Consider the following 72,089-nt stretch of genomic DNA (forward strand, 5'->3'; position numbering starts at 1 on the left):
CCGTGTGTGTGCGAGGACGGTACACGAGGCCAGGGAGAGGACCACCAAAGGAGAAGAGGGGGCAGCCCTCAGAGCGCACACAGCTCGAGGAATGGTGCTTGCCTCCTCCAGTCAGAGTGGAAAACCTCATAATTCATGGGGCACTGAGCAGAGTTCATGGGGCATCCAGAGGGTTTTGCCTCCGTAAAGGAGAAAAACAACCCTTAGGCTAAAGGCTGCTCTGATCTTGCATTAAAAGTTGAAAGCAAGTCTTGAGAGAAACTTAAGTCACTTAATTGCATTCCAGGACAAGCTGAAGCATACTAAATAGGAACACAAAAGCATCTGATGCAGGGAAAACAAGATGCCTGGCATCCAACAGAAGATTACTGGGCACGCAAAAGGGCAGGAAAATACCACTGAAAACGAGGATAAAAATCAGTCAATAGAAACATCCAGAAATGACAAAGAAGATAGATTTAGTAGAGAAGGGCGTTAAAACTATTATTATAACTATATTCAAGAAGGCAGAATGAAAGAGGAAGCATGATAAAGAGAGACACGGAAGATATAAAAGACCCAAGTCAAACTTCGAGAGATGAAAACTAAAATGTCTCAGGTGAAAAATACACTGAAGGGGAAGAGCAGCAGGTTAGACACTGCAGAAGAAAAGATTAGTGAACTGGAAGATACGGTGCTAGAAACTATACAAAATGAAACACAGAAAAATATTCTAAAAAATGAATAGAAAACAGTGAGCTATGTGACAAGTTAAAGTCCTCTAATATTGTCCCCAAAGTCTCCAAAGGTACAAGGACAAATATCTGAACAACATGAATGCACAGAACCAAGAATCTCAATAAACCTCAAGCACAAGAAATAGTGAGAAAATAACACCAAGGCACATCATGATCAAAGTGCTCAAAACTAGTGACAAAGAGAAAAATCTTAAAACCAGCCAGAGGGAGGAAAAGCACTTTCCCACAGATGAACAAAGAAAAGAATGACAGCAGGCTTCTCATAGAAACAGTGCAAATAAGAACACAGTGGAGCAACACTTTAAAGTGCCAAAAGATAACTGAGCCAAGAATTCTACACCCAAGAAAAGTGTCTTCCAAAAATGGAGGTGAAATAGACTTTTTCAGACATGCAAAGACTGAAAGACTTCACAACAGTGGACATACATCATAAGAAATACGAAAGGAAGTCCTCTGAGGAGAAGGAAAATCTGAATCAGTACAAAGGAATGAAAAGCATCAGAAATGGAAAATATATGGATAAATAGAAAAGATGTATTTTTAAAATCTCTAAAAATATAACTGACTTCTTAAAGGAAAAAAAGGGTGTATTATGGGGTTTATCACAAGCATAGAAGCAAAATGCATAACAACCATGGCACAAAGGCTGGGAGGGGGAAATGGAAATGTACTCTTGTAACATAATATTACTGTGTTAAATTAAGGATGTGTTCTATGAACCCTAGAGCCACAGATAAAAGAAAAAAATCCCAAGAATTATGGCTAATAAGCCAACATAAAAGATACATGAAATTTAAAAACTCTATTAATCTCAAAGAAAGCAAAAAAGGAAAAAATAACAGATGAGACAAATTTAAGATAAATAGTAAGATGATAGATTTAAACTTAACCATATTAATAATCACATTGATGCTCTAATGACCAAAACATTCCAATTGGAACAGAAATTGTAAGACTGGATAAAAAAGCAAGACCAGACAATATACTGATAACAGGAAAAACGCTTTAAATGTAAAGATACAAATAGGTTAGAAATAAAAGGATGGAAGAATACATACCATGATAATACTATTTAAAAGATAGTTGGAGTGACTCATAACATCAGACAAAGTAGATATCAGAGCAAGGAACATTGAAAGAAATAAAAAGGGTTATTCTGTAATAAGAAAGGGATCAATTCATTAAGAAGACTTAATACCCTAAGCATTTATGTACCTAATAACAAAGTGTCAAAACACAGGAAGAAAGAACTGATAGAACCAGAAGGAAAAGTGGACAAATCAACCATTATGGTTGGAGATTTCAACACCCTGTCTCAAAAACTGAGAGAACAAACGGACAGAGAGCGTATAAATGCATAGAAGACTTGAATGATACTGTCGACCAAATTAATAACTATAGAATATGTCACCCAACACCAGCAGAATACGCAATCTTTTTGCTGCACATAGATAATTTATAAAAATAGGCCATATTCTGGGCCATAAAACAATTCTCAATAAATTTAAAGGATCCAAGTCATTCAAAGTATGTTCTCCAACCACAGTGGAAATCAATCAATAACAAAACTTGACAATCTCCAAATATCCAGAAACTAAAAACAGATATCTAAATACCCACAAGTAAGAAAAAAATGTACAGGGAAATTAGCGAGTATTTTAACCAGAATGAAGGTGATATCTAAATACCCACAAGTCAGAAAAAAATGTATAGGGAAATTAGCGAGTATTTTAACCAGGATGAAGGTGAATACACAGCTTGTCAAAATGTGAGGGTTTTTTTCTCTACTTTTTCTGCTTTAATTGAACATCTGACATAATTCCATTTATGTCCTCTCTTAGCATATCAATTTTTCTGATTTAAAAAAATTTTAAGTGTTAGCCCTAGAGTTTGCAGTGTACATTAAAACATGACCTAGTGAGGTCTATCTAAGGTTAACCTAAGCCCACTTTTAGTTAACACTGTACTGCTTCACGTACAGTGGCGGTGCCTTATAGCAGGGTGTTCCCAAATTTCACTCCCATCCGTTATACCACTGCTGTCGTCTGTTTTACTTATCCATATATTGAGTCACCTAAAACATTGTTATTATTACTACTTTAAACAGTTATATTTTAGATCAGTTAAGAATAAGTGTGAAAAGGATTTAATTTACCTTTATTCCTTCTTAAACACTCATTCCTTTATGTAGGTCCAAGTTTCTGACCTATATCATTCCCTTCTCCCTGAAGAAGTTTAAAAACAAAAAATTTTCTTGTAGAGCATGTCTGCTGACAATGAAATCCCTTAATTTTTGTTTGTCTGAGAAAGTGTTTATGTCTCCCTCACTCTTAAAGGATAGTTTCACCAGACCTAGAATTCTAGGTTGGTGGAGGTTTTTTTTCAATACTTTAAATATTCACTTCACTCTCTCCTTGACTGAATGTAGATGCACAAATCCTCAGCTGAATGTTAGAAAATCAAGCCCCACAGGATGTAAAAAGGAAAACACATCATGATGTAGTGAGGTTTATCCCAGGAATGCAAGCTTGGTTTAACATTTGAAAATCACTCGATGTAATTCAACACAATAACAGACAGAAATTAAGAAAAACCATATGGTCATCTCAATAGACACAGAGAAGCATTCCAGATGAATCTTAAATGCATACTGCTCAGTGAAAGAAGTTAGTCTGAAAAAGCTACACACTATGTAATTATGATTGTATGACGTTCTGGGAAAGGTGAAAATTTTGTGATGGTAAAAAGATCTGTGATTGCCAGGAATTTGTGAGGAGGGATTAGGGATTGGGTAGGTGAAGCAAAGGGGATTTTTTTCTAGCATGGTTACATTATTCTGTATGAAACAGTAATGGTGGATATACGACATTTTGCATTTGTCAAATCCCATAGAACTTTACAGCACAAAGAGTACACCTTATTGTGTGCAAGTTAAAAGATCATTTAGGAGGTTGGGGGATCTCAGGATGGAATCCAGAATGTGATGAAACAATCTAACTGTATCACAAATAAATAAAGCATCCTCACTGAGGAGGGTGGGACACTGACCTCCTTAGGAAAGACCAGTGTTGTAGACAAGTGGAATCTGTAAGTCCAAAGGCCAAAGAAACTATGCATAGGTTGATAAAGTTGTTTCCTGCAGGCATGGGTTAATAATTCTGGTACTGCTATCCGTGTATACTGTTACTGAATCCAGCTTGGGTCCACTCACCTGATGCACAACAAAGCCAATCTACTGACACCAGGTTGTGGTGAAGAAAAGTACAGCATTTATTTTCAGGACACCAAGCAAGAAGAATGGGCAGCTCTTGCTCAAAAGACCCGAATTCCCCAATGGCTCTTAGAGAAGGGTTTTTAAAGGCAACATTAGGGGTGAGGGGCACAGGGAGCATGCTCAGCTCAGGGACATTCTTCTGACTGGTTGGTGGTGAGGTAACAGGGTGATATTTCAGGAACCTCAAATACTTTGTTTTATGGCTAAAGTGTTATTATTTTGTTTTGCTTGACCGCTTTCCTTTGTTTCTGCATTTTCTCACTTTTCTTTTCCTTCTTTTTTTTTTTTTTTTTGGCCATGCCACACAGCATGTGGGATCTTAGTTCCCTGACCAGGGATCAAACCCGTGCCCCCCGCAGTGGAAACAGAGTCGTAACCACTGGACTGCCAGTGAAGTCCCTCTCACTTTTCTGATTAAATTTGGTCTTTGGAAGTCAGGAAAGGCTTAGGTGACTAAGGCTTTTCTACAAACAAGAAACAGGGAACACAGGGGTCTGTTCCTGGGAATGCCCTGCAGGGTCCTGCTTGGTTACAATACTGGAATTAAACAATTAAGTGGCTGAGATTGTGGGAGCCAGGTGTCTCATTGTTTGTGGGGGAGGTTACACCTGAGGAAGGGGGGAAGGCTAAAATGATCCGTGTGGTGGTGGACTAGAGCTAGAGGCCTCAGTATGATCTCCTGTTTAGCTGAACGAGGATACAGATGGCTACATGTGGAAAAATGTTAGGTACGTGTACAGGCATACCTCGAAAATACTGCAGGTTCGGTTCCAGGCACCCACAATAAAGCCAACATCGAAATAAAGTGACTGACAAATGTTTTGGTTTCCCCGTGCATATAAAAGTTATGTTTACACTATACTGTAGTCTATTAAGTGTGCAATAGCTTTATGTATATAAAAACCAATGTACATAACTTAAAATGCTTTATCGATAAAAATTGCTAATCATCATCTGAGTCTTCAGAAAGCTGTAGTAGTAACGTCCAAGATCACTGATCACAGATCACCATAACAAATACAATAATGATGAAAAGTTTTGAAAAATGTAACACAGAGACACAAAGTGAGCAAATGTTGTTGGAAAAATTGTGGCAAGAGAATGCTTGACACAGGGCTGCCATAAACTTTCAATTTGTAAAAAACACAATGTCTGGGGCCTCCCTGGTGGTGCAGTGGTTAAGAATCCACCTGCCAGTGCAGGGATCACAGGTTTGATCACTGGTCCGGGAAGATCCCACCTGCCGCAGAGCAACTAAGCCCGTGCGCCACAACTACCGAGCCTGTGCTCTAGAGCCCACAAGCCACAACTGCTGAGCCTGTGCGCCGCAACTCCTGAAGCCTGCATGCCTAGAGCCCGTGCTCCGCAACAAGAGAAGCTACCACAATGAGAAGCCTGCGCACCGCAACGAAGAGTAGCCCCCGCTCGCCGCAACTAGAGAAAGCCCGAGCGCAGCAACGAAGACCCAACGCAGCCAAAAATAAATAAATAAAATATTAAAAAAACCCAAAAAACACAATGCCTGCAAAGCACAATAAAACGAGGTGTGCTTGTGTACACCTGGGTCAGGACACACACGCATGTCCCTGCTGTCAGCTGAGAGGGCCTAGAAGAAGCACACCGCAGCCGCGGTCGGCACACCAGCGCCCAGATCTTGGTTTCTCACACCACTTCCAACGGAAGGGAGCCGGGCTCCCTGGAGAAACGCTGACTCTCGGACAGGAGCAGGAAATGCCCGGGATGAGCCTGGAGCACCTCGTGCCAGAGAGGGAGGAAAGTGCTCGGAAACAAAACACAACAGCCTCCGCGGATGGGTGTGTCGCGGGGACAGCGGAGCCAACCGACGGAGCTGCCAGGGACCAGAGCTGGAGCCGGTTCAGCAACAGAACGAAGTCGTATTGGATCATGGCCCGAAGTATAAAATAAATACCCACGGGTGCAAACGGACGTAAATGAGTGATTGATAAGGAAACGGGGGAAGAGGGAATCTGCTCTGCGGGAGAATCCACGTGGTTCTGCAGACACTCCGTCCTCGGGGAGGGGAGGGGAGCGTCCCGCCTCCTTGGGTGCGGGGTGTGCACGGTGACCTCCTTCCAGAGGACAGTGGGGAAGGGGGGAGCAGCTGCACAGCGGAGAGACCTGACAGACACACCTGCGCCAGGTGACCAAGGTCAGCGTCCACGGTGCGGGTTACGTGACAGCGCGCACCCCGGAGGGGACGTGATGAGACGGGCCCTTCCCCTCTGTGGTCTTCACTGAGGGACGTCCTGAAAAATGCCTGACTGGTCCTCAAAACTGTCAAGGTCATTAAAGGCAAGAGGTCTGAGAGACTGTCACAGCCCAGAGGAGCTCTGAGGGGACGTGATGACTACACGTCACGTGGGGACCTGGATGGGGTCCTGGGACAGCAGAAGGACACCAAGGAAAACTGAGGAAGTCTGAATAAACTACGACTTATTAGTTTCATCAATAATAGTTTATTAATATTGGTTCATTAAATGTAACAAATACAGCATACTAATGTAAGATGTTAATAATAGGGGAAATGCGGGGGGTATGTGGGAAATTGCTGTATTCTTTACAGTTTATAAATCTTAAACTGTTACCAAAAAAATTTCTTTTTTTTAACAAAAAACAAAGTATACTAGGGGAAAGAGCAAGCATTGTACCTATAGCAAATAAACGCATGGAAAGGTGTTATCATTCATTTGGGAAAAGCAAATTAAAAGCTCAGTGAGAGAACTCTACACGCCACTAGGAGGCTAAAGTCAAAACAGCCGCTGTGCCCACTGCTGGCGGGGGGGCGGGAGCACAGCGAGCACAGCTGCTCTGGGAAGCGCCCGGCTCTTCCTTCAAACTAACTTTCAAGGTGCACCTTCCGTGGGACCCGGGCGTCCAAACAAAAGCCTGCGTGCAGCTTTGTAATGCCCCAAACCCGACCTCGGCCTGGTGTCCATCACTAGGTGACCCTGAACATGGGGCAGCCGCAGGTGGGGAGGCCAAGCAGCCGTAATGGAGGAGACGGCTGACCCTCAGCGGGGCCTTGCAGTGCCCGTGCTGAGTCATGTGACGACGCCAGACCCAAAGGTGAACGTGCTGATGACTCCATTTATGTGAAATTCTAGGAAATACAGCGTAACTGTGGTGACAGGAAGTGGGTAGGTGTTGCCTGGGGACGGGAGGTTTCAGGGGCGGGGAGAAGCTCCGGGGTGACTGCGTCCATGATCCTGGCTCCAGTGCTTGACTCACAAGCCTGGACATGTCACATCCCACGCTTTAAAAGGGGGCGGTTTAGGTTCCCTGGTGGCGCAGTGGTTGAGAGTCCGCCTGCCGATGCAGGGGACACGGGTTCGCGCCCCGGTCCGGGAAGATCCCACATGCCGCAGAGCGGCTGGGCCCGTGAGCCATGGCCGCTGAGCCTGCGCGTCCGAAGCCTGTGCTCCGCAACGGGAGAGGCCACAGCAGGGAGAGGCCCGCGTACCGCAAAAAAAAAAAAAAAAAGTGGGCGGTTTATTTGTGTTCTCGGTAAAGCCGCGGGCAGAAGCACAAACGATCCGAGAAGTTGGAACTTCGGCTTTTTGGTAAAAATCTGTGACTTGTCAGTGTTACAGGCATGGGAACAGGGCTGGAGGAGCCTTAGGCCACTGTGCTGCCTCTTGCTTTTACCCCCAAAGTGCGTAAAAGTTCTCTCTGGGCTTTAAAGTGATAAATGGACTTCGAAAATGCCCAAATCTGCAAACATAAATAATAACTTAAGGTGGCACACGCTGAGGGAAACTGTGTCATTGATTCAATTCCATCCGACCTCTTTGCACAGCAAAGAGCTCAGAGACAGTGAGTCATAATTTTTAAGACAAACATGTCTTCTGAGTCCTGTCTTTGAACGTGTCTCGTGTTTAAAAACTGAGCCGGCTCAGCACTGGCTCCCCTCCGAGTGGACACGCGCCCCGCTGAGCTTCTTGGCAACATGTGGCCACCTGCTTGCCGCCCTGATGGGGCCGACCAGATTTGGTCCCCTGCGCCTGGGTGGAAATTTCCAGAGATGTCTTTCCTTCGTCACGTCTTTAATTTGTCAAATGGGCCCCTCTCGCTCCGGTTGCCAGGTTCATACAGCCGCCAAGGCAAGAGTTGGCCAGCGTATACCAGGGAGGAGTTCCAATCTCGGAGTCAGACCAGACCCTCTTCCACCCACGTGGCCCTGCCAGCCCGTCCGGGACCAGGACCCAGACCCGCGGGAGTCTGATGGGGTCCCCGTGGCGTGCTCATCGGAGCAAGGTGCCTGCCCTGTTCCTGCAGGGACGAGCATGCAGCACCCGCAGGGTGCCCTCGTAAAGCCCGGGCTTTCTTCCTCCTTTCAGTGTGAGAAGCAGGGAAGGTGCAGGTGCCTCTGACTCATGAAATGGCTTGTGCCCACAGGTCCCTGTGAATGAGCGCGTTTGGGGCAAGATCCTCTTCTATTCCCCCGCCCTGACCTTGAGGACACAGTTTATTCTCTGGGCCCAGCCTTCTCTTCTTTGCACTGAGGATTCCCCTCCAGGTGAACATTCTAGGGCTCTTTGGACCCTGATTGCTGTTTTCATAAAGTTTAAAAAAAGAAAGGATGCTTGTTTCCTATGATGTAAAAGTAGTTAAGTGTCGGTGAAGACACCAGCAAGGTTGAAAACCTTACGTGGGTCCCTGCAGCTTTGCTTCCAGGGAGAAGAAGCAAAATCTCTCCTAGTGTGAACTGTGCAGCTGGGTCAAAAGTCAAAGGTCAGGCTTTTGGGAACACGCCAGGACAAACAGCACCAGGGGCTGTTTTCAGCAGAGACAGGAGATTTCGCCTGGACTCAGGGGTAAGGGATGTAGTTTGAGGACAGCCCCTGGTCTCCTGGGTCTGAGGATGAAGAGCGGGAAGAGGTAGACCCCACCCCACCCTCAGGCCCTGGATGTGGGTGTGAAGACTGGAACTAGCAGCTACTTTGACATCATGAGGGCAGCCACCCGGAGGATAAGCCTGACAGGTGGAGGGCTGCATAAACAGATATTTGCAGGGATGGGTCTGGAAACCTAACCACATCACACCTGAAGCCTGATCTACTCTGGAGTTTCCTGCCACAGCAGGCAGGATTTATTAGCAGGTTCATGTTGAGACCAGTTTGAGTTGGGCATCCTGTTTCTTGAAACTTAGAGGGTCACATTGGACACCGGCTGGGAAGTGTGTTTTCTAGAACCAGAGCTGGTTGAACTCTCAGGCCGCTGAAGCGTACCTTGTGCCGGTTCATTCATACAAAGAACAATAACGTAATAACCCAGGACTGGCCCTGCCGGGGAGCATCTACCATGTGAGGGCACCTGCCGAATCCTCATGGGAGGAACTCACTTCGTGGTCCAGCAACGTCACGAGGAGGAGCTGTAACCCCTTCACCTGCAGAGCTCATGGGAGGAACTCACTTCGTGGTCCAGCAACGTCACGAGGAGGAGCTGTAACCCCTTCACCTGCAGAGGGGGAGACAGGCCTGGAGGAGACACTGGGCCACCTGCTGGGTCCCCAGCCTGGAGGGGTGGCCGGGGGGCTACACCCAGCCCCCCCACAAGCCCCTGCACGGCACACACGTGGGGGGAGGGCCGCTGGGCGGACTGCGGCATCTGTTGATGAGCTGTTTCCCTTCTCTGGTCTTTTTCTCCTTCACTGGACCCATGCAGGATGTTTTTGGAGCTCCTGTAATCTGCACATTCCCAGCACAGGTCTGTCTTTCTCTGCTTTGATTCTTTAAAGCAACACAGTTCACATTCCATCTGCATGAACAGGGCCTTTCTCAGCCCAGGGAAAATCTTCCCAGTAGGTCTTTGTTTCTTTTCTCTTCCATCTACATTGTTTCTGTTTATTCTTCACAAGTGTCTACAGGCCTTACTCGTGTGGGATTGTGTCTCTAAGAACTTTCAGGGCGCTTACTTTCCTCTGCGTCTGGGTGGGGGTGGGGTGGGAGCCACCCAACTCGCTGACCTGGTCTCCACCGTGTCTCACCTGCGACCACCCCCTCAGACTCTCACACTTGAACTTCCTGGGACACCCACGTGCACCCTCCCTCTTTACCTCCGTCTCCTGTCTTTCTGGAAGGACAGTCCCCTCCCCCGCGACCAGGACGCCTGACTGTTCCCTCTTCTGCAGCTGAGCACGTCTGGGGTGGGGTCCACCCTGCCTGCAGGGGTGATGGGGCCTCGGGATGGTCCCATCCCCACCGCAGGATGGCTTCTCCCCCACCTCCTGGGTTTGCTCGTCCCCGACGTGGAGCAATCTCCCTGACGCAGCCCTGTGACGGGGGCGGGGGCTCGTGGTGTTCCTCCGGGACAGTGACGTTGTAACCAAGCAACACCCTCTGGGGCCTTCCCGGGACAGACCCCACCCACCATGTCCTCCACCTGCCTCTTGCCTGAAAAGAAAAGCTGTGGTCTCCCAGGCCTCCCCTGAGTCGCAAAATCCTGGCTCAAGAATTAATGCTTGAACGGGTGTGAACATGTAGTAACAGAAAATAGCAGTTGGGTCAGAAGAAGTGGTGACAACTTAAGCAATACACCAGCCATACGGCAGCCACAGAATCCTTAGTTCTTCTCTGAGGTACCTAGATAACAGTGTCTGACGTACGTTCCTGAACAGTTTTGCAGATACTAAAATCCCCACCAGATGGAAGACGTTAACTGCGTGATGGCCACGAGCACACAGCCCCCAGACTGGTCAGAACCAGAAGGCGATGACTGAGCTTCCTGGAAGACCACCCTGTGACCTCACCCCAAATGCTGCCTTTAGAACCCTCTCTGAAAGCCGTCGCTGTTTGGGCCTTTCAAGCACGAGCCACCCATTCTCCTTAGGTTAATCTCCTGTGATTAACCTTTCTCTGATCCAAACTCCTACATTTCGGTTTGTCTGGCCTCACTGTGTGCCCGGCACAGGGACTTGGGTTCAGCAACAAAATAAAGGAGTGAGCTGGGCGTCCCAGGCCACCTGCCTCGGCCGGTCACAGGCCACCACCCCTGCCACAAGCCCGCCTCTGTCCCAGGGGGGTCTTCCAGGCCCTAAGCAGCCTGGACCCCCAGCCCCTCCACCCATGGGGGTCAGATGCCCCAAACCCAGGAGCCGCAGGGCCACACTCCCTCTGGACGCTGCGGGACGATCCTTCCTGCCTCTTCCAGCTCCTGGTGGCTCCGGGCGTCCCCTTCTGCTCCTGGGCTTATAGCAGCATCACTCCAGTTTCTGTCTCCATCTTCTCATGACCTCCTCCCTGCATCTGTGTCTCTCTGTCCAAATGCCCCTCTTCTCATCAGGACACTCAGCTCCAGTATGACTTCATCGTAGCTTGGTCACATCTGCAAAGACCCTGTTTCCAGATAAGGTCACATTCACAGGTTCCGGGTGGGCATGAACTTTGGGGGCCACTATTCAACCTATTAACCACACCCCCCCCACACACACGGATTAACACCTCTGCACACATTCACCATGCATTCCCACACACACAGGCACCCCCCCACCCCCATGTGCCCCTCACCTGCTCCATCTCTGTCCCTCCGCTACCCATGCAGCACTCACTGCAACCCCCAGGTACTACTTCATGACCTCCCCGTCCTGAAACCGGAGCTGAGCAGTTGTGGGGCTCTTGACCTGGCTGCGGGGCTAAGCCCAGGCTCAGGAGTGGTTCACACAGCTTCCGATGGCTGGATCCTGGTGGCCTTGCAGGGAGGCCACCCGGCAGCCGAGGGTCCTTCCCCTTCAGAGGACCCCTGACTGTGCTGGGCCTTCCCCTCCCAGGCTGCCTTTTCCGGGAGTTTTCATCTGTGGTCCCAGGTCCTGGATCCCTTTAGGGGCTCCTTCTGACATTCCCTGGGAGACCTCGGGCCAGGAGTGGGGACACTCAGGGGCCTGCTGTAACCCTCTGACCTCTGACTGGGCTGGAGACCTTCTCTGACATCTATTTTCCTATGGGGGGGGGGGTTCTACCTGAAACAAAGCATTTGTGCAAACAAACAGAGAGAGTATTTATACAGAAGGGGAACTTTAAAAACCCAAGCTCCTGGATGGCGATGGGCCGCTGACCCTCTCGTCCATCTGGGTAGTCAAGACTGTTGATGATGGGGCAGTGATGGCCACAGCACACTGTCACTGGAATGGAGTAAAGAAGCCCGTGACCCAGCCTGAGGGCACACAGATCTTTTAAGGAAATACTTCAAAACATGCAAGGCCACTTTTGAAGACTTTGTAAGTGGCAGAAAAATAGAATATAGTTAAAATACCATAAATCTGAAGAGTTTGACTTTATTGAGGAGTCTCCTAGAAAATATAGCCCCTCATGTCATTTTCCAATTCTGTTTGTTCTAGTAAGGCGTCCTTTCCTCCACCGGGTCAATTTCAGGCTCCCTGAGTTCACTCATGTGTCTTCTCCTATACGTCCGTCTCAGGCAAACCATGAACACCTGTTCTATTGCCTCATCGGACTGTTTATAAGGTGAAGTAGCCCCACGTCTGGACAAGGGTGTGGCAAGTTTCTTCATGTGGCTTTGGACGCTCCTGTGGCCACTTTTGAAAATTAGAATATGTCACATCCACACTCAGACCACAGTGTTCAGGTCCATTCCATGTGTAATATATATGCTTCCCCCCAATCGACCCCCCCTCCCAGTCTCATCCCATTATGGCATCAGCTTAAGTCCAGAGTCTCATCGTATAAAACAAGTGCAGGTCCACAAAGTGCCTTGTGGACACAGCATGTCCCCTGCCATACCAGTAAACAAAGAATGTTGTGGCCGTCAAGCCACTGCAGCCGCCGGCTGTGCACCCTGAGGGGACTCGGGATGGAAAAAAGCAGGATACCGGCCCCAGATAGCTAAGGTGCATATCAAAGGAATGGTTTCATTGAGCCCAGACTCTTGCATCTTCCCATACGTAGTAAAGCACTGAATTCATTAACTTGAGATGTCTGCTTTTCTTTAACAATAATCTTTTGAAGTTCTGACTACCTGTTTGTTTGCTTGTTTTTGACAAAAAGCCCTATACATCCAGGCTCCTCTCTTACCTCTTGGGAGGAGTCCCTCAGGGCTATCTGAGAGGCTGGCTCCTGGGCTTAAGTCCTCAGTATGCCACCAAATAAAACATAATTCTCGGGCTTCCCTGGTGCAGTGGTTGAGACTCTGCCCGCCAATGCAGGGGACACGGGTTTGAGCCCTGGTCTGGGAAGGTCCCACATGCCGCGGAGCAACTGGGCCCGTGAGCCACAACTACTGAGCCTGCGCGTCTGGAGCTTGTGCTCCGCAACAAGAGAGGCCGCGACAGTAAGAGGCCCGCGCACCGCGATGAAGGGCGGCCCCCCGCTCGCCACAACTAGAGAAAGCCCTCGCACAGAAACAAAGACCCAACACAGCCAAAAATAAATAAATAAAATTTTTTTAAAAAGTGTCATACTGTTTAAAAACAAACAAACAAACAAAAAACATAATTCTCAACTTTTAGGCTGTGTTTTTTTTTTTTTCAGTCGACAGCTTCCAGTTTATTTCTGAGATATTTCCTCAGGTGCAGTTTCCCTTGATCTTGATCTGGAGATCTGTGAACTAAAAGGGTCAAATTCTCTGTTCCACACCCAGCTCACCGGGGAGGAAGGGTGATCAGGATAGACACTCCTAATCAAAGCACGGGGAAGTGAGGACACACAGGAGCCAGGATCCACACAGCTGAAATCCAGCTGCCAGGGCACCGGCGCCCCTGCTCAGGACACAGGAGGCACGCCTTGATTAGGGCTGAGCGCTCTCCTTAGAAGGGCTTTCCTCTGTCCTTGCCTCTGCCTCCGTGTTCTTGACTCCCCAGGTCATTCTCCCTTTTCCAGGAGAAATGGCCCACATTTGCCCCTGAGCACCTTTCTTAACCTGCTTCCTGAGCATAGGTGGTTGATGTCCCAGAGACCTCTTTTCATTTTAAACTGTCCCTTTTATTGCAAGTGACAGCGCTTCTGGCACTACAATGCTCTTAAAAGCTTTGTGGATTACCTATGCATCTTGTGGTGGGGGGGCTTGCTCCACTGGACAAAAGGTGTCCTGACACTCCTCTCAGCCTTCAGTCCTTCTGCAGGCTCGGTAAATGGGATGAAAGCCACACTCAATCTGACTGCTGCCCAGGGCCGTGTTTCACTGGCTAGCCTCTGAGTTTGACCTTTGCCGTGGGTCATGCCTCAATCAGCTTCGGCGGCTGTAAGAGAACACCATGGATTAGGTGGCTTATAAACAACAGAAACTTATCTCTCACAGCTTTGGTGGTTGGTAAGTCCAAGGTCAAGGCAGATTCAGCGTCTGGTGAGAACCCGCTTCCTGGATCATAGACGGCAGTCTTCTCGCTGTGTCCTTGGTGGAAGGGGAGAGCTCCGGTCTCTTCAGCCCCTTAGAAGGGCACGAATCCCATTCGCATGGGGGCTCCACCTTCATGCCCTAATCACTTCCCAAGGTCTCCACCATCTTCTACCATCACACTGGGGATTAGGAGTCCAACATGTGAACTTGCAGGGGACACATTCAGTCCGTAACAGGGCATTTTCTTGCTTTGAGCACATTTTGCTGGTTTAAGGACTCACGTAAGAAACAACACTGAACCTAGCCAAATCCTGACTCCTTTATGTTTCCTCCAAATTTTGCTCAAAACCAGAAAATTCCTTCATTATTTCATCCATACTTTATTTTACGAAGCTAGGAGAAACCAGTTAGCCCTCATGACACTCTGCCTGGAAGTCTCTCTCCTCAGACCCACGAGCTCACGCAGTGTATCTCCCCCGGGAGTGGCTTCCTCCTGCGGCTCTGGAACAGAGGCCACCTCCCCGCTCTCCCATGTGCCCCTGCTGCTCTCCCATGTGCCCCTGCTGACTTCCCCCTCGCCGGCAGCTCCCTGATGGGCCAGGGGGGTGGTAGCTCCTCACTTCAAAGGCATTGCCCACTTGCTAATTTGTGTACCTGCGGGACTGGGCCACACAGAGGGTGCCCTTCCTCGTTCACACTGGGGCTGGTGGAGGCCAGGTCTCTCACCTGAAAGCCCCACCTTTCACCGGTCAAGTGGATTGGTGAAGCTCCTGTCTCACCCCACCTTCCCCTCCTCCCGCAGAGCCTTGTGTAGAGGCCCCGCTTCACATAGCCTGGGGTTTACTCAGACCCCTCAGCACCCACTGGAGTGAATAAGTGTCAAGGAGGGAGGTTACTCTCCTTCTTGCTCCTGACCTGACCCTAAAGTGAAGAACAAATAAACAAACAAACAAGCAAAGTGCCTGTTACATCTTTTTTATTTTTTGCGGTACGCGGGCCTCGCACTGCTGTGGCCCCTCCCGTTGCGGAGCACAGGCTCCGGACGCGCAGGCCCAGCGGCCATGGCTCACGGGCCCAGCCGCTCCGCGGCATGTGGGATCTTCCCGGACCGGGGCACGAACCCGCGTCCCCTGCATCGGCAGGCGGTCTCTCAACCTCTGCCACCAGGGAAGCCCGCCAGTTATATCTTAAAGGGGTAAGTAAATGCCACGTAGGTTGTGATAGACTATGGCCATATCTCACCCCGTTTAGGGCAGCACCACTCTTTTATGTACCAGTAATAAGGAAAGGGATGCTGCCAATTATTTCACACTCATTAAAGGACTCAGGACTGTCAGATGGATTTTTATCTTATCTCTATGACATCATGTATTCTTCATTTTTAGAACTTTGGTTTGGTCTTTTTTAAAATCGCCTTTTCATGTTCATACTTCCCTCTACCTTCTTGAACATACAGGATCCAGTTATCAAACCCGTTTTAATGTCCTTAGATACTAATTCTACCATCTATGTCTTTTCTGGGTCTGTTTCTGTCAGTAGACTTTGATCCTAGTTGTGGATCGCAGTTTCCTGCTTCTTTCCATGGGCAGGAATGTTAAACTGAACCCCAGACACTGTAGGGTTGATATTGTTGGGTGCTGAGCTATTGACATTACTTTAACTATTTGGGGGTTTTGCTGGGGTCATTTTGACGCTTGCTTTGAAGCTTCATTAATGTGGGTCCTTTCATCTGGGACTAATTTAGCCCTGTTGCTGAGGGGATACCCTTGTGAAGGCCCCACCCCCCACCGTGGGTTAGGAGGTCTTTGCTGTCTGGCTAGAGGGAACAGGAACTACCCTGGCCCTGTGTGAACTCCTGGGTTTGTTCTGCCTACCCCTTGCAGTGCCCCTTTCCCGGGTACAGGCAGTTTCTCCACATGTGTACACAGATCACCTTAGCCCTGGACGTGGGGGGAGCCCCTGCAGTTACCTCCCCTTCCCCCTCTCTGTAGCCCCCACTCTTCTCTTGTACTCAGCACTGCATATTCTAATTGCCTTGGCCTCCCAACTCCTAACTCACGCTCCAACTTGGCAGGACAGTAAGCCAGGGGGACTTGCAGGGCTCACCTCACTTGTTCCTGGGATCCCAGAGATCACTATCCAATTCTTCCTGGTGTCCAATGTCTAAAAAAGATTTTTTTCCTATTTTGTCTGGCTTTATAGTTATTTTAGGTGGGAGAGTAAACCTGGACCCAGGTATCTCATCGTGGTTAGTTTTTGTTTAACTACAAGTGTTTTTGTTTTGCCCTCATTCTTGAAAGACAGTCTTATGGGAGGAACAATTCTTGGTTTAAAGTTATTTTCTCCCCCGCCTTTAAAAAGATCACTGTCTTATGCTTCCACTGATGCTGTTGAGACATTAGTCTCATTTTTATTTAATTGTGTTTCTCTTTCTTTTCTCTCTGTTGCTTTTATAATCTTCTTTCTGTCTTTGAAAGTTTCCAGTTTCAGCATGGAAACTTTCTCCATGTTTACCCTGCTTACATCCACTAAAACGTTGGAGTCAGACGAAAGACATCCTTTTTGCTCACAATCTCATAACATTCCTTAGCCCCGTTTTACCTGCTTCCTTATTCTGGAGCCCGGATAGGCCACGTGCAGCCCTTTACTCCACATGAAATGCTAACAAACAAGGGACTGTTTCCTCTCTTTTCTTTCTCTGTGCTACATTCTGGGTGATTCTCTGAATACGGCCTCCAGTTCACTAATTTTACACACATCTGCATCTAATTTGCTGCTTAGTCTGTTCACTGTGTTTTCTATTTCATTTATCCTTTTTTATTTCTATAACTTTTTCCATATCTGCTTCCACAATGTTGATATCTCTTGCCCACCTATTTCCAATGCCTTCTTTCATTTCTTTAAGCAAGTGACCCCCAACTTGGGACCACATTGGGCTTTCTTGGTTTGCCTCGAGGTGGCGTGATTGCTGCCCCTGCGGCTGTGTGAGCTGGGCTTCTTGTGAGAGTCCTCAGGGCAGACCTCTGTCTTCTCTCCTTCTTCTGACTGCTTTCTTTTCCAGCTTCACCCAGATCCTTCTGGGGGTAGGGTTTTCCTTTGAGTGTGTGGTCCTTTGGGACACCTGGTATTGTGTGGGGGTCTCTGTCTGGACCCCAATCCTTGCCCAGGCTCCAGGCCTCCCCTTCCCTCACTAGGGCCTTTTGCAACCTGGGCTTCAGGTCACAAGGGCCCTCTGACCCCAGTGCATGCTCACCGAGTTGCTTCTGGGTTCCCACTGCTTCCCTTGTGCATGGCCAGCTTGGCCGTGCTTTAAAAATATCGTGAAGTACATTTCCAATATGTTTGGGTGCTCAGTACGGGAAGGGTGTCTTCAGTGGGAAGAGCAGACACTTGTTTTCCTGGGAAACGTCCTTGCTCCCTTCCCACTTTCTTCCAGTGGAGATGGAGAGAGGAGGGCGTTCACTGCCCTGGAGGAGGAGTAGCTGCTGGGGGGTCTGCGTGGACCATCCTCGGGTGCCCTCCGCCCATTCTATGCATGGGGACAGCAGGGCTCACGAGGCTGGACAGCCCCCTGGTCACCTGGCCAAGAGCAGGACTGAACCAGGCCTTCCTGAAGGTCATGCCTTCGCAGCCCTGCTCTGAGGGGCAGGCCCGGCAGGCCACTGGGGAGAGGAAACCCAGCTACACCTGCTTCAGGGCCTCAGACTCCGTGCATGTTGTTTCAGAGCTGGCAGAGTCCGGCCGCACTGTCGACACCTCCTGCACAGCAGTGACCATAGCCACCTGGGAAGGGTGGGCTGTGCAGAGCACCCCGACTGGGGTGAGGACACTGGCCTCCTAGCTGCCTGCCCCGTTCTCGTGTGGCCCTCCCTGACCTCAAAGGCTGCAGCCCCTTGGGGTATGTCACAGGCTGGGGTCCTGCTCCCACTGTGGCCCCCAGGTGCCCCCACCTGCCCTTGCAGCAGGACCGGAAGTGATTTATGCGGAGACGAGGCATTAGCTCCCTCCTTCTGCCCATCATCCCCCAGCTGCAAATGCAGCCTGGCATGTTTGCACGGCCCGATAAAATATTCATACCCCAGCACTGCCTGGATGGTCTGATGGGGCCACAGAAGGTTCTCTGCTCCGTCAAACTGTGGAACCCACGCTGGCATGCGGGGAGGCCGGGCAGACGCGCCAGGGCCTCTGAGAGGAAGGCTCCGATTGGGGCAGTAGAGGCAGCCCCAGGGAGCCTCAGGCAGAAGAGGACCCACAACGGGGCTCCAGGTATAAGGGGTAGAGTGGAGCTGCCCAGTCCACAGCCGGGGTCTCTCACCCCCGCACCGCTGGGCCACCTGCTGGGGTTGGACAGCCAACCTCTCCGGCCCCAGGTCCTGGCTCGTCCCATAGCTTGAAGCCCGGGGCTCTTCACTGAGGGTTCTGTTGGGAGACCCGGGAGGTCATCCCTGGCACAGGCCCATCTCGCTGACGCTGTCCCTCCCTCTCTGCTGCCCTGGCCGCAGACCCCACCCCCTGCTGGGAGCAGGAAGGCACCCACCCCGCTGCCCACAGCTGTCACTGTGTTGGGACCACACTGCCCACAGAGGCCACCAGAAGGGTGAGTACATCTTGTCCCACCTGGCAACTGAGAACAGGTGGGGGTGGGAATCTGGCCCCTGCACTGCTGCACGGGCAGGGGCAAGGTCATGGTGAGGGTGGGGTGAGGGGCAGGGTGAGGCAGGGGCAGGGAAGGGCGGGGCAGGTCAGGAGGGTCTCCAGCAGGGGGGCTGGGTCCAGTCCTTCCCCACAACCTGCCCGAGCACCTGCTCTCGGCGGGGGGGGGGGGGGGGGAGGGCTCTACGTGCTGGGGTAAAGGTGAAGGAGCCGCCAGGGCTCTGCGCAGGGAGGCTGCGTCCAAGCTAGAGAAGACCGAGGGCTTGCTGGGGACTCTGTGGGGCGGGGGGTCAGCAGGACGGCCAGGCTGGGGCTGGGAAAGGTCTTGCTGGGCAGGACGAGGTGTGAGCGATGGCCACAGGCACAGCGGGGCCAGTGTGGCTGAAGTGGGCGCCTGGGCCTCACGTGGGGCCCGTGGCCGCAGGGAGGACGCAGGTGCTGACTCTGAGCATTGGGAAAACGTAGGGGACGGGGGCAGAGGGGTATCATCTGAGTTAAGTTCTAGGAGGGTCTTTCTGGTCACTGCATTAAGGGCAGACTGTAGGGAGAGGGTGGGGGCCCGGGAGGCTCTGGGAATAATCCAGAAGCCCTGATGGGGGCTTGGCCCAGGGGTGCAGGGAAGACGTCGGGCAGGGTGGGGTATGGGAAAGCTTGGGAGACGGGCAACTGGGCAGGTTGGCGGATTAGGCTCCGGGCGTGGGAGAAAAGGCTCTGCTGGGAGCACGGGCCTTCGCGTACCGCGGGGCCGCAGGCGGAGAGGTGAGGAGGGACCCGAGGCTGAGTCCAGGGCTCACGTGCAGGGCGGGAAGCGTGGGTCCTCAGACGACAATGCGTCCGGGAGAGGGGAGGGTCAGCCACTCTGCTGGGAGGGAGGCCCAGGCCGCCGTATTCACACAGATGACCCCGTGACCCACTTAGACTCAGCCTCCCCAGGTGTCCTGCTGCCCGTCCCTCTCCTCGGTGTCTCACAGTGACCCGGGGGCCCCGTGGGCGGCTTCCGTGTCAGGTCTCTGGTCTGGTGTGGTTGGCTACCGAGTGGCGGGCAGGAGACTGTGTCCTCCCCTGGGGTCAGCCCCCACCAGCCGGCGGGTCGTCCCGCACACCTCCGTTTCCCGGCAGGGAGACCCCGACCTCCCCACATCCGTCTCCCTGCCCCTGTACTTCTGGCTCTGCTTCCCCGGCCGGCCTTTCTTCTGGGCCCGTCCTCACTCACCGCTCTGCTTCGGGAAGCCCAGGCCCTCCTCTCCGCCCCTGACCTCCAGGTGTCTGGGCGGGAGCCCACAGACACGCCCGTTCTCCACGCAGCGGTGCTTGCTGTTTCCAGTATTTGTTCCAGAGAAATACTCGCATACGTGCACGCACACACATATGGACGCACGAGGACGCGCATTACCATAGTGCTTGAAATAGTAAGGAAAGGGAAACCATGTCCCTTGCCTTCCGTGGTCACACCACCTTGGCACACTTGTGGCCGTAAACATAGCCCAGGTGAAGCCCAGGTGAGGGGTGGAGGAGGCAGCTGTCATATGTGGGACCTGTTCACGAGCAAAAGAAAACCGGTAGCGATTTTACGCGTGAAAGAGGGTGCAGAAGCCTGAAATCTAAAAAGTAGCTACGTAAACCTGACAACGAATTAAAACCTAACACCTGCCATCAGATGTGGCGGTCCCGAGAGGGTGGGACGACTTCACGGCAGGAAAACCTGCCTGCGTAGCCACCGGGTTGCAGGTCTGGCTGCTGTCATGCCTCCGGGACAGTTGTTTCTGCGCCGATGAGGCCGCTGTTCCTTTCAAGCCGCGCTCGTGTTTCTGCACGTCTGTCAGCTACGAAGGGAGACGTGTTGAAGGTCCTGCCCGCTGGATCCTTCCTGCCATCGGCACTGTGGCTTTCCTTCCCGCACGCTGAGACTGCGAGCTGAGGCTCCCGGCTGGGCTGGGAGCGACTCTTGCGGTGGGCGCCCATCTTCTGTGCAGGGACCCCTGAGTCTCCAGCAGGGCCCTGGCCTCCGTGTCCCCACACACATGCGCTAGAGCTGTGACGTGCCCCTGCCAGCTTTCTCTGGGGTCACGCATGCCTGCTCGCTTATATTTAGGGTGTGTCTGCCACCGAACCCGGTCTGACAAAAGCCTTATCTTGTCACTGAAACATTCGGCTCTTTCACACGTAGCTTAATTATTTGGGTTCAGATCCACCACGCTGCGTTTGTCTTGGTTTTTCCCACCTGTTCCCCATTTCTTCATTGGTTCTTTTTTAGTCCAGGCTTATCCTCTATTAGCTGGCCAATTATAACTTACATTCTGTCAGGAGTCACCTTGGGGTCACGTGTGTCTCTGACTCGTTAAAGTCTAGCTTGTTGTCCTGTCACCTCCTGGGCGGCCACGCCGGGACGCGGTTCTCACCCCTGCCCCACACGTATTGTTTTTCTATGTTTTGTTTGGGCTGCACCGTGCGGGATGTGGGATCTTAGTTCCCCGACCAGGGATCGAACTTGCACCCCCTGCATTGGAAGCGTGGAGTCTGAACCACTGGACTTCCAGGGAAGCCCCTGTTCTTCTGCGTTTTAAATCTACTTACATTTTACACAGTGCGACTTATTATTACTGTTTACAACATTCGCTTCTATTTATGTGTTTACCCTTTCTCTCCCTCTTCATTCGTTCCTCAATCCCCAGGCTTCCCTCTGGGGTCCTCTTCCTTCTGCCCGAAGCACTCCCCTTCATCCGTGTGTCTGTGTTTGCACGTGAGCCTGTGTGCGTGCGTGTGCGTGTGTGTGCGCCCCAGCATGTGAGCTGACCTGTCTTTCTGCCCTGGGCCCTTCTGGCGGAGCCATGGGAGCAGCAGCGGGTCTGATCGGCTCCTGGAGATCCAGCTGCAGGGACTTCTGGGCAGAGGTGGACGTTGCAGGTGGGCGTGGTGGCCGCACGTCCAGCTGTTCCCTCCTGAGGCACAAGGAGGGCTCCACAGCTCTCCCCTTTATCTCAGGCCTTGGGCACTTCAGTCCACCTGGGCAGACGCCCCCCAGGTCCCCAGGGACTAGAGGCCCCGGCAGGCACTCTCGGACCAGACGTGTAGCTGTGGGCCAGCGAGCCCCAGTTTGGGGAGTCCCCCTTGCAGCTGGCTTGGCCAAGCAGGCACTGGCTGGGGTCTGTGCTGCAGACCCAGAGGAGCATGCCCCGCCCAACCCAGACTCTTAGGACCCCGCACAGGGAGGGGAGGGGCCCGCACTCTGGCTGTGCCCTCTGACGGCCCGTCCCTCTGCGTCCCCTCCCGCACTGCGACAGTGCTCAGTTAATTTCATTTTCAGGCAATACTTTAGAAACACAGACTCCTGACAACCAGCTTCTGCTCGACAGGACGGATCATTCTGATTTGAGTGGAAGCAGCCGTGTCCTGCTCTGAAAGGAGGGCCAGGCTGCTGACAAGGGCACAGCGTGCATTTCCTCTGAAGCCTCTGGAGCAAAGGGGCCCATGAAATATTTAAAGCAAAAGTGAACAGAACACCCAGCTGTAGACGCGGGCTGGGGACGCGCCCTTGCTCGCCTAGAGGCCGTGCGAGTCTTTGGAAGATACGCCGCTACCTTGACCGCTCCCAGGAAACTATTGAGTCTGGCAATGATCCCCCCGACGGGATTCGTGTCGGCCACGCCTGGTGGCGATGTCCACGCGGGGGACGCGCTCACCCACCCTGTCCCACCTCCCCAGTCCCCAGGTCCTCACCGCCGCCCCAGGCCGCCACCTGCTGTCAGCACGTGTGAAGTGCAGCCAGGTCTCACAAAGTGTGAGAAACAGGCCTCTCGGGACCCAGAGGCACTCACGTCCTCTTCCGTCTTCCAAGCAGACGTCACTGTGGGCTTGACCGCCAATCCAGGCCACCGCTTGTGGTTTTTTTTTTTTTTTTTTTACATCTTTATTGGGGTATAATTGCTTTACAATGGTGTGTTAGTTTCTGCTTTATAACAAAGTGAATCAGTCATACATAAACATATGTTCCCATATGTCTTCCCTGTTGCGTCTCCCTCCCTCCCACCCTCCCCATCCCACCCCTCCAGGCTGTCACAAAGCACCGACCCAATATCCCTGTGCCATGCGGCTGCTTCCCACTAGCTATCTACCTTACTGCGTTTGTTAGTGTGTATATGCCCATGACTCTCTCTCGCCCTGTCACAGCTCACCCTTCCCCCTCCCCATAACCTCAAGTCCGTTCTCTAAGAGATCTGCGTCTTTATTCCTGCTTTACTCCTAGGTTTTTCATGACATTTTTTTTCTTAAATTCCATATATATGTGTTAGCATACGGTATTTGTCTCTCTCTTTCTGACTTACTTCACTCTGTATGACAGACTCTAGGTCTATCCACCTCATTACAAATAGCTCAATTTCGTTTCTTTTTATGGCTGAGTAATATTCCATTGTATATATGTGCCACATCTTCTTTATCCATTCATCCGATGACGGGCACTTAGGTTGTTTCCATCTCCGGGCTATTGTAAATAGAGCTGCAATGAACATTTTGGTACATGTCTCTTTTTGAATTATGGTTTTCTCAGGGTATATGCCCAGTAGTGGGATTGCTGGGTCGTATGGTAGTTCTATTTGTAGTTTTTTTAAGGAACCTCCATACTGTTCTCCACAGTGGCTGTATCAATTCACATTCCCACCAGCAGTGCAAGAGTGTTCCCTTTTCTCCACACCCTCTCCAGCATTTATTGTTTCTAGATTTTTTGATGATGGCCATTCTGACTGGTGTGAGATGATATCTCATTGTAGTTTTGATTTGCACGCTTGTGGTTTTATATAAAGAAAGACACCCCAATTAGGGGGAAATGAGCAAAGTCTGGGAGACAAAATGCTGCGGTATTTTGTGTCTCAAACTGGCAACGTGCCAGGAGCGCACAGACTGCAGGACAGGCGTGAGTGTCCATGTTGCTCGTGGACATGCGGTCATAAGCAGTGTCTTGATACGGACACGTGTGCACGTGCCGTGTCACTGCACAGCTCTAGGGCACTACAAGTGCATCCAAAGACCCTGGCCCCTGGTGGACAGCGCCACCCAGAGGACACTTCAGGGAGGCCTGTGTGGTGTAGGAAGAGCTCCGGGGACCTGGGGACACAGCGCTGCTCCCACCAGGCTGGCCTTGGCTCCAGCCTCCAAAACACGGGACCCCCTAAGGCAGGAAGGGGTCCAGACTGCCGAAGCCAGGGCACCCACCCGTGACCGCCCGGCACCCATGCTCCTTCCCAGGCTCGAGCTCTCGTGGGCCTCCCGCCTGGCCCAAAGCAGCCATCCTCTTGTAACTGAAAAGCCCAGAGCCCCCTCCCCAGCGAGGGGCCCCCCAGGCCTCACTGGCTTTCATTCGTGGGCGCTGGCTCCACTGAGACCTCTTCCCATCATCTGTGTCCTGGGATGCACCCTAAAGCTCTCCCTCATGACCTCCCTAAAAGCAGCCGTGGGAGCACAGGGAGAAAGGAGGAGGGGCTTCAGGTGACCGTGTGGGGACTCACGGACACGGCCCACGAGCGAGGCACACGGATGTGGCACAGGGACGTGGCAGGGAAGGGTCCCAGGAAGAGCTCTGTCCTGTGTCTGTGGCCCACCTTGAGGGCGTGGCTGGTGCCCCTCCCCTCACCGGCGCCTCTGTGGTTAGGCTCCATCACAAAGGGGGGCGACCCCCACCGCACCCCCGAGGGGTGGGAGGTTCCTCCCCACACCGACTCGTGGTTTCCCGTGGGCCCGGCGCCGCGCCACGGGCAGCGCTGTCTTCCTTGAACTTCAGGTGAATGGAAGCTCACAGCCTGCTCTCTGTTGGGTCTGACTTCGTTCAGCCTAAACTTGGAGAACCCCGTGAAGCTCTGTCCACGCATCCCGCCCTGGGACGAACCACGAGTGCGTCTGTTTCCCTCTTGCTGAACGTGGGCCTCGTTCCTGGCTTGGGGGTGTGATGACCGGGCTGCTCTGCACACTCTTGTCGAGGCTTTCTGTGGACACAGGCACCTGTCTCTTTGGGGTAAATGCCCAGAAGGAGAATTGCTGGGCCATCGGGCGGATTTGACGTCACTAGAAACTGTCGGTGCGTCCAGCATGGCCGTGCCGTTTACCCCACCCAGCGATGGGCGCGCATTCCTGCTGCACGTGCTGTTGTTCGATTTCTTCACTTCAGTCATCCTGGTGGGTGTGCAGTGGCGTCTCACCGTGGCTTTCATTTTCATCCCTCTGCTGAATAATGACATTGGGTTCTTTTTCTTTATGCTTATTGGCCTTTTGCATATCCTCTTCTGCACACTGTCTGCTCAAGTCTTTGCCAAGTTTTTGTTGGGTTGTTTGTCTTTTTCTTATTACTAGTAGTTCTTTATATATCCTGGATAGACGTCCTTTGTCTTATCTTTGTGTTGCAAATATTTTCACCCCACTATTTTCATATTCTGAATGGTACCTTTTGATGAGCAGAAGTTTTTAATTGTGACGAAGTCCGATTTATCATTTTTTAATGTTGTGGTTGTGCTTTTCTCCTGCCCGAGAGATCCTCAGCAGTGCCGTGGTCAGAAGATGTTCTCCTCCGCGCCCCCGAAGCTTCCTGGCGTCTGTGCCCCTCCCCCCTGCGCCCCCGAAGCTTCCTGGCGTCTGTGCCCCTCCTCCCTGTGTCCTTCTGGTCTTGGACCATCTCAGGTTATTCTGTGCATTTGCTGTAAAACAAGGGCCGCGGCCCCTACGTTCCATACTGAGTCCAGTTACGGCAGGACCGCCAACTGACAGTAGCTTTATGTCCCCATCCAAGTGACTGTGTCTGGGGCTCTTCCACCATCTAGTGTGTTATTTGTAGATTTTCTGCAGATGCTGTTTAACAGATGGAGGGAAACTTCTGTTTCCAGTTTTCTGAGGATGTATATATATTTTTTTATCACGAACCGGTTGAATTTTATCCATTTTTTTTTCCTGCACCTATTTCGCTGATAACAGCGCTTTTCTCCTTTAGTCGGTCCATAACATCGGTTGATTTTGAATGTTTAAAAATGCATTTCTGGTACAACCTCTCTTAGTCACTGAATGCGACTTGCTAGAACTGAGTTTAGGATATCGTGTCATGTTGGTGGGGAGCGCTGGCCTGTGGGTTTTGGTGCCATGGCTGTGCTGGCCCTGAAGGTGGGTTGGGTGTGTCTCCTTGTTTGTTTCCTGCGGGAGCAAGTCCTTCCTTGAAGGAAAGCTCGCCAGCGACCCCCCAGGGCCTGGAGTTTCACTTGCAGGAAGGTGTTTAATTACAGGTTCAGTTGCTGTAATAGTTGACCTTTCGGGGTTTTTATATCTGCTTGTGACGGTTTCTGCAGGTCGTGTCTTTTCAAGGAATCCATCCATTTCTTCTGGTGTGAAGATCCTTTGAGACCCTGGTCTTAACCTTCTGATGCCCATAGGCTGTGCAGCGACCACCTTTGCGCTCCTGAGAGCAGCAGGATTTTGTGACCTTTTTCTTATTTCCTTGTCAATTGTATTAATCATGGAAAAGAACCAAGCTGCACAGCTGTTTCATTTTTGCAGGTGGTCCTGCCCTGTCCCCTCCCTCCCTCTCCTCCGGTGTGACCTCCTCTTCCTTTCCAAGCTCCTGGAGACATCACACTGCTTCTCCCCTCCCCACCCCGCCTGTCCATCTGTTGGCCTCAAGGCCTCTTCACTCCAAAGTGATGTGAGGGGCAGCCATTCCTTGCGAATCGGGGGCTCTTGCCTAGATCCTGGCGAGCGGCAGACGCTGTGGCTGAAGCCTCGGCTGGCACAGCAAGGGCCTCGCTGCACGGCATCAGGGAGGTGCTAGCGCCCTGGCCGCGAGCCCAGGTTGGCGGGGAGGGCGGAGGGCACCCTCGGAGGTGGGCGGCGCGGCTCTGCGTATGAAGGTGGGGTGACTGAGGCCGCCAGCTCGGGTGGCCAGGGAGCAAATCTGAAGCTTATTTAGACAAGGAAGACGTTTCAGCTCTTCTCGGGCAGCTATTAGCTGAGGACACGTCACACCAAGAGCATCAACTATTCAATAAGCTCAGAAGTGACTCAAATGCCCTCTGACAGGGGCTGTCTCTTAAAACCTGCAAGGGCAAAGATAAGACGTTAAGTCAGAGCTTTCAAAACAGCACGAAAGCTCGGGGTTGGGAGCACCATGTGGTTTTCCAGGGAGTGGAGTCGCGGCTCTGGCCGCGTGCCTGTCCCGCTTGTTCTCAGGAGGCCCAGACAGACTACCAGTGCCGGCCCAGGACCGGCCCCTGTGGGCTGTGGCGGTAGAGGACCAGGCCCTCGAGGACTGGGGCCTGCCTCCCAGAGGTCTGCAGAGTGCAGCTAGGGGAGCTTCCTCTCTGTATTTGCATAGTTAGTCTTCAGCCATGAGGCAGAAGCTAGCCTTTCCTGACATGTGAACGTAGAAGGCAGACCACTCTCAGAGGCCCCACAAGGCACTCGCCACACCCCAGAGATGAGTGGGGGTCACGCGGCAGAGGTCGCCGGGCATCCCCCGCCTGGACCTTCTCTGCCGTCCACCTGGGCTCTGGTCAGGGGATTCATGGATCGTACAGTAGAGCTCTTCATAAATTTCATTCCCCTCGTGGACGACTGCTTTGGAGGACAGCTGGCTGATGCATGGAAAGACAAAAGCTGGAAGCTGCAATAGAGGGAAAGGCATAGGTGATACAGTAGGGCCTTCACAAGTGTGTGATTTGAGTCTCAGCGTAAAAGCCGAAGAAATATTTAAAGAGATAATGGCTGATAATTTCCTAAAACTGCTGAAAGATATCAAACTCCAGATTCAAGAAGCACCAACATCACCAAGCAGGAAAACTGAAAGAAAATCTCACCTAAGAACTTCAATAAAGAAGTGAAAACCAAGGACAAAGAGAGAAAAAGAAAGTAAAAGAAAGGATTTTCATAGCCACCCAGATAACTGATAAAATTCACCCTTTGTATTTTGCACACAGAAGGACTGTGATCTTGGGTGGGTATCGGAAGATAAAGGAGGCTGAAGATGACGAAGGGGAAAGATATGGGTAAATCCAGTGACCTGGAGGCATAAAGCGACAGTGATAACCTCTTATGAGATTAAAGAATACGCAGTATTGAAACCACAAAGCACAGGATCGGACCAGGGTGGGAAACGGGCAGGAAATGGGTAAAGTGCCCTGAGACTCACCAGAGTCCAGCAGGGATCAGCTGCGCAGGGCGAAGCCAGAAGAGCCGCCCAGCTGACACTCAGTGCCGTGGGCTAAGTAGTGGTGGTTGATTTAAGGTTTTAAGTTCTGAGGAGGTTTGTTATGCAGCAGAGCTGACTCATACAGAAAAGCCTCCTAGGAGGGGCGCTACTGCGACAGACACCCCAATCCTTTGGCGAGCGGAGCAGGGGAGGTGAGGAGTTTATTCTTAGAGGTGGGAAGCGTGGCAGCCCAAACGACTGGCAGAACTGTGGCCTGGGATGGCTCAGAAGGCAGAAAACGCGTCTGCCGAAGCCTCTAGCCTCCGCAAGGGCTTCCCAGGCAGGATTGGAAGGTGTCAACTGGCTTCTTTCAGCCACAGTGATGATGAAGGAAAGAGAAAGAGGAGACAAAGAACAGTTCCGTTTGCAAGTCAGCTTGCGAGGGAACGTAGAAAGGGGGCGCTTGCTGGGTTTCACAGCTTCAGTGTCTCAAACATTCTCAAAATGGTAACTGGGCTCAGGGGTAGCCCAGTCAAGGGGCAAGGCCCCTCTGAGAGGTTGCAGGCACTGCTGGACGAAAGGGCTGCTGGGAGTCGTAAGGAGGTGGCCCCTCAGAAATCGGACCCCTCCCAAGCAGGGCGAGAGCCACCCCAGAGAGCAGGTGTGGATTTGGGGCCCACGCTGGTGCTTTAGTTCTTCAGCCTTTGAATGGAGACGACCCAGGACTTTGAGCCTGAGGCCATGGTCCAGCGGGGCTGGGGGTCCTGGGAGGGGCTGAGCCCTCTACACGTGGAGGGCTGAGAATAATTTGGGGACAGAGGGTAGACTACGGTGGATCGCAACCTCCCTGTTCCCACCTGGTTCCCGCACTTCTCTGGGTGCCCTCAGACCCCGACCTCGGCTGGAGACTTACTATAGCCAGCGGGCCCATGGCCAGCGCAACCCGTGCAGAGACCTGAAAGCATTTTGCTGCTCTGGAGAGCCTGTAACTGCCACCCGTGGCCTCTGGAGGACCAGAGGCCGGGGGCCCAGTCACCCTGTGGCCAGCACACCAGCTGGCCCAGAGGCGTGGCAAGTGCAGCCCAGGGTGACCCGGCCAGGCCCACGTTCATAAGACAAACGCGGCTCCTGTTCTAAACCTCTAGGTCTGGGCGGTTAGTTACACAGAAAAGGCTGCCTGATAGAACCCCCATTTCACACGCTCCGTAAAGATCAGTTCCAGGGAGACTGGAGAACTAAAAATGAGAGACAACACCTTTTCTACAAGATGATACAGGAAACTGGGCAAGTGTGCGATCAGATATGTATTCGTGGCCTGACTCTGAAGGCAAAGGTTGATAAACTGGGCTCTATTAAAAGGGAAGTCTTTTGTTATTTAAAAAACACCATTAAGAAAGTGGGCAGACGCGTTACAGAGTGGAAGATGGTGCCGTCAACACACATCCACAGGCTGATAAAGTCCTGCCAACAAGGAAAGGAACCGGCAGAAACACGGCAGAAGTGGTGAACAGTCACTTCTCAAAGAGGATATTCACATGGGCAGTGAGGCCGAAAGCCTCACCCCCCGTCAGGAGAGCGAATCAAACTTCAGGGAGACACCAGAGCTCGCCGGCTAGAGAGACGAGGGGCGAGAGACTGGGGGCAACGAAGCGGCAAGGACCCAGCCTCGCGAGAGGTGGGCGTGACCGCCAGCAGCCCATCCGCACCCCTGGAGAGGCGCACACTCGCGCTCCAAGAGGCACGGGGATCTTCACGGCAGCTCTACCTGAGGTATTAGAAAGCAGAAAACAACCCACATGCCAACAGCGGTGAGCAGGTAAACAGAGTCTATACCCCACGCGAAGGAGCACAGACAGGAAAGGAGCACAGCGCAGCCACCACCACACCCATCATGTTTTGTGGACCACACGCCCTCCACGTGGGCTGTGGCATCCGGCCTGGGCCCCGGGGGCGCCACGGTTGGCAGGGGTGCTGTGCATGTTGACCATGTTCTGCTTCCTGACTGGTGTGGTGACTCCACGAGGGGCCAAGGGTCACCCTGTCCCGCACTCGTGCACCTGCCCTGCGCATGGTGCACTGCGGGGAAAGTCAAAAACATGCGGACAAGTGCGCCACCATCTCACGCCTCCAGTGGTGCACACTTTTCAAGAGTTTGTTAAGACAGGGGACTTCCTGGCGGTCCAGTGGTTAAGACTTCGCCTTCCATGCAGGAAGTGCGTGTTCAATCCCTGGTCAGGGAGCTAAGAGCCCACATGCCTCGCAGCCAAAAAACTAAAACATAAAACAGAAGCAACTGCAACAAATTCAGTAAAGACTTTAAAAAAAAAAATGGTCCATATCAAAAAAAAATCTAAAAAAAAAAGTTTGTCAAGACCACAAAGCATCGTGGACTTGATCAGCCCCTCCTGCTGTCACCTCATGCAAGGGACCGTCCCAGGTGAGGGACCACACTACATGCCTAAGTCATATTAAGTAGTTTAGATCATGGAAAACACACCCAGAACACGTGTAGCTGGCACGCGTGACCAGCATAGACCCTGTCTGCGAACCCTCCACCTCGCAGCACCCCTGCCAGCTGGTCCCACACCCCACTGCCTTCCCGCCCTCACCCGGGGCAAGCGATGCTGTGTGCGTCCTGGGCCGGGCTCCAGAGAGGCCGGCACACCCTCCAGCCCCCCAGCAGACATAGCCGCCTTCTCCCCTGTGGTGTCACCTGCCAATGACCCGCGCTGGCGTCGCCCATCGGGACGGCCTGGGGAAGGGCTGGCTGCTCTGCTAAGATTTGCCACCCGGTTACTCCTCTCACGCAGTCACCCTCTGGCCTCCTGCTGGAGCGCAGCCTCCAGGCCTCCGGTCCCCCCTCCACCTCCCACCCGCCGCCCCCCGTGACCCAGCCCCCCAGTGCGCTTTCCTTTGCTTCTCAAGCTATATTTAAGGACACAAACATCATAAAGCACATTTCAGAAAGGTTGGGAGTTTAAATGAAAATTCTGAATTCAATGGTCGGCCAAGACATTGTCAAACTTGTGGCACTTAGGACAAGCTTCAGTTTCTGGAAATTACGCTTTATGAACTGCGACAAGCCTCTGACAGTGGCAACTGACCCCGCGCCCCCATGGCGTGTCCCGGTGTGGTCTCAGGCAGGTCACCTCCCCCTGGGCATCTGGTGACCTTCCCTCTCCTCAAGGGGCCTGGCCCTGGGCTGGGCTCCCAGGGTCTCTGCATATCTGTGTCAGAGCCTGTGTCACCATGTGGCTTGTGAGGGAGGCCATGCTGGAGGAGGGAACTCCATGCTTGCTGGGCCGGCGGGGCTGGCAGGGCTGGAGGCCTCGGGAAGGTGGCTGAGAACCCTGCTCTCCCCCAGATGCTTCCTCAGATGGATTTGTGCCCCGTCGGTGCTGACGGGTGGGTGGGACACAAACAGCACAGCTTAGCCAGGGCCCGGCAGGGAGTGGCGTGGACAGCGGGGTGCTTTGTTCAGCATTTCCTGAGCAAACAGGACCAAGGTGTGTCTGCATCTGCGTGGCCCAGCCCGGCCTCCTCTTCCGAGGAGCTGGGTGTCTTCAGGGGATGGACCGAGCGCTGGGCTCTCATCCTCGAGGGGCCGGTCCCACTGAGTGCCCACCACTCACCTTCCTCCTGGCAGCCAGCAGCCCTTCTCCCGTGGTCAGTGCACTAGCCCCCCGGGCCTGCCATGAGTGACGACGCCCCCAGACATGGTGATTTGCAGCAATGGAAAGTTGCTCTCTCACCCTCTGGAGGCCGGAGGCTGATGAGGACCACCGGGTGGAGAGCAGGGTGTGGCCAGGGCCGTGCTGCCCAGAGGCTCTGGGCTCACCCAGCTCGGCGGCCACCAGCCTTCTCTGACTTGTGGTCACGTCACTCAGTCTGCCTCCCTCCGCGGTCATTCCTGTCCTCCTGTCTGTAGTCAGAGCTCCCTGCACTGCTCTCTTATAAGGGCACAAGGGCACGTAGGGCCACCCGATAATCCAGAACGATCTCTCATCTCGAGATCTTTGACTTAATCCCGGGCACGTGGCCCTTTGCCCACATAGGGTCACACTTACAGCTCCGGAAATGATGGCGTGGACAGCTTCAGGTGGCCAATATCCAGGGCCTCCTTGAGGCACACTTTTCCCCTTGGGGCAGGCACAGACCATGATTCCAGAAACTTCCTTGCGACATCTGGGCTGCCAAGTGGCCTGCTCCGTCCAGGGTGGTGCGTTTCCATGGAAATGCCTTTAACTCCAGCCGGCGTCTCCTAGCCCTGCTCCCAGCAGCTCTGCCCCCGTTTTAACTGCATCTCCCTTTGCTTTCATCTCATTGACTTAAAGCTGTAGACTCTGAATGGGTCCTAGGTGCCCTAAATGCCATCTCTCCCATAGGCTCTGGTTACAGCTGGGGACCCCAAGGCCTGGGCGGGCCGACTTCGGCCTTGTTCCAGCCTCGGGGTACACGTTCCGGCACATTCTGGTTGCTGGGCACACAGTCGGGAACGGGGCGGGAGCTCCCCACCAGCCCCTCCACACCCAGAGCTCCCATTCTGGAAGGAGATGAGAAAGGCAGATGGTGACGAGGTCAGTGAGGGACACCCGTGGGCCGTGACTGAGATTAAAGGGGTGGGGCGGGGACCCCCTGGGTGCCCCTAACAGTCGCCACTACTGACCAACCTTAGAGGGAAGAAGGGGCGGGCCTGCTGGCAGAGATGGAAAGGCCGCTTCGAGGGGCTCCTAGGGCAGAGGAGGAAGATGCCCCAATCAGAGAGGTTGCCAGGCTACCTGTCCTCACACAGCACTGCCTGCGGCTGGGAGACCCCGCAGAGAACCAGCCCCATCAGCTCTGCCCTGTTGTCTGGAAGGAGCTGCTGGGGTTTGGCCACCTTCTCCCCTCTCCTGTCCAGCCTGGTCCCAACGAGCTGCCCCTCCAGGCCGGCAAGGCCCCAGGTGCACCAGCAGCCCCGGTGGTGGATGGGTTTTGTCACCTGGGCTGGGGGAGAGGCCTGGCGGGAAGCGGCGTGTGCGGAGTTTGCAAACTGAGGGTGGAGGAGCCCTCCCCCCAGGTCTCTGTCCTCTCTGCCCCGCCTTCCGGCCTTTGCTCCGGCTGGAGAACCGACTGGACAGCAGGGCGGCGGCACATCTGGGTCCCAGGATGGGTTCACGGGCCTGCGGACACACACGCAGCTGGAGGGAGCTTCAGACAAGGAGGGCTGCCCCCAAGACACACCCCCCCCCCGCCCCCCGCAGCCTGGCTGTCTGCCGCTTGTTCACGGGACGGCAAGTGCTCTGCCCCTTAAAGTGCTTCCGCATGACGTTCATGTGATGCTGTTTGGTTCTCCAGTGAGCCTGTAGCCCAGCCAGGACGTGGTGTCCATGCCCCTTGCTCAGAGTGGATGCCTGAACCGTGCGTCCAGAGGACGTGACATAGGGGGTTTTGCTGCCCCCAGCACTGTGCTCCCCGTCTTGGGGGAAGGGAGAGGAGGAGGATGGGGTGCCTAAGGCCGGCATCTCCCTGCTGTGTGGACAGCAAGCGTGACCTGCCCCAGCCACGTTGTCCCACACACCCAGCAAAGCGCCCTTGGGAGGTGAGTAAGCACTGTCGCGGTGTGGGCCACAAGCAGACGCGGCTGTCGGCCGGTGGGGGCCCTCGGCGGCCCCATCCGCTTGGCCCTGCGTTTCATTACTTAACTTCTCACGTAAGCAGGTCGCTTGGAGGGGTACGGATTTTCTGAAACTCGGGAAATAAACATCTTTGCTTCGCAAAGCCGCTCTCGGGGCAGAGTCTGTGGCAGGCAGCTTAGGAGGGAAAATAAGCTTACGCCAAATACTTCAGTTTCGAGTGACAGGAAGCGGGGGCACGATGTGCTGTGTTTCCAGAAGCGAGGCTTTAATCAGGAGCCCTCCCCTCGCCGAGACATAAACCCCCGGAAAGGATCAGTCACTTCATCCCCGTCAAAGTCATCCACAGATTTTCCCCCTCGAACATTTTAGCGCAAAGTTTTGTCCCAGAGTAAGTGTCATTTGTCATCATGAGCAGCACACGGAGTGACAGTCCTCCTGGGGCTGCAGGGGCCCAGCTTCTGCTGCGATGACTTGCTTCCCCGGCTCTCAGGACTGAGATCCTCTGGGGGACGGTCCCTCATCTGGGGACCGCTGCAGTGCTGAGCTGTTAATCCCAGGGCTTAGGAGGGCCTGTCCCCAGCTTTGGGCTGATTAAAATTCTGCATTTACAGAGCTTTAAGGGCGCAGACACCGTTGGTGGTGTGTGCCTGTGTTGCTGTTTCTTTTTTTTAAGTAAAATGCAGCGATGAGCTGCCCACCCTCAGCAAGGTCCTTGGCAGGTGGGGGAAGGTCTGGGGGGTGGACCCAGCAGCTCCTCTCCTGAGACCGAGGCTGCTGACTGCACACGTTTGGCCACCGATTCCCCCTCCCCGCCCACTGTGGAAGGGCCCTCACGATACCTGCGCTTGGGCCCCCGGCCCCCCACCGTGTGGCTGCAAGAGGTGCCCTGGGTGTCAGCGGGAGTAGCCTCCATGCTTGTTTCCCCACCCTCCCCGGGGCTCTCCTAAGAACTGGGAAGCCCACAGATGGATGCTAACCCAGGGTCCAGCACCTTTACGGTCACTGAGACCCCATGAGCTGCCGGTGCCCACCAGCCCACGCCGGAACGAGTGCCCCCCACACGTAGGGGCTTAAAGCAACAGCGATCACATGTCCCTGTCTGCTTGGCTCAGGACCGGACGGGGCTCCTCCGGGCAGCTCCCCCTCGCTTGCACTCAGACGATGGCCGGGAGACCACCGAAGGCTCGCTCACGGCTGAGCCCAGCCCGCCGCTGGGAGGACTCAGCCGCTGGGCTCCACGGAGCTCCCGCTGTGCCCACGTGTCTCTCCGGGGCCTCTCCAGCATGGGGGCTTCAGGCGAGCTTTGCCCTTGGAGCCTCGGGGCTCCAGGGCAAGTGGCCCGAGAGAGAGAGCTGGGGAGGAGCTGAGCTGTCCCTCCCCACCTGGCCTCAGGCATCACATACACCACGCCTGGGCCGAGGGGAGTGGACACAGGTGTCACTTCTTCACGGGTGAGCTGCCCATCCCGGAAGGACAGCGGGGCAGGAACAGTGGTGGGCTGCGTGCTCGCTCTCCTCACGGCGGCAACCCGGGCGTCTGGGGGCGGGGGTGGGACCCCGATGCACACTGGCAAGTTCCTACACTTCAGCCTCAGAAGAACAGGAACCTTCAGCAGCAACGACCGTGTGCCGGCACCACCGACTTCTGTCTATTAACTACACCTCCACCAGCCCCCGAGACAGGGGCCGTCACTGCCCCCGCTTTACAGGCTGGGATCGCGTCCTGTGCTCGGAATGAGAAATAATGAACATCACCCACGTGCAACTCTTGGCGTTTCGTTCTCTGCTGTTTCCAGTTTTCCTCTCGGCACTTTGTGTATTTTTTTTTAACTATTTAAATTTTTTTTAAAAAAATCTTTAATTTGATGAGTGGTCTTAAAACTTGTTTTGATCACCTACCAATCAGTAAAAAGCATCTGAACAAATTCCCCCCAATGTATGTGATCTAATTAAAAATATGTACATGATTAGCTGTGCTAAAATACTGAATACACTACAAAACGTATACTAGAATGAGAAAGGATGAGATAAGATGCAATCAACAATCTTTCAAAATGTCCCTTTATTATTACAAACACTTTATTTAACATTGTTACTAACATAAAGTGAATAAGTGTGATGCTATTGTGGGCGGCTAGTGTGAATGAAGATGCTTGTCCCTTCTTGGTTCACCGTGTGAAACCTCAGTTCCAGGCTCTCCTCTGAAACGGTCTTCTTTGCATACTCGGCTGCCAGAGCTAAAGAGGACACCCCCTGAAGTATGTAAATTCAAATAAAAGAGAGCATCGTGGGCTGCACTTACAAAATCACGACACTGTTTGTTTCCATCCATCCACCAAACACTTTGGTGAGATTCAGCTGGTGAATTTCCATCTTCCCAGGTACTGATAGCAGTTCTTGCAAACTAAGAGTTGCATCAGTATATTTTTTTTTTTTGCATCAGTATATTTTTAACAAATGGATTCAAAAGTCACTGAGCCTTTTTATTTGGAAAAAATTTTTAAACAGATTAGAAAAAAGTGTTTCTAGATTTTTTAAATGAGCAAATATGAGAACGCTATAAGTGGCAAATTTAACAGGTTTTAGCTACCAAGTCACATGACATCAAAAACAGTTCAAATATTGGTTTTCAGAGCACAGCACCTGTTTCTTTTAAAGGGCAGTTTTAAAAATATATATTTATTTATTTATTTGGCTGCATTGGGTCTTAGTTGTGGCACGTGGGATCTTTTGCCGTGTCGCAGGCTTCCCTCTAGTTGTGGCTCGCGGGCTCCAGAGTGCTCGGGCTCAGTAGTTGTGGCACGTGGGCTCAGTTGCTCCGCAGCGTGTGGGATCTTAGTTCCCAGACCAGGGATCGAACCCTCCTCCCCTGCGTTGGGAGGCGGATTCTTAACCACTGGACCACCAGGGAATTCCCTCAAGGGCAGTTATTTTAAACTCTTAGAAACCTCACTTTTACCCAGAAGGGACAGATTACGTGAGCTCTTCTGCCTTCTGTTGAAAATGCTCGACAGCACCCCGCTCCCAGGCCTGACTAGGACACGCGGGTGTGCAGCCTGTTCTGCCTCCTGAGGTGGCCTGTGAGGCCTGGGGAGTGGCCAGGTTAGCAGCACCGTCCTACCCCGCCTGCGCTTGTGGTGTTAGTACTGTCTTCAGGCTGTGTGTGCACGGCTGTGCGTGCATGTGTATCTGCTGAAGCACTTATAAAAGTGGAGCAGCACCGTCTGTGACGTCCCATCAGTGGGCACGGGTCACCTGGAATGCGACCCCTCAGACCCTTCTGTAGAACCAGACGTCAGGGGCCTGGGGCGGGGTCCACACGCCCCTGCCTTGTGGACCACACCTTGGGGCCCCGCGCCCGTGGATCCCCTGCTAAACTTCCTAGAGAGCTTCCCTGGGTCAGACCTGGTCGCCGGTGTGTCCCCCAGGCCTCCGGCGGGCCAAGGGAGGCTGTTTTCATAGTGTGGCGGACAGAACTTGGCTGGGCGGGCTGGGTCGTCCACCCTGAGGGTGGGACTTGCTGCGGGGAGGAAGAGAAGCAGGTGGGAGGGGCCCAAGGCTGCTGGGGCCACAGAGGAGCCTGGGGCCCCTCGGTAAGCCCCCGGCCCGGGAGAGGCCAGGGAGCAGAGCCGTGAGCTCATCAGGCTCCTTCGTGCCAAATACAGGAGGTGCCCCGCCCCTCCCCCCTTGGCCGGAGACTGTGGGGCGCCGCCCACCGGTAGGGAGCCCGGGGCAGAGGCAGCCTGTGCGGGGTCCCTGTGGGGTGGGGTCCTTCCTGCACCCAGGGCTCATTTGGGTGTGTCCCTGGTGGCCGCACCTCACCTGGAAGCCCACAGCTCTGCTCTCTCAGCTCCCTCTGACGGCCAAATTCCCCCGATTAGTCACTAAATTGTTTGTTTTACATCCAGGCTTATTGGACGTAGTTCGCTGCTGCTTCTTGGTCTCACGTCCTTCTTCTGGGCTCAGGGTCCTCGTTCCTGGGCTGTGGCACTTGCAGTGACGTCGGGGACGGCCTGTGACCCTCTGGTCTCTGCGGGTCTGAGACACCTCTTTGGCCCCCGGCTGAGGGCAGTGTGTCGACATTCAGTCCCCCGGGAGGCTGATGTGTGACTTTCCTGTCCATCTGGCATCTACACCTGCCAACGAGCCATCTGTCTAGCTCAGGCTGCCCTGTCCCCTCTAGTCACCTTCGAGGTTTCTCTTCCGTGGGTAATCCTGTGTTTTAATTTTGCTCAAGTCTCAGAGGGCTGCTTCCATCTTTTTCAACCTTTAGTCATTTCTGCTATGGGCTGAACTGTGTCCCCAAAATTCACATGTTGAAGCCCTGATCCCCCCCAGCACCTCAGAATGTGATTGCGTTAGGAGAGAGGGTCTTTAAGGAGGTAATTAAGGGAAAATGAGGTCATCAGGTGGGCCCTAATCCAATCTGACTGTTGTCCTTGTAAGAAGAGATGATACACACACACTGAGGGATGAACGTGTGAGGACACAGGGAGGAGAGGGCCGTCCACACGCCCAGGAGAGAGGCCTCGGGAAGGACCAGCCCTGTGACCCCTGGATCTCAGACGTCCAGCCTCCAGGACTGTGAGGGAGGAACGTCTGTGGTTCCTTGTTACAGCAGCCCGAGCTGACTGGTACATCTTCCATTCTGAGAAATTCTTAGTCATTATTTCTTTGACCATTGCCTCTTTCTCATTCTCTCCTCATGGCCTATGTCGGATTGTCTCACTCTATTTTTTGTATCTCTGAATGGCCCGTATTTCAGATAATTTTTATCTTCCTGTGCTGTTTTCTTTTTTTTTTAAATTAATTAATTTATTTGGCTGTGTTGGGTCTTCGTTGCTGCGCGCAGGCCTTTCTGTAGTTGCGGCGAGTGTCGTTGCGGTGCATGGGCTTCTCAGTGCGGTGGCTTCTCTTGTTGTGGAGCACGGGCTGTAGGCACGCGGGCTTCAGTAGTTGTGGCACGTGGTCTCAGGAGTTGTGGCTCACGGGCTCTAGAGCGCAGGCTCAGTAGTTGTACTGCACTGGCTTAGTTGCTCCGCGGCATGTGGGATCCTCCCGGACCAGGGCTCGAACCCGTGTCCCCTGCATTGGCAGGCAGATTCTTAACCACTGTACCACGAGGGAAGTCCCTCCTGTGCTGTTTTCTGTATAATATTTTCATCTTTATGTTCTAGTTTGTTGACTCTCGTTTCCACTCTGTCTCAAATCGCTTGGATTTCCATGATTATATTTTTTCATTTCTGCAGTTTCTAAACTACTTGCTTCTTTTAAATTTTATTTATTCTTCACTCACGCTGCCCTTGTCTCATCATTGTCACTCTTCTCTTGTTTGCCTTTAGTTCTCGGGGACACAAGCCCCGTTGTTCCTTCCAGTTGCCGACCCTCTTGTGCCATCTCCACCCCTGCCCGGCTTGAACATTTCCATCCTAAGCTTGTCCTCCAGTTTGTAGAAGTGTCCTGACAGGAAGATAAGCGCGCGCTTCTTCCCAGGCACCAGGGATTCCAATCACATTAGACGCATTTTCCTTTAATTTCTGAGCTGGAGACCCGCACTCCATGGATGAGAGGAGGTTCAGGTCTCACACTGTCATGTCTCACATGCTCCGTTTCTACTTCTTTGGGAGACTTTTCTCTTCATTTCTGTCTTCAGGCAAGTGGAAGACGTCCTTGGTGGGGTCCTGGAGCCATGGGTGGACTCGCTCAGTCTTTTTTCACGGATGAGGTGCCCCCCACCATCAGAGGCTGCTGTCCGATTCTGCCGAGGCCGCGCACTCACCAGTCACCACTCCAGGCCTGTCTCTTCCCTCATTCCCCGAGGACTGCCCCACATGAGCTCCCGGGATAACTCTGGCTTTGACTTCTCGCTTGTTTTGGACATGATAAAGTTTTCCTTCCTTCCTCTTTTTTCTTTTCTTTATTTATCTATTTTTTATTGAATGAAAGATTCCTTAAATTTCATAGTGCTCTGTAGTTTTCAAAACACATGATTTCATACAATAACCCCCTTTCCCCCAACCCCTATATTGCCCTTTCCCCAATCCCTCTCCCCACTGGTAACCACTAGTTTGTTCTCTATGTCTATGAGTCTGCTGCTTTTTTGTTTTATTCACTCGTTTGTTGTGTTTTAGATTCCACATATAAGTGATATCATCCAGTATTTGTCTTTCTCTGTCTGACTTATTTCACTTGGAGGGACTTATAATGCCCTCCAAGTCCATCCATTCTGCAAATGGCAGAATTTCCTTCTTCTTAATGGCTGAGTAGTATTCCATTGTATATATCTTTCTTTTCTTTGAACAAGGCTACAAAGTTAAAATTTTATTATTGATGTTGTCTATTAGCCCAGTTTTCCTAAAGTAGAGTCTGAAGCAAGGCTTTTGTGCTAACATTCCCTAGGTATTGCAGTCCCAGAGAAGAGGGGTCTGAGGCAGGAAGGCAGGAAAGCACATTGGGGAAGTCCCTGTGCATCCACGAGCTGACTGCTCTGTCTTCAGAGAGACTGGTGGCCTCCGGGACTCTGACTGGTCTGTGGAGGGGAAGGGAGAGAGCAGAGCGGGTCTGTCTTTGTTCTTTGGTCAGTCTGCCCCATAGGTGTTTAATCTCTCCCTTTCAGGTGGCATATGCACGGGGGGGGGGCATATCCTGGCGCATCTCACCCTTCAGAGGAGACAAGAACGCAGGCCGGGGGCCTCCACCATGACCTTGAGGAAGGGCGCTGCTGAGGGTTATTTGCATGTGGCATGAAGGATGGAAGCGGCCACCCCATGGACACAGCACCTCACAGTGGCCGCAGTAGCAGTGACAGCAGCCCAGCCCTGGGACTGCAGGAGCCAGGCCAGGGGTTGCCAGGGCACTCCAGCTGGACCTGAAGGGGTCCAAACACCGACTCCGTGACAGTCCAGCCCTTGCAGTCCCACCTGAGAACAAACACCCTACTGACCTCCTAGAGGGCTGTGCAAGCATTAATTCTTCAAGGTGTAGTCTAGTTGCAATCTGCTAAAAAGTTATAGACCTGTTACCAAACCAAGCAGTAGGCCCTGCTGCACAACAAGTCCCAGGCTGCAATCGTGCCCATCACCTCCCCCTCCACCCCATTCTCCTTTGCGGTTCCTCAGCCAGAACTTGGCTAACTGGAATTGCTTGCCCAGAGGAGCTGAGCCCTTCGTTGCCTTGCTTTGACGAGCTGAGGCTGCTGCAGTCGCCCACGTATAGTTATCACACAGTCCAGACACTGAACTGGCCCCACTGGAGCAGCAAACCGAGCTCTTCGTGGCATTCAGGGCTGATTAGCCCACCTGTACAATAAGCCCATTCTCTGATTGCTTGTCCACTGGCATAAGAAGCCCAAAGTGGCCAAAAGGCAGTGGTGCTTCCCATCTAGTGGGGACCCTGGCAGAAGCACTTCCCACCACTGACCAGGGAATCAGGACTCCTAACCCAGCAGCGACAAGCAGCTCTGAACGTGCAAGCGGTCCACCGAGGGTCACAGTGAGAGGGGCCAGACTTGCTTCCGTTCCTTGGTTCCTGGAGCTCGTATTCAAGGTACTAGGGTCTCAGCACCATTTACTGGCCGTTGTTACAGCACAAATCCTGCATGCTAAGGATGGTGACTGAACCCTGCAGGGTGCTGGCCCAGAGCCAGCGCCTCAGCTGAGCCATTAACAAGCCTTCCCATCCTTTGCCCTAGGTTGGCTGCTTCTGAGTGGTGGGCACATGGTAACACCAGAGAATTCCGGGGTCAGGTGCCAGTGCCCGTGCATGTGCTGGAGCTGCCCTCCAGGGGCCAGCCGCCACCCCTGGCATGGCTGGGGCTCAGGAATGTGAAAGCAGGTTCCCCTCTGCCCCCACCCTCAAGACCTGAGCTGGGGCCTGCAGCCCAGTGACCAAGAGTTAAGATCCTCCTCGGCAGGGAGCGACAATGATGGGGGCCAGAGCCTCCTGTCCATCAGCCGGGTCACCAAGCACGGCACGGGGGAAGGGAGGGAGACCGTCCTAAGGCTTGTCTGGATGTCGGTTTTGGGTACCTGCCTTTGCACCCTGCCTGCTCAGGGAATCCCTCTGCTGCTCTGCTTCTGTTCGCATGGTCTAGCATGGACCCTGGCTGTTCATCCTGGGGGCGGCCGGCAGGGCACCCTCCAGACCTTGCGATGATTTCTTGGTGGCCTTGCCTTTGTTCGTGGGTTTGCAGACCCTCAATCCCTCACCTCCCTGCCCCCTTGGCTGGTAATTGGAAGGGGGAGCCACAGACCCCTCTGGGAGCCAGATCAGTTTGTGATCCCTGCATAGCAAGGGTTTTGTCCCCCTTAATTTAATTTTTAATGGTAATTTCTCAACTTTTACATTCTTGAACTTTCACCTTAAAATTCTCATCAGAGGTCTTTGACGGCAGGAGTAAAGTCCAACAGGGTAGAGGGCAGTGCAATTGAGAAAAGAGGACATAGCTGGAACCCTAAGAAAATTGGGACCCAAATAAAGGAAGGCTTGCGGGGCTTGGTTGAGCCTGTCCCCTCCCCCTCTTTCTGTGACACAACAGTCAACTAAACAGTTCTATGTGTTCAAATTTGTCTCCACTGATGTTAATTAGAGATGATTATTTATGTCAACAGAAAAGTTTCACGTGACCCTCAGCAAAAAAGCAGCTGATGAAGAGTCGTTTTAGAGCCGTAGGTGTATGTAGTGCGGAGACGGAGCTGTGTCTGCAGGGCCCACCCCACCGGCCGCTGGCCCAGAGATTTCCCTCCAGGCTCTTCCCCGAGCCCCGCACGGGAGGGAGCGAGCACCACTGACCGAACAAAGACAGAGCTCTCCCTTTCAGAGCCGGAGGTGCGCTCAGAGAGAAGGGGCGGGACTTTGGCTGCCACTTGCCCGCAGCTGAAAGTCTTCCGAAAATAAAGTCCGGATGACGTCACTGCTGCTCAGGGAGGTGTGTGCAGATGCGCGTTTCTTCTCAGAGGAAAAACGGGGCAAGACTCTTTTGTTTACGCAAAATATGAGAAACCTTGCAAAGGAGAAAAATAAAAGTGCGCAGCTCCGCTTGCAGTGGGGGAGGGGGCGAGGCAGCGGAGGGCCTGGGGCTGGGGGCCTACAGCAGTTCCCTCCCTCCTGCCCTCTCTGTCTCCCTCTGTCCCTCTCTGCCTGTCTCTGTCTCTCGTCTCTGTCTCTCTCTGCCTGTCTCCGTCTCTCCCTGTGTCTCTGGCTGTCTCTCTCTGCCGGAAGTGGCTTGTTGGCCCCAGAGCCTGTGCTCCCGAGCTGGGAGGTGCCGTGAAGAGCAGCCGTGACTCACTGGCTCTGGTGTGCAGGTCTGAGAGCACAGAGGCAGCCAGCCCAGCGCCCTGGGGGTGATGAGAGCGCTGGGTAAGCCCCCAGCCTCTGTCACAACAGACCGTGGAGCACAAACGTGCTTATTTCAGGCTAACACCCAAGCCGATGGGCTGGCGTTTCCTGTCAGGTGCAAGCGAGACCCCTGCTCACCTCCGCGGTGTGTGCCCTTCGGGGTTCAGAGCCCCTGCTTCCACGCTTGCTCTGAACCCAGCTTCCCAGCAGTGGGGTACCTTTCCATGTCCACGACACGGACAGCTGTGGCTGCCGGCCCCTTGTATCCACAGGGTCCTCTGCTGGGTGTTGTTCGGATCTGAAGGGACTGGGTCCCACGGGCACGCAGTCGCCGGGCAGCCGGTGGTTCAGGCACAGGGCAGCTGTAGGGTGTGGTCAGCTGGCCAGGCCTGAAGAGGGCGCAGTGGAGTCCTGGCGGCTGCTGCACAGGCTCGTGAGCCCTTCTCTCTCTCCTTGTGTGTCTCCCTCGGATGCTGCCTCCACGCTCCCCTCTCCCTCCCGTGCACACTTCCAGCCATCACGTCACCCGAGCTGGGGTTCCAGAGCTCTGCCTGTGGGCAGATGCGACCCTCCCCCTCTAGTTATGGGCCAGGGATGTGGCCGGGGACTGCTCAGGAGCTACTCCTTCAGCAAGCAGGTGGGGGGTGGGGGCGGGCCACAGGGCCCCCTGGATCGCCCCCCCTCATAAAGTCACAGTCAGATGCTACAGCAGTGAGGTGAGGTGGGGCAGGAGCACACCTTTGATTCTACGGGGGAAGCACTTGTGTGCAGCCCGGGTGTACTCTCCTGACCAGCGCAGCTCGTGCACGGACTGGTTTACCTGCTTTACGATGTTCACTCCATCACTTGGCCATCAGAGTCACCTGTGACGCAGCCCTGCCTCCCCCAGGCGGCTTTCTTTGATGGGACAGTGGCAGACCTACAGGGCAGAAGGGCCTGGGGGTGTGGTCCTGGGAAGAGGGCCTTCTACCTCTGTGTTTGTGAAGGGGATTTTAGCGGCAACGAAAGCCTCGGTCCCGCTCAGCAAACTGTGCCCTTGTGTTCAGGCTGAGCATTGGGGGTGGTTGTGATGACCATGTGAGTTCTCACTGGGGAAGGCCAGTGATGCCCCAGACCCACAGCAGACTCAGTTCGAACGCTCCCGACCTCTCCCCCAGGCGGGGGTGCTGGGTGTTGTGTGCGAGGCCGCCCGGGAGGGGGGCGTCTATGCATCTGGGGGGACATTGGCGCAAATTACCCTAGGACTGCTTTCCGTGCTTGGCTACGTTCCCGCCCTTTTAGCCGTCTGATCTGGGCCGCCGCCCCCGCCCAGGCTCCAGCCTTGATAACGTGTCCACCCCCCCTCCCCCCACTCTCTAGTGGCAGGGGGCGTGTGACAATCAGGAAGGCCGAGTGCTGTGAGACTTCCCAGGGCCATAGATCTGACACCATTCCAAGCACATGATAATTACGCGGCCCATTCCCTCCCTGCGCCCTGTGCCCCCAACAAGACACCAGGGAGTTATTTATAAACACGGGCCCCTGGGTGTGCTTCTCTCCGAAAGTACAGCGGCAGTGACAGTGATCTAGAGGGCAGCCAACACGCACCCACACATCCGCGGTGCTGGTGGAGGGGAAGCCCCCGGAACACACTGCAGAATTTGAGGCTGGGTGGTCCACTTCGCGGGGAGGAGGCCAGGCCTGCTCCAGGCCCTGGCCCAGCTGCTGGGGCCTGGGGGTGGAGGCTGCTCCCCTCAGCAGCCTGGCTTGCAGAGGTCTGCTAATCTATGGTAATATGCTGGCGACGTGGACTGTCTTGTGTGTCAAGGGCGGGAGCATGAGATGAGCAGCTTTTTTCCTCCCAGGGTTGGCAGGAGCTGGAAATAATTGAAAGTTGTTAGGGTCCAACATGCTGTCCCCAAAACACTATCATTAGTTTCCTAATGACTAACTGTGTCTCAGGAGGCGATGAGGCAGCTGAGAGGCCGAGGCTCCTGGAGAGGATGGGGAAGTGGGCGGCTGGCAGCCTGTAATCTGGGGGCGCTGAGGATGCTCTGCCTGCAACCCCACCCTGCGCTGGTCTCTGAAGCAAGGTCCCAGGGTCCCTCTGGCCTCTCTGCCTACAGAGTCAAGGTGAGGCTGCCAGCCAGGGCCACCAGTCGGGACGCTGAACATCCTTCCAGGCCGGGCCTCTGGGGCTCCCTCCTCTGGGTCCGAGTCCTGACCCCATCCCTTTTGTTCACTTCCTGGAATCACGTCTTGTGGGGACAACCCGACCAGGGCCGCCACCTCTTTCTCCTGCCGCACCCCGCTCCCTACCCGAGAGTGGTCCCTCCAGAGCACACGGTTAACCATGCCTCCCTGCTGGGACAGAACGTGACAGGTGCCCCTGCATGGCCGAGACGGGCTCCTAGACCCCTGCCTCAGAGACCCCCTTCTTAGGAAGGCCTCACGCCCCAGGTGTGGCTAGCACTCCCGCTTCTCCCAGGGCTGCTGCCCTTCCGTGGACCCACCCACAGCTCTTCCACCCTCCCATCTGGGTCCTTTCTTTCTTAAAGCTTGTCTTTGAATGACAGGAGTGATATGTGAAGACAAACGAGCACACAGCTCTTCTTGACCCGCCCCCACGCTCTCACTGACTGCTGCCCTGCATCTGGGGCGGACAGTGTGAACTTTCTGAGCATAGCCCAGCTTTGCCTGCTTCTGGGTGCCAGTGGGGCCCCTTGCGTAATGTGGTGAGGCTCCAGGTGCTATGGTCACTTCCACAAAAAGAAGGGGTCATAATGGTGACCTTTTTTTTTGTTTTTTTTTGCGGTACGCGGGCCTCTCACTGTTGTGGCCTCTCCTGTTGTGGAGCACAGGCTCCGGACGCGCAGGCCCAGCGGTCATGGCTCAAGGGCCCAGCCGCTCTGCGGCATGTGGGATCTTCCCGGACCGGGGCACGAACCCATGTCCCCTGCATCGGCAGGCGGACTCTCAACCACTGTGCCACCAGGGAAGCCCCATAATGGTGACCTTTGAGTGGGTGGGCTTCCAGCGGCCCTCCTACCACCAGGTCATCAGCTCGCAAATGAGTTCACAGAGGAGAGGCCTGGGAAGTGCCTCCTGCCCCAGTCCAGGGCAAACGGGTGCCAACGGGCCCGTGAGCAGGACTGCCTGCAGAGGACCAAGCTGTGTCCCCAGGCCAGTCCCCAGGCCCTGCCCTGGCGGCCTGAGCTGTTGGGTGCTGGGGTCAGAAGTCCCTCCGTCCTGGAGATGTCTGGCCACCCAGTTGACCCTTCCTCTTCTCCAAGGCCTAAGGAGGCCGAGCAAGGCTGAGGGCCGTCCCCCTGCAGATCCAGGGAGGGGGTCCAGCTCTGGACAGGGGTTCCAGGGGAGGGCAGCATCCCAGAACCCCTGCCCGCCTCCACAGCCCGGCCCCCTGCGGCCTGTGACCTGGCTCGAGCCCTTAGAAGCTGCGCTGCAAGAAATAATCCTATGCTAAGGACAGCCGCAACGCAAGGATGGGACATTGGGGTCCAGTGCCTCGAAAATGACCGTAATAGAAACAAAACAAAGCATAACGCAGTCCGGGAGGTATAGAAAAAGGGTAACGGAACAAAAACACCCGAGACATTCTCTGTCCCCTCCGGTCACCTGCGGACAGGTGTGCTGACCGGGCACCTGCAAACATCTATGCGCAAGCCCACCGCGTCCTGGGTCTGCCCGGCGGGTAGGTGGGCATGTGCGGCCAGACTCAGGGATTCCGCAGCGCGGGAGGGAGAAGGGACACCTGCCGAGGAACCGGGACAGGTGGGGGTCCAGCTCGCGGCAGGTCGGGGGATGGCGGGGCGCAATTCCAGGCCGGGAGGACTGCCCGCTTTCACCTTCACCACGGGACCTGGCCCCCTGGGAGAAGCGGGGGAGCGGGCGCACCCCGGGTGGGTGCAGGTCAGCAGGCATCTCAGACCGTCCAGGCCACGCCCCCGACCCTGAGGGTACCCGCCCTTCCCCCACCAGTACCCTCCTCCCTCGTCCACACCTCTTCAGTCCTGGGCCACGCCCCTGGACACGCCCCCGATTAGTGGCCCGCCTCCTGCCCTGCCCCCAGTGGTGGCCTCATCCTGCCTTGCCACCCCTCCGCCCTGTTCTGGAGCCCGACCCACCCCACCCCACCTGTGGACCCGCCCCTCTCCCCGCCCTCTTCCCCGCCCCGGCTGGGGACCGCCAGCTCCTGGCCCCGCCCCTTGCCGCTGACTTCCCCGCCCCGCATTGGGCTCCTCCCGGCTATGGCCCCGCCCTCTCGGTGACCCGCCCATGGCCCCGCCCCGCCCCCTCCACGCTAATTGGTTTCGTTCTGCAGCGCTTCCTGAGCTCCGATTGGCCGGGCGCGTCGCCGTTCCGCCGTTCGATTGGCCCGCTGCGCCCGCTTTCGCGAGAACCAGCTCCACGGAGGGGCGGGGTCAGCCGCGGCGCGCGGCGCGGGATTGGTCGGCGGAGCAGAGGGGGCGGGCCCGCGCCGCGCGCAGTGCCTCGCCTGGAGCGCGAGGAGCTGCTACCGCCGCCTCAGTCGCCTCAGTCGCCTCAGGCTCGGTCGCCTCAGGCTCCACCGCCGCCGGGATCGCCTGTCCCCACCCCCCAGCCCCGCCCCGGCCGCCCTCCCGCGGGCCGGCCCGCGGGCACGCCCTCTGCCGCGGGACAGGTGAGTGGTCGCGGGCAGGGCCGGGGATCGGGTGTGGGGAATCGGGGTCCCAGCCGGGGGACCGGCCGGGGTCCGGGGTCGGGGGTCGGGGTCCGGGCCGGGGTCGAGCCGGGGTCGGGACCAGGGATCGGGGCCGAAAATCGGGGGTCGGGAGTCGGGGTCGGGGTCCGGGCCGGGGATCGGGAGTCAAGCTGGGGCCCGGCCCGGGGTCGTTGTGGAGCTGGGAATCGGCGGCCCGTGGCCGGGTTCGGGGTCAGTGCCGGGCGTGGGGCGCAGGTCTCGCCCGACTGAGCCCCGCCGAGAGCCCCGAAGACCCCCGCCCGGCCCGGACAAACTTGGACGGCGGCCGGGTCGTCTGCCGGGCGGGGCGGGGCGGGGCGGGAGGCGGGGTCCGGGAGGTCCCCGCGGGACTCTGGGGCGCCCCCTCCTCAAGTTAACGCCCGGGCCGCGCTGCGAGCTCACGAAATGTTCCGAGGACGGAAACTGGACGCGGGGAGGATTTCAGAGGAAAGTGGTGAAGTGACTTCGGGCGAAACGAGGACCCTGCCTGGGCTGCCCTGTCTCCCCTCCCCCCCAATCCAGAAGTTGTAAACAAGAACCGCGCTTCCAGAAGCAGGGGAGTTAACGCTTGCCTGTCAGTAGACGTCCGCCACGGTTCTGCTCTGGACTTTATGGGGCTTACATTTCAAAACGGTTGAAGTTTAGTCGCGTGAGGCTGAGGAAAGATTTGGGGGAAAGCACGTCGTCGGCGCTCGGCTCGGGGCGGGCGGGACGCAGGGGAGGGGCGCGCGGAGGGCGGGGGCGGCGTCCGGGACCGCGGCGCCCGCGGCAGCAGGAAGGGGTTCCGTGCGGACGCGCTTTGTGTCCTTTGCCCACACGCCCGGCATCTGCCTCCTTGACTAGTGTCTGCGTCTCTCTGCGACCCCGTGTCAAAGCCAGGAGCGGGTTAGATGGGGCGGGTGCGTGCTCGTCTCGTCAGTTACTGCATGTTCTTCTTTTATTAGGGGGCGAGTCAGAAGGTGTTTCTTATTGTTCCCAGAAGTGTTCCGCTCTGGAAGTATTGTTTGCTGAGAGTGTTTATTCTTTTCTTTTTGCCCGGTGGCGTTTCTACTTTTTTTCTCCTTACTACTCTCAAGTATATAACTTGCGTAGCAGATTAGCAAGTTAACAAAAAGCCAGGTCTTACACCTCGTTCCTAGGGTTGATTACCTTCCTCCCGCCTTCCTCTGAGGCAACGCGGACTTCTGGGTCTCTTTGGCTCTGCGTGTGAGCTAACAGCACTCCGGGGTGATGAGGATTTGTGCTGCGTAATTCACGAAGAAGAATGCTAGGGTAGCGGGGCCTTGATGACAGACCTTTCCGGACTAGACAGGGTAGGAAACAGACCTTCCAGTTCACACTATTCCTCTGGCACAGGCACGCCCATATCCTTCCGAAATTTAACTCGCTGTCAGCGGGTGAATTGTTGCCCCTGTTCTGTTCTTTGAACTTGGCTTTAGAAGTGGGAACCAAAGGAAGTGTGCAAAGGTGCTTTCCTATTGAAGAAAACTGATTTCCAGTCCCCTCGTGCACGAGAACAACTCATCATCTTAAAACGTCTCAGAGATGTGCATTTTGGCCCAGAGACTGTTTGCAGAACAGTGACACTCTGGAGTGATTGTTGACAAGATCCAAAGTGACCTCATTGATCCTCCCGTCAGAGGAGCTGGAGTAGTTGTGGGTAGTGTGTTCAGACTTGGAGATCCACCAGAAATGAAGGGGTCTTCGAATACAAGTGCAGTCTGACTGACTGACTGACTTTGGTCACTTCTGAGCACTGACGTTTCTCTCTTGTATGTAGGTGCTGTTATTTACACCGTGAAATTTCATTACAAGTGTGTTAGAATTTATATAACTTCATGCATTTTCTTAGTACTCAATATTATAAGGTTTTGAAAAAAGGTTTGATGGTAAAAGGAGTTTTTTGGGTTTTTTTTAACTGAAAAGATTGGATATCCTGTGTAGAATTCAGAGCTTTGGGATTGGTATTGCCACAGGTGGTGCTGATTAGTGGTGATACTGACCTTCAGAACATCTCTCTTCCAGATATCTTTATTAATACTCATACTTGGAGAAAATACACAGTTTTATGATTACATTTTTAAAAGTATTTATGAGAAAATTTCACCACATGGGCTCATTTTATTAGATGTTTAGAAAGAAGCTATTTTTTTCCTCTGATGTTCAGGGGAGGCTGAGAGCATGCCACGTTTATATTTGCAGAAATTCTGTGAGGTCCTTGAAACAATCTAGCCATTCAAGGCTGGACACTGTTTCTGTTTCAACAGTTTCAGTTTCTGGACCTGTAGCCATGTGTCAATGGCAGAGTCATTCCTATTTTCACAGAAATCCCGGGGCTTTATTGTAAAAGTGATCACTGAAGCAGATCTTGGTAGATGAAAGTTGTACAACCCTTTGGCGAAGAAGGCTGTCCTTTGGGCCATGACAAAGAAAAATACCTGCTCATGTATTGGAGTCACTCCCACACTGAACATTAGGATGAATACTGTAGATTTTTGGGTGGCTCTGGTGTCGCTTAGCTCTCAGCTCTTGCTGCAAGGACTCTTAACAAGTATCCTGGGTCCACTGTCCATGGTGCTGAATATGTGTCGTTTATTTCTGTTTTCCCGTCTCTAATTTCCTTTCCAGTGTGAGAGTAGTTTTTGAAGTTTTAAAATGAATTTCAGAATTCACACTTTTAAAGAAGAGTTGAACAAGGGAATTCTATTGAACCTGAATGGAAGCATGCCTTTTAAAAACTCAAGGCATGTTAATAATCTCTCTCTTTTTTTCTAAAGTGCATAATTGTGCTGAGTCAACTTTTACTTTTCTTTGCTTAGTCTCCTTCACCCCAGGTGAGAATTTTCTTGCTGGAGTATGGACATCAAATAACAAACCATTGAAATTAAACGAGACCCTGTTTGCTTAACTAACACCCTCTTTAAAAACGTGCTCTTTATTATAGCATGTACATATATTTGTACGTAGAGGCAATTTGTTTTCCCCTAAACAGGGTAGATTGTAACATCCCTCAGCATCACTGGCATGGCGCTTCCCAGCCTTCCTGGAGAGGGACTGGAGCCCTCTGAGAATGTGTAGGGCTGACGGGCAACTGCCAGGCCCTCGTGCTGCGTTGGAGCAGCATCTACTCTCTTGCCTGTAATTTTGAGTACATCTTTGTAAATCATTTTAGATAAATCCTTTATTTCTCTTGAGGTGGTCTTTTACTTTAGAATTGCCCCACAGGTTAGCAATAAAAAATAATGGCTGTCCCTTGTGGTACAGAGATTTCTCCATGTGATAGTAAATTGTGCATCAAACGAAGCAGTGGATTGTTGAGGTGTTTTTGTTATGAACATCTGGAATAGTTCTTTGGCCCTGTTAGCTGTACACTTAACCCAGGTTATTCTTTGACATCTGTTTTGTTGAGAGAAACCCAGGGCAGCTTCTTTCTGCCTCCTCTAAGTTTCAGAGATACTCTCTGAGTGCTACTGTTTCCCAGGCCCTGTGCTATGATCTGGGAACCCACAGGGGAATGAGACAGCATTCATATCATCGAAGAACTCACCACTTTGGACTGAGGAAAGGACATGAAAACAGATGATTACAGGGGGCCACACTCAGCGCAGCAATTGGGATATACAGAAAGTTGGGTTGGTGTGTTGAGGGGAGGTGACTCATTTAGGCTGGGAATCAAAGAAGGCTTCAGAGAGGAGGTGGCCTTTGGGCTGAGCCCTGGAGTTTGGGTTGTAATTGTTTGGGCATGGATGGGCACACACTGATTAGAAAAAGGCCAGAAGGTTGGTGTCGTTGGAGGACAGAGTGTATGGTGGTGCTGAGGCTGGAGGTGTGGGGGACATTGTGAAAGGGTTGGGACTCTGCTAGAGGTGTGGGGTGAGGGGTAGAGTTGAGGAGAGGTGTGGTAGGCACAATAATGGCTTCCCAAAGCTGTCTACATCCTAATCTCCAGAACTTGTGGACATTTTACATGTCAAAGAGGATTTAAGGTAGCAGTTGGAATGAAGATTGCTAATTAGTTGATTTTAAAACAAAGAGATTATCGTGGATTGCCCAGGTGGGTCCATAGTTATCACAAGGGTCATTAAATGTGGAAGAGGGATGCAGAAGAGTCAGTGTCAGAGTGATGTGAAATGAGGAAGACTCTACTCCTCATTGCTGGCTTAGAAGATGGAAGGGGTCATGAGCCAAGGAATACAGGCAGAGCCTCCAGAAGCTGGAAAAGGCGAGAAAATGGGTTCTCCAGCCAGGCCTCCAGAAAGGAACACAGCTATGCTGACACCTTGATTCTAGCCCAGCGAGACCTGTGTCTGACTTCTGACTTCCAGAACTGTAAGATAATTAATTTGTGTTGTGTTCAACCATTAAATTCAATGGAAAGTTTTTTAGAGCAGCTGAGGAAACTGATGTAAGTTGGGACTCTGCTCTAGAAAGTTTTAGCTGGTGAAATTTAAGGAAGAAATAACACGTTCAGATTGGCTGTAGAAGATAAACTGATGCAGGTGCTATTTATGAGGAAGTTGCCCTAAGTAAGCACGGTTCTGATCCCCAGTTTCATCTCCTGACAAGACTGGCTTCTGACATTGACTTACCTGGCCTGAGTCCCAGTTGAAGTTTTCCTGTAAGCAGCCTGTCAGCCTCCACCCCTGCTAATCGCCATGTCCCACTGGTCCACTCTTCTGTGCTGCGTACTCGGGAGAGTGGATCAGGTATACATCTGCACATGGGATTGTGGGGTCATAGGGCAGGCCCAGTTCCAACCTCAGCTGTTAAAGTATTTTCCAAAGGTTTGTTTCTTCACATCCTTGCTAATCCTTTATACATTCAGATGTTTAATTGTTGTCAGTTGAGTAGATATAAAATATCTCACTGTTTTAATTTATATTTCCTTGATTACTAGTGAGTTTGAGGATTTTTTTTTTACCCATTTATTGGCCACTTGGCTTTTCAAGTCTATAATTGGTATTCTTATATTGTTTGTCTGTTTGTTGCCTGGGTTGTTCCTTTTATAGCTTTTTAGATGTTCTTTATATATTCTGGATTCTATTTGTGTCCTGTTTTTTATCCTTTTAACATTGCTATTTTGATGAACAGATGTTTAATTTTAATGTAGTCAGATTTATCAATCTTTTTCTTATTGTCTGTGGTTATTAAATCTTATTTAAGAAATCCTTTGTTACCCCATAGTCATAAGATATTCTCCTCTTAAAAATTTAAAAGAAATATTTTCTCTTCATATTCTACTTTGAACTTACTTTTGTATGAGGCATGAGGTAGAGCTATGATTTTAGATTTTTTCCAAATGCATAACCAATTCTACCAGTACTATTTGTTGAGTACCATCCTTTCCCCAGTGATCTGCAGTGCTGCCTTTGAAACATACCAGACCTCACAAATGTGTGGATCTGTTTCTAATTTCTCCAAGTAAATAGTGATGATTTCATTTCCTCCTTCCTAGTCCTTAAATCTTTTATTTTATTTTATATTTTGTCTTATTCCCTTTGTTTGGACCACTAGACAAAGTTGCATAGAAATTGTGGTAAGGCTATCCTAATATTGTTTTTCACTTTAAAGGCAATGTTTTCAAAGCCTTAAATTTGAAGTTTGCTATATATTGGTAGATTTCTTTTACTAGGTTAAGGATGGTCTTATCTACTAATCGCTTGATAAAAGATTTTTTAAAGTCATATTTTATCAAATGATTTCTTTACCTATTTAGATAATTTTGCATCTTTTCTTCTTTGAACTCTGAGGTGAAATACTTTAATCTTCTATTTTTGAACCATCATTGATTTCTTGGGATAAACTGTACTTTGTCATGATATACTACATTTAAAAATTATTATTGGATCCAATATGGTAATAGTTCACTTTTGATTTTGGCATATATTTTCGTAAGAAGTATTGACTAATAATCTTTTCTTGGATCGCTCTTAATCAGATTTGGTATCACTATGATGCTTCATCATCTCTAATAATTTCTGAAAGGGAGGGGTGTTTGTTCCTTGGAAGTTTGGCAGTATTGCTTCTTCACTGTTCTAGATCCGGACCCTTTTAGAACATGGAGACTCTTGCAGTTAATCACTTTAGAAGCTGGTCCATTCTGCTCACGTTTCTTTGGCTAGAGGGAGTCATTCTGGACATGCCTAGTTTCAAATGGGGCAGGGAGGTAGAGTCTTCCATGTTCTGGAAGTTTAGGACCACTGGATACTGGTAAATATTAGTAATATTTACCACACTATAGAGGCGAATTGATGTCAGTGCTACTGAATTAGCCAAAATTAAAACTTGTCTTCCTCTCTAGGTCTTGTTCGTAGTTTTTGCAACTATGTTGTCTATCAAGGGACCGGTTAGAATATGAAGCTAGACATCATATTTGTTTGTGTTTCTTTTGAACAAACCGTCCTGCTTACTTCCTCCAGAACCCACCTTGGGAATTCCTGCCTCTCCACCTCTCCTTATTGCAGAGGAAAAGTCTCCCTTTCTCATTCCTTCCCACGGATCTAAATCTCAACCATCCTTCAAGGCTGGCACAGGACCTGCTGAAGTTCTCTACATGAACCCTGACTTGTGGTGAATGCTCCCTTCACTTTTTACAGTACTGTCCTGCCTCAGAGGTGCAGAAGGCAGGGTTCAGTTGCGTTTATGAGTGGTTGGTTGATCAGAAGAGTCTTCACATCCAAGTGTAAGATTCCCTCCTTTGTCTGAGCTCTGCACTGGGAAGCTAGGTAAAGTGGACAGACTGTATGAATGAAGTTGACCCCACCGTGATCCCCTCCTCCTAGTATTCATGCCCTTGTATAATAACCCCATCCCCACTGAGGTGGGACCTGTGATGTGCTTCTAACTAGTAGAATAAGGCAAAAGTGATGGGATGTCAATTCCATTATTCCATCTTGCTAGAAACTAATTTAGAGATTCTCTTTGCTGGCTTGAGTAAGTGCCTCTAGGAGCTGAGGGCGACCTCCAGAGACAGCCAGTAGGAAGCAGGGGCCCTCAGTCCTATAGCAAGGAAACAGCTGCCAACAACCCGAGTGAGCTCGGAAGCAGATTCTCCCCCAGTTAAGCCTGCAGATGAGAATATAGTCCAGCCAACATCATGACTGCAGCCTTATGAGACCCTAAGCAGAGGACCCAGTTAAGCCTGTTCAGACTCCTGACCTACAGAAACTGTGAGATAATAAATGTGTTTTAAGTTGCTAAGTGTGTGATGGTTTGTTATGCAACTGTAGAAGGGTAGTGTACCAAATCTGTACTGACCTCCCAGTTACCCTCACTAGAAGTGGGTTTAGGCTGATGAAGGTTGTTTGAATCTATTTGAGATACAGGCAGAAAGTATAAAGCACAAAATAAACATCATCTCTAATCTTACCACTCAAGGATTGCCAATTTTTTTCCTACTTTTATATATGTAGATATGTATTTCCTAAAGGTGGGATTCATTCCATAATATGTTTTATAAACAACTTTTTTTCTTTGTAGATAGTGAACATTTTTTGTGTCATCATATTCTTCTAAAATATGATTTTGAATGGCTGCATAATATTCCAGTTAGAGTCCCAGTTTATTGAACCTCTTTCCTATAGCTGGACATTTACGCTTCTTTAAAATATTTACTGTAATAAATAATGCTTTAATAAGTATCCTATACAAAACTCATGGTGTGTATCACCAATTATTTCTGAAAGATAAATTTCTAAAGGCAGAATTATCATGTCAAAACTTGTAGGTGTTTTTAAGCTTTTTGATATTTAACCATCCAGCTTCCAGTGTTTCTTTTAAAAGGATACAACTCAAGCATCTGTTTCTGTAACTCACCAGGTTGGGATAGGACAGAACTATTGATTTTTGAGCATTTAGATTCTTGTTTTCTTAACCCTGTTTGCAAAGTGCTTTTAAATTATTCATTAAAGTGCAGTATTCTATTTATAGACATATTTGTGTATGAGATCGCTCCCTTAATGTCTGGGCAAAAAGCCTATGAATTGCTGTTATCACATCCCTATCTTTGTAAATCCTTTGTAAATCCTTTTCTACTCCTATCCACCCTTTCTTTGTTTTCAACCAGATAGAGGCACTGAAACATAAGGTCTTATAGCTCTGATGGTTACTCAGATGAAATGGCTGTTCTGAATGAGCCCTTGTTCTTCTCACCATTCTTTAAGTAGTTGACTTCAAAAAGATGAGAGATCAGAAGAATATTAATTATTAATTCAAAATATTTTTTTCCTGATTCATAAAATAATGAGTGCTTATTTAGAAATTTTATAAAATAAAGATTAACATCAAAAGCAGAATAAAAATCTTTAATTCCACCACCCACAGATGACCACTATATAAACATAACTTGTTCATACTAGCCTGTTCTTATAGTGTATTGATTAGATTCTGATGACTAATATCTTAGGGGGAATTTTTGAGTCAATGTCTATGAGTAAAATTGGCCCATAATTTTCCTGTAGCTGTTCACTGTCTAATTTGAGATGAATGCCTAGTTTATTAATTTGAAGCTTTTATCTTTTACTAATAATGTGCATTTAAGGTGGTACATTTCCTTATAAATAATGCTTCAGCTGTATCATACAGAGTTTGACTTGAGGTATTTTCAGTACTATTTAATATATGCTACGCACTAAATTGTTCCTCCCTCAAATTCCTATGTTGAAGCCATAATCCCCAAAGTCATGGTATTTGGAGATGGGGCCTTTGGGAGATAATTAGGTTTAGGTGAGGTCATGAGTGTGAGGTTCTTATGACGGGATTAGTGCCTTATATGAAGAGACCAGAGGGCTTGCTCTCTTACTGTCTTTCCTTGCCATGTGAGGACACAGGAAGAAGGCAGCCATCTGCAAGGCCAGGAAGTGGGCCCTCACCAGAACCTGACCATGTGAGCACCCTGCTCTCAGACTTCCCAGCTTCCAGAACTAAATGAGAAATAAATGTCTATTGTTTAAGCCACCCAATCTATGGTATTTTGTTATAGCAGGCTGAGCTAAGACAGTAATTGCCATTATGATATTTTTCTCTGATTTATAGGTCATTTAGAAGAATATTTTAAAATTTCCAGACATATGCATGTTTTCTTATTTTATTCTTTTCCATCACAATTGCATTGCCCAAAGATCTTGCTCTTTATTTTGATCGTTTGAAATTTGCGGATGTGCCTTATAGCAGAATATGGTGTGTAAGTTTTCTCACATGTTCCTGTGTGCTTGTAAAGAATTTAGGTTCACTGTTCTATATATTCTGTTCCGCTAACTTGATAAGCATATTACTCAGGTCTTCTGGTTTTTACTATTTTTTTGTCTGGTTGTTATATCCATTACTAAGATAATTACACACTTTCATTATGATTATGGATTTGTCTTATTTCTTTTTCAGTTCTGTCAGTTTTTATTTATATACTTTGAGACCATGTTATCAGTGGAATACAAATTTAAAATTGTTATGTCTTCCTGCTGAATTCAAACTTTAATTATTATGTGTGGTTCTCTTTATCTCCAGTAATGTATCTTTGCCTTTATGGTGTAATTGTCTGATGCTAATATAGCCATACCAGATTGCTTTAGGCTCATATTTGCATGATATCTTTTTTTTAATCATTTTACTTTCAGCCTTACTATAGTTTTATACCTTAGATATGTCTCTTGTAAAGATTATACAGTTAGACTTTTTTCCATCCAATCTGATAATTTTTGCCCTCTAATGGGAACATTCAACTCATTTACATTGAATGTAATTACTGATCTATTTGAGTTTAAATCTACAAACCTATTGTATGACACTCTTGTCCTACATTTTCTGTGTTTATTTTCTCTCTTCTCTTGTATTATTTGAAACTAGTATTATGATTTTAAAAAATCATTCTACTTTTCTACTAGTTCTAGTACATTGGAGGTTATATTCTATTTTTCTTTCTTTTTGTGGTTACCATGTAAATTAGATAAGGTGTTATTAACTTATCCAGATAATGCCATTATACCTTCTTCCTGGACCATGCAGAGATCATTTTCTTAGAATACTTGAACTCCATTCACCCCTCCAGATTTATGTGTGATTGTAACTGTATATTTTAATTCTGTATGCTCTTTTTGTTTTTTTTTTTTTTTTTTTTTGCGATACGCGGGCCTCTCATTGTTGTGGCCTCTCCCGTTGCGGAGCACAGGCTCCGGACGCGCAGGCTCAGCGGCCATGGCTCACGGGCCCAGCCACTCTGCGGCATGTGGGATCTTCCCGGACCGGGGCACGAACCCGTGTGCCCTGCATCAGCAGGCGGACTCTCAACCACTACGCCACCAGGGAAGCCCTGTATGCTCTTTTTAAACTCAACTAAGTAATATTAACTGTGTTAGTATTGGGACTTTCCCAGTGGTCCAGTGGTTAAGACTCTGTGTTTCCATTGCAGAGGGTGCAGTTTCGATCCCTGGCCGGGGAACTAAGATCCCACATGCTGTGCAGCATGGCCCCAAAACAAACAAACAAACAAAAAACCACAAACAACAAAAACCAAACACAAAACAGTGTTAGTATTTAACATACTGGCAGTGTTCATTTAGATTTATTCACATCTTATCCATTCTTTGCTTTTCATTGCTCTCTGACATTTCTGAACTCCATTTTGGGGTCATTTCCCTTCTACCTGAAGAGGCTTCTTTAGAAATTCCATTTTTGCTCATCAGCTGGTAGTACATAGACACTCTTGATTTTTTTCTAAAAGTATCTTGATTTCACTTTTTTTTATTTTTAAAATTCCTTTAATTTACTTAAAATTTTTCGGGATATAGTTTACATGCCATAAAATTCACCTTTTTAAAGTTTAGATTCAGTGGTTTTGGTATATTTACAAGGTTGCATTACAAGGTTGTGCAACCATCATCACTACCTAATTCCAGAGCATTTTTATCACTTAAAAAGAAACCTCATACCTCTTAACAGTCACTCCCCATTCCTCCCTTCTCCCAGCCCCTGGAAGCCACTAATCTACTTTCTGTCTGTAAGGTTTTGCCTGATATGTACTTTTCATATGAGTGGAGTTGTAAATATGTTGCCTCTGGTGCCTGGCTTTTCACTTAGTATAATAATGTCAAGGTCCATCCATGGTCCACTGTAGATGTATCAGTACATTCCTTTTTATGGCTGAATAATATTACACTGTATGGATATATCACATTTTGCTTATCCTCAGTAGGTAGACATTTGAGTTTTTTCTATTTTTTTGTCTGTTATGAATAATGTGCTCTCAGCAGTCATGTACAAGTTTTTGTATGAATACATGTTTTCAGTTCTTTTGAGTATATACTTAGGAGTGAAATTCCTGGGTCAAATAATAACTCTATGTTTAACTTTTTGAATAACTGCCAAACTGTTTTCCAAAGATGCTGTACCATTTTACATTCCCACCAGCAATGCATAAGGGTTCCAGTTTCTTTGCATCTTCACCAACACTTATTTTCAGTTTTTGATTATTGCCATCCTAGTGGGTGTGAAGTAGTATCTCCTTGTGGTATTGATTAGTATTTCCCTAAAGACTGATGCTTTTGAGCACCTTTTCGTGTGCTTATTGGCCATTTGTATATCTTCTTTGGAGAAATGTCTATTCAGATCCTTTGGCCATTTTAAAATTGGATTGTCTTTTTATTGTTGTGCTGTAAGAATTTTTTATATATTGTTTACCAATCCCTGATCAGATATATGATTTGCAGATATTTCCTCTCCAGCTATGAGTTGCCTTTTGACTTTCATAATAGTGTCCTTTGATGCACAAAAGGTTTTAATTTTCATGAAGTCCAATTTATCTATTTTTTCTTTTGTTGCTTGTGCTTTAGGTGTTATATTTAAGACAACGTTGCCTAATCCCAGGTCACAAAGATTCACGCCTGTGTTTTCTTGTAAAGTTTTAGCTCTTAAATTTAGCTCTTTGTTACATTTTGAGTAAATTTTTATATATGGTATGAGGGAGGAGTTTCTGTATGTGGCTGTCCAGTTGTCCTAACACCATTTGTTGAAAAGACTGTTTCCTCAGTGAATGGTCTTTTAACACCTTTTTTGAAAATCAGTTGACCATAAAATATGGGTTTATTTCTGGACTCTCAGTTTGATTCCATCCATCTATATATCTATCGTTATGCCAAAACCACACAGTCATGAGTACTGGAGCTTTGTGGTAAGTTTTGAAATTGGGAGGTGTGAGTCCTCCAATTTTGTTGTTCTTATTTAAGATCGTTTTGGCTATTTCTGGTCCCTTGCATTTCCATATGATTTTTAGGATTAGCTTGTCAATTTCTGCATAAAAGGCAGCTGAAATTTTGGTAAGGATTGCATTGAATGTGTAGGTCAATTTGGGAATATTGCCATCTTGACAGTATTAAGTCTTCCAATCCATGAACGTGGGATTTATTAGCTGCAATAGCTTTTTGTGGATTCTGAAGGTTTTCTATGTATATATAGATAATTTTACTTCTTCCTTTCTAATCTGGATGCCCTGTATTTTTTTTTTTTTTTTTTTGCGGTACATGGGCCTCTCACTGTTGTGGCCTCTCCCGTTGTGGAGCACATGCTCCAGACGCGCAGGCTCAGCGGCCATGGCTCACGGGCCCAGCCGCTCCACGGCATGTGGGATCCTCCCAGACCGGGGCACGAACCCGCGTCCCCTGCATCGGCAGGCGGACTCTCAACCACTGTGCCACCAGGGAAGCCCTGGATGCCCTGTATTTTTATTCCTTGTGTAATTGCCCTGGTTATAACTTCTAGTATAATGTTGAATTGTTCTGGCAAAGGTGGACACCCTTGTCTTCTTCCTGATCTTAGGGGGAAAGCTTTCAGCCTTTCACCATTAATTATGTTGTTAGCTGTGGATATTTGTAGATGCCCTTTATTAGGTTGAGGAAGTTTCCTTCTATTTTTATTTTGTTGAATTTTTTTTAATGTTCTTGTCAGATGCTTTTTCTAAATCTACTGAGATGACCATGTGGTTTCTGTCCCTCATTAAGGTGGTGCATTACATCGACTGATGTTCATGTGTTGAACCAACCTTGCCTTCCTTAGATAAATCACAGCTGGTCATGGTGGATAATCCTTTTTATATACAGTATTGCTCGACTTAGTTTGTTATGGTTTTGTTGAGGATTTTTGCATATGTATTCTTGAAGCATATTGGTACTTAGTTTTCTTTTCTTGTGATATCTTTGGTTTTGATATCAGGATTATATTGGTCTCATAATGAATTGGGAAGTGCCCTTTTCTATTTTTTGGAAGAGTCTGTGAAGGATTGGTGTTCATTCTTCTTTAAATGTCTGACAGAATTCACTAGTGAAGCCATTTGGTCCTGGACTTTTTATTGGGAAAAGTGGGAAGTTTCTCAATTTCTAAGACAATGTCTTTACCTGTTTTAGGTCTATTCAGATTTTTTATTTCTTGTTGAATCGGTTTTGATAGTTTTTGTCTTTCTAGGAATTTGGCCATTGCACCTAGGTTATGTAATTTGTTGGCAAACAATTGTTCATAATATTTCTTAATGATCCTTTTTATTTCTGTAAGGTTCTTAATTTCATTTCTGATTTTAGTAACTTAAGTCTTCTCTGTCTTTTTCTTGGTGCATATGGATAAAGGTTTTTTCTTTTTTTATATCTTTTCATAGAACCAACTTCTGGTTTCACTGTTTTTTTCCTCTATTGTTTTCTGTTTCCTTATTTCATTTATTTTTGCTCTAATACTTGTTTTTTCCCTTGTTCTGCTTGCTTTAGATTTAGTTTGTTCTTTTCTAATTTCTTAAGGTGGAAGGTTAGGGTATTGATTTGAGATATTTATTCCTTTTTAATATAGCTATTTACACCTATAACTTTCTCTAATCACTACTTTCGCTGCCTACCATATGTTTTGGTATGTTGTGCTTTCATTTTCAGTCATTTCAAAGTATTTTATAATTTTCTTTGTGCTTTCTTCTTTGATTCCTTGGTTATTTAGGAGTGTGTTGTTTAATTTCCACAAACTTGTGAATTTTTGTTTGTGTTATTAACTTCTGAATTTCTTTCCCTTGCCATCAGAGAACATACTTTGTATGATTTTAATCCTTTAAAATATTGAGATTTGTTTTTCTAGTGTAACGTCTGGTCTCTCCTGGAGAATGTTCCATGTGTACTTTAAAATAATGTGTTTTGAAAGCTTGGCCAAGATGGTGGAGTAGGAAGACCCTGAGCTCACCTCCTCTCATGGGCACGCCAAAATTACAACTACTTACAGTGCAACTATTTATGAGAAAGACTGAAATCTACCAGGAAAGATCTTCTACAACTAAAGATATAGAGAAGGAACCACAGTAAGATGGGTAGGAGGGATGGAGTTGCAGTATAGTCAAGACTCATACCCCTGGATGGAGGACCCATGAAAGGGATTACAATTACAGAGGTTTTCCCCAAGGTATGAGAGGTCCAAGTGCCACATGGGGCTCTCCATCCTGGGGGTCTTGTATCAGGAAGACAAGCCCCCAGAACATTTGGCTTCGAAGGCCAGGGGGCTAACTTTTGGGAGAGCCAGAGGGCTGCAGGAAACAGAGACTCCACTCTTAAAGGGTGAACACAAAATCTCATATGCCCTGGGACCCAGGGCAGAAGCAGTAATTTGAAAGGAGCTTGGGTCAGACCTACCAACTGATCTTGGAGAGTCTCCCAGAGAGGCAAGAGGCAACTGGAACCCACCCTGGGGACATAGACAATGGAGGCAACCATTTTGGGGAGCTTGTTCTACCACCTGGACACTGCTGCTGGCAAGTACCATTTTGGAATCCTCTCTCTGGCTTATTAGCCTTGAGACCCAGCCCCACCCATGCCCACCAGCCTGTAGGTACCAGGGGATACCTCAGGCCAAGCAAATAGCTGGATGGGGACACAGCCTCATCCAATAGCAGGCAGACTGCCGTAAGACCCCCTGAGCCCACAGTCTCCCTTGGATATTGCCCTGTTCACCAGAGGACCCAGGACCCAGCCTAACACACTGGCGCATAGGCACTAGACTCTGGCTCTGTAGCCAGAGAACCTGGGACCCAGCTCTACCCACCAGTTGGCAGGTACCAGCTCCAGAAACCCCTGGGCCCCAGCCCCGCCCATCAGCAGGAAGACACTAGCACCAAGACCACCACAGCCCTGCAGCCTGCCATGGCAGGATCCAGCCGTCCCACAAGCAGGCTGGCACCAACCCTGGGACCCACTGAGCCCCTGCCCTGCCTACCAGCAGGCCAAAACCAGCTCTGAGACACTTTAGGCCCCTCAGGATCTGGCCCTACTTACCAGAAGGCCTACACAAACTTCGGGATACCCTGTACTCCGCAGCCAGGTGTATCAGGAACTGGCCCCACCAACCAGTGGTCCAAAACCAGCTCTGGGACCCCTGGGCCATGAAACTAGACACTAGGACCTAACACTCTCTGCCAGTGGGCCAGCACTAGCCCCAGGACCTGACTTCACCCACCACTGGGCAGGCACCAGCCCCAGGAATTCCTGGATTCTAACCCCACCTGTCAGCGGGTGGACACTAGATCTGGGGGGGCCTGCCCCACAAGCACACACCCCAGAACCCACCAGTGAGCCAGCATTAGCCCTGGGAACCCCCTGGTTTCTGCAGCCATCTGCCTTGTGACCTGGCCCCACCAACCAGTGGCTGCCAGCCTTTGCACTAGGCAGGGCCTGGCAACCAACCACAGTGGGGGTCACCGTGTCTACCAGACCACCCACAGTAGTCAGCCCACCACAACAGAAGGATTCATGTAACACACTGGGGGCAAATCTAGATCATATAGCTCTGTTCACCAGAAGGGAGTCTTCTGCTGTGACGCATAGGACGTATCACATCTCCAAGGTTGGGAAAAGTAAAAACAGAAAATTAGGCGGAATGAGGAGACAGATGAACATGTTCCAAACAAAGGAACAAGATAAAACCCCAGAAGGAGAACTAAGTGAAGTGGAGATAAGCAGTCTACCTGATAAAGAGTTCAAATAATTATCACAAAGATGATCAAAAAACTTAGGAGAAGAATGGATGAGGAGAGTGAGAAGTTAGAATTTTTTAACAAAGAGTTAGTAAATATAAAGAACGACAAAGCAGAGATGAAGAATATAATAACAGAAATTAAAAATACACTAGAAGGAATCAACAATAGTTTAAATGATATAAAGGAATGGATGAGCAAGCTGGAAGACAGAGTATTGGAAATCACTGAAGCTGAATGGAAAAAAGAATAAAAAGAAGTGAAGAAAGTTCAAGAGACCTCTGGGACAACATCAAATATAGTAACATTCACATTATAGGAGTCTCAGAAGGAGAAGAGAGAGAGAAAAGGTCAGAGAACATACTTAGAGACAAAATAGCTGAAAACTTCCCTGACTTGGGAAAGGAAACAGACGTCCGGGTCCAGGAAACACAGAGTCCCAAGCAGGAGCAACCAAAAGAAGATCACACCAAGACACGTTGTAATTAAATTGGCAGAAATTAAAAGGAAGAGAATATTAAAAGAAACAAGAAGGGAAAAGCAACAAGTTAAGTACAAGGGAACTTCTGTAAGACTATCAGCTGACGTTTCAGCAGAAACTTCAGGCTAGAAGGGAGTGGCATGATATATTTAAAGTGATGAAAGGGAAAAACCTACAACCAAGAATACTTTACCTGACAAGGCTTTCATTCATTTTGATGGAGAGATAAAAAGTTTACAAACAAGCAAAAGCTAAAACAGTTCATCACCACCGAACCAGCTTAACAAGAAATGTTAAAAAGACTTCTTTAAGCAAAAAAGAAAAGCCCATAACTAGAAACATGAATATTACAAAAGGAAAAATCTCATTGGTAAAGGCAAAAATACAATATAGGTAGTAAATCAACCATGTACAAAGCTAGTAGGAAGGTTAAAAGACAAAAGTTGTATAATAGTCTATATACACAATAAGTAGTTAAGGGATACACAAAATAAAAAGATGTAAAATATGATATCAAAACCAACAATCATAGGGCAAGAGGAGTAAAAATGCAGGGTTGTTAAAATGCATTTGAACTTAAGAGATCAGCAACTTAAAATATGTTAAGCAACTTAAAATCATATATATATAGCTGTATATAAACCTCCTGTAACCACAAACCAAAAATCTGTAATAGATAGACACACACAAAAGAGAAAGCAATCCAAAAATAACACTGAAGATATTCACCAAGTCACAAGGGAAGAGAGCAAAAGAAGAAGAAAGGAAGAAAAAGGCACTACAAAAACAACCTCAAAATGACTAACAAAATGGCAATAAGTACATACCTATCAGTAATTACTTTAGATGTAAGTGGACTAAATGCTCTAATCAAAAGACTTAGGGTGGGGACTTCCTTGGTGGTCCAGTGGTTAAGAATCCGTCTTGCAATACAGAGTACGCTGGTTCAATCCCTGGTCAGGGAACTGAGATCCCACATGCTGTGGGGCAACTAAGCCTGCGTGCTGCAACTACTGAGCCCACGCACCACAACTACAGAGCCTGCGTGCCACAACTACAGAGCCCACATGCTCTGAAGCCCATGCACCACAACTACAGAGCCCACACACTCTGGAGCCCATGTACCACAGCTAGAGAGAAGCCCGCCTGCTACAACAAAGAGCCTGCATGCCTCAATGAAGAGCCTGTGCACCGTAGTGAAAGATCCCACGAGCTGCAACTAAGACCTGATCCAGCCAAGAAAGGAAGGAAGGAAGGAAATTTAAATAAAAAGACTTAGTGTGCCTGAATGGATACAAAAACAAGACCCATCTATATGCTGCCTATAAGAGACTCATTTCAGATCTAAAGACACACACAGACTGAAAATAAGGGGATGGTAAAAGCTATTCCATGGAAATGGAAATGAAAAGAAAGCTGGTATAACGATACTTATATAGGACAAAATGGACTTTAAAACTAAGATTGTAATGAGAGACAAAGAAGGAAATTACATAATAATCAAGGGATCAATCCAAGAAGAAGGTATAACAATTGTAAATATATATGCACCCAACATAGGAGCACCTAAATACATAAAGCAAATATTAACAGACATAAAGGGAGAAAGTAACAGTTACACAATAATAGTAGGAGACTTTAACACCCCACTTACATCGATGGACAGATCATCCAGACAGAAAATCAATAAAGAAACCCAGGCCTTAAATGACATTAGACCAAATGGAATTAATAGATATCTGTAGAACATTCCACCTAGCAGAATACATATTCATTTCAAATGCACATGGAACATTCTCCAGGATAGATTACATGCTAGGCCATAAAACAAGTTTTGTTAAGTTTAAGAAAATTGAAACCATATCGAGCATCTTTTCCCATCACAGTGCTATGAGAATAGAAATCAACTATAAGAAAAAAAAAAACTGCAAAAAACACAAACACTTGGAGACTAAGCAGTATGCTACTAAACCACCATTGGATCACTGAGGAAGTCAAAGAAGAAATCAGGAAATACATGGAGACAAATGAAAGTGAAAACACAATGATCCAAGATCAATGGGATGCATGAAAAGTGTTCTAAGAGGGAAGTATGTAGCAGTACAAGCCTACCTCAGGAAACATGAAAATTCTCAAATAAACAACCTAAAGTTACACCTAAAGGAACTAGAAAAAGAACAAAATCCAAAGTTAGTAGAAGGAAAGAAATTATTAAAAATCAGAGCAGAAATGAATTAAATAGAGGCCAAAAAAATAGAAAAGATCAATGAAATTAAGAGCTGATTCTTTGAGAAGATAAAGAAAATTGGTAAACCTTTAGCCAGGCACATCAAGGAAAAAAGAGAGGGTCCAAATCAATAAAATCAGAAGTGAAAAAGAAGTTACAGCTGACACCATAGAAATACGAAGGATCATAAGGGATTACTACGAAAAACTATATGCCAATAAAATGCACAATGTAGAAGAGATGGAAAAAATCCCTAGAAATGTATAATCTCCCAACACTGAACCAAGAAGAAACAGAAAATATGTACAGACCAATTGCCATTAATGAAATTGAATCAGTAATAAAAAAATTCCCAATAAAGAAAATTCCAGGACCAGATGGCTTCACAAGTGAACTCTACCAAACATTTAGAGAAGAGTTAACACCTATCATTCTCAAACTCTTCCAAAAAATCCAGAGGAGGAAATGCTTCAGAACTCATTCAATGAGGCCAGCATTACCCTGATACCAAAACCAGACAACAATATCGTAAAAAAAAAAAGAAAATCATAATCCAATATCACTGATGAACATAGATGCAAAAATCCTCATTATAATATTAGCAAGCAAATCCAACAGTACATTAAAAGGATGATAAACCATGATCAAGTGGAATGTATCCCAGGGAGGCAAGGATGGTTTAACATCTGCAAATCAATCAGTGTGATACACCACACTAACAAATTGAAGAATAAAAATCATATGACCATCTCAATAAATGCAGAAAAAGCTTTTGAAGAACTTCAACATCCATTTAATATAAAAACTGTCCACAAAGTGGGTATAGTGGGAACATACCTCAACATAATAAAGGTCATATATGAACAAGCCCACAGCTAACATTATACTCAATGATGAGAAACTGAAAGTGTTTTCTCTAAGATCAGGAACAAGACGAGGATGCCCACTCTTGCCAGTTTTATTCAACATAGTATTGGAAGTTCTAGGCATAACAATCAGACAAGAAAAAGAAGTAAAAGGAATCCAAATTGGAAAGGAAGTAGTAAAACTGTCATTTTTGCATACGTCATGATAGTATACATAGAAAATCCTAAAGTTGTCACCAAAAAACTACTAGAGGTCATCAATGAATTTGGTGAAGTTCCAGTATATAAAATTAATATACAAAGAATATGTTGTATTTCTATGCACTAACAATGAACTATCAGAAAGAGAAATTAAGGAAATAACTCCATTTGCAGTCTCATCAAGAAGAATAAAACACCTAGGAATAAATCTAGCTAAGAAGGTAAAAACCTGTACTCAGAAAACTATAACACACTGACAAAAGAAATTGAAGATGACAGACAGATGGAGAGATATACTGTGTTCATAGATTGGAAGAATTAATACTAAAATGACCATACTACCCAAGGCAATCTATAGATTCAGTGCAATCCCTATCAAAATACCCATAGCATTTTTCACAGAGCTAGAACAACTAATTTTAAAATTTGTATGGAAACACAAAAGATCTGGAATTATCAAAACAAGCTTGAGAAAAAAAGAACAGAGCTGGAGGTATCATGCTTCCTGACTTCCGACTATACTACAGAGCTACAGCAATCAAAACAGTATGGAGCTGGCACAGAAACAGACACACAGATCAGTGGAAAAGATCAGATAGAAAGCCCATAGATCAGATTAGAAAGCCCAGAAATAAGTACATGCACTTATGGTCAATTAATACATGACACGAGGCAGGAATATACAATGGAGAAAGGACAGTCTCTTCAATAAGTGATGTTGGGAAAACTGGACAGCTGCATGTGAAAAAAATGAAATTAGAACATTTTCTTATACCATATACAAAAATAAGTTCAAAGTGGATAAAAGACCTAAATTTAAGACCCCAAACCCCTAAATTTAAGACCCCAAACCATAAAGCTCCTAGGAGAAAACAGGCAGAACACCCTTTGACATAAAATGCAGTAATATTTATTTTTTCGATCTGTCTCCTAAAGGAGAGGAAACAAAAGCAAAATAAACAAAAGAGGATTAAGAGGTACAAACTACTATGTATAAAATAAGTAAGTAAGCTACAAGGATATATTGTATAACACAGGGAATAGAACCAATATTTTATAATAACTTTAATGGAGTATAATCTATAAAAATTACAAATCCCTATGTTGTACATCTGAAACTGATATATATATATATATATATATATATTTTGTGTATGTGTGTGTGTGTGTGTGTGTGTGGTATGCGGGCCTCTCCCGTTGCGGAGCACAGGCTCGAGACACACAGGCTCAGTAGCCGTGGCTCACAGGCCCAGCCGCTCCACGGCATGTAGGATCTTCCCAGACCGGGGCACAAACCCGTGTCCCCTGCATTGGCAGGTGGACTCTCAACCACTGCACCACCAGGGAAGCCCCTGAAACTGATATATTTTAAATCAACTGTATCTCAATTAAAAATAATAATATATAAAATTAAAATAAAAAATAGAAATTCTCATCCCCCAAATGGTAGTATTAGGAGGTGAGCCTTTGTGAGGTGCTTAGGTCATGGTGTTGGAGCCTTCACAAATGGGATTAGTGCCTTATAAAAGAGGCTCCAGAGAGATCCCTAGCCTCTTCAACCATGTGAGGACAGCAAGAAGGCACTTGCTGTGAACCCAGGAAGGGCCCTCACCAGAAGACAACTGTGCTGGCACCTTGATCTTGGACTTTTCAGCCTCCAGAACTGTAAGCAATAAATTTCTGTTTTTTATAACTAAAATAATAAAATAAAATAATGTGTTTTGTGTTTTTTTAATGGATTGTTCTGTAGTTATCTGTTAGGTGTAATTGTTTTATAAGGTTGTTAAAATCTTCTATTTACTTGCTGATCTTGTCTTGTTCCATCCTGTATTGAAAATTGGATATTGATGTTTCCAACTATTATCGTTGAATTGTCTAATTGCTTATTCATTTCTTTTAATTTTGTTTCATTCATTCTTGGGATCATTTGTTAGGTATATGTATATAATTGTTATATCTTCTAGTTGCATTGACTCTTTTATCATTATAAAATATTCTTTCTTTGTCTCTAGTAACAATTTTTGTGTTGAAGACCATTTGGTCTGATGTTAGTAAAGCCACTCCAGCTCTTGTCTGATTACTGTTTACAGGTAAATATTTTTTCATTTTTTCACTTTCAGTCTATTTGTGCCTTTGAATTTAAGAATGCCTCTTGTACACTGCATATAAAACATTAAAAAATTCCATTAACACAATCTCTGCCTTTAAATTGTGATGTGTAATGAATTTACATTTGGTGCAATTTTGATAAGGTGGTATTTATTCTTGCCATTTTGCTAATTGTTTTCTTTATGTCTTATCTTTTTTTGTTTTCTGTCCTCTGTTACTGTCTTCTTTTGTGGTAAATAGATATTTTCTAGTGTGCTCTTTTGATTCCTCTGTCACTTCTTTTACTATTTTGTTTAAAAGTGAATGGTGTTTTTTTAAATTAGCTTATTTTATTTATTTATTTTTTGGCTGCATTGGGTCTTTGTTGCTGCGTGCGGGCTTTTCTGTAGTTGCGGCGAGTGGGGGCTACTCTTCGTTGCAGTGCGCGGGCTTCTCATTGTGGTGGCTTCTCTTGTTGTGGAGCATGGGCTCTAAGTGCATGGGCTCAGTAGTTGTGGCTCGTGGACTCTAGAGCGCAGGCTCAGTAGTTGTGGCACATGGGCTTAGTTGCTCTGCGGCACATGGGATCTTCCCAGACTAGGGTTCGAACCTGTGTCCCCTGCATTGGTAGGCAGATTCTTAACCACTGTGCCACCAGGGAAGCCCTCTTTTACTATTTTTTGTTAGTCATATTCTTAGGGGTTGCCTGGAGCGTCTTACTGTTAACAATTTATAACAATTTAGTTTGGATTAATACCAATTTAATTTCAATAGTATATAAAAACTTTGCTTCAGTATATCTCCATTTCCTCCCTGCCCCTCCATACTGTTATTTTTCTACAAAGCACATCTTTATACATTCTATGCAGATCAGCACAACTTTATAATTATTGCCTTTTACAGTTATCTTTTATTTCAGATAGGAGAAAAAAGTTACAAACAAAAGTTACACTTACATTATCCTTTTTACTTCTGTAGTTACCTTTACTAGTGTTCTTTATTTATTCACCTGGATTTGAAGTACTATCTAGTGAGTGTCATTTTATTTTAACTTGAAGGACTCCTTTTAATATTTTTTGTAGGGCAAGTTTTCTAGTGATGTAGTCTGTCAATATTGTTATTTGAGAATATCTTAATTTTTTCTTTGCTTTTGAAGGATAATTTTGCTGGTTATAGAATTCTTGTTTGACAGTCTTTTTCTTTTATAATTTTGAATTTGTCGTCTCACAACCTCTAGCCTGAATGGTTTCTGATGAGAAATGGGCTGTTACTTTAATTAAGGATACCTTTTGCATGGTGAGTTGCCTCTCTTCCTGCTTTGAAGATTCTCTTTGTCTTTGTATTTTGATAGTTTGATTATGACATACATATGTATAGGTATTTTGGAGTTTATCCTTAGAGTTTATGGAACTTCTTGGATTTGTAATTTTTAAAATCAAATATGGCAAGTTTTTAGCCATTATCTCTTCAAATATTCATTGTACCTCTTTCTCTCTCTTCTCTCCTTCTGAGGATTTCATTATGCACATGTTGCTTTGCTTGATGTTGTCCCTGAGACTGTCCTTTTTTGTGTGTGTGTGTGTGAGGAAGACTTTATTCAAGGGGACTACAGCAATGGGATTTTGTAGTAGGGGAGAGAGATTGGACTCAACTCCTCTGTTCATTTTTCTTCCTACATTTTACTTTAGATTGGAAAATTTCCTTAGATTGGAAAATTTCAGTTAACCTGTCTTCAAGTTTGCCAATTCTTTCTTGCCTGCTCAAATATGCTATTGAATCCCTCTAATGAGTATGTCATTTCAGTTATTGTACTTTTTAGCAACAGAATTTTTAAATTAATTATTATTTTTTTGTGGTACGCGGGCCTCTCGCTGTTGTGGCCTCTCCCGTTGCGGAGCACAGGCTCTGGACGCGCAGGCTCAGCGGCCATGGCTCACAGGTCCAGCTGCTCTGCGGCATGTGGGATCTTCCCGGACCGGGGCACGAACCCGTGTCCCCTGCATTGGCAGGCGGACTCTCAACCACTGCGCCACCAGGGAAGCCCTAGCAACAGAATTTTTATTTTGTTCCTTTCTATAATTTCTGTCTCTTTATTAATAGTCTCTATTTGGTCAGACATCATTGTCATACTTTCCTTTAATCCTTTAGACCTGGTTTCCTTTAGTTCTTTAATGTATTTAAAATAGGTTGTATACATTCTTTGTCTTGTAGGTCCCACATTAGGGCTTCCTCAGAGGTAGTTTCTGTTGATTGCTTTTTTCCCTGTGTATAGGCCATATTCTCTTGTTTTATGTTTTTGGTTTTTTGTATGTCTTATAATGATGTGTTGAAGACTGAACATTTAAATAATATATATGGCAACTCTGAAAATTTGAGTCTGGGATATTTGGTGGTGCTGCTTTTTATAGTAGTTTTTGTTTGTGACTTTCCTGAACTAACTCTGTAAAGTCT

Source organism: Lagenorhynchus albirostris, chromosome 5 (assembly GCF_949774975.1).
Source record: "Lagenorhynchus albirostris chromosome 5, mLagAlb1.1, whole genome shotgun sequence".
Lineage (NCBI taxonomy): Eukaryota > Metazoa > Chordata > Mammalia > Artiodactyla > Delphinidae > Lagenorhynchus > Lagenorhynchus albirostris.